The sequence below is a fragment of the Papaver somniferum genome, chromosome 5 (genome assembly GCF_003573695.1).
Source record: "Papaver somniferum cultivar HN1 chromosome 5, ASM357369v1, whole genome shotgun sequence".
Taxonomy (NCBI): Eukaryota; Viridiplantae; Streptophyta; class Magnoliopsida; order Ranunculales; family Papaveraceae; genus Papaver; species Papaver somniferum.
In genome coordinates, this window is record NC_039362.1 from 151,796,373 (window position 1) to 151,867,181 (window position 70,809).

At 37.8% G+C, this 70,809-nt stretch overlaps 7 protein-coding genes and 1 non-coding gene across 13 annotated transcripts; 3 read left to right on the forward strand and 5 right to left on the reverse strand.

Moving 5' to 3' along the window:
• Positions 1-19,961: 19,961 nt before the first annotated feature.
• Positions 19,962-21,212, forward strand: LOC113283211 (protein DMP3-like). Its single transcript, XM_026532391.1, has one exon. The coding sequence runs from the start codon at positions 20,197-20,199 to the stop codon at positions 20,860-20,862; it is 666 nt and encodes a 221-aa protein (XP_026388176.1). The 5' UTR covers positions 19,962-20,196; the 3' UTR covers positions 20,863-21,212.
• Positions 21,213-21,658: 446 nt separating this feature from the next.
• Positions 21,659-21,779, reverse strand: LOC113284951. Its single transcript, XR_003328474.1, has one exon. It is a non-coding gene; the product is annotated as a small nucleolar RNA snoR86 (small nucleolar RNA).
• A 53-nt stretch (positions 21,780-21,832) lies between these two features.
• On the reverse strand, positions 21,833-25,553 carry LOC113283210 (rRNA-processing protein UTP23 homolog). The gene is made up of 7 exons (XM_026532390.1): positions 25,468-25,553; positions 25,013-25,203; positions 24,835-24,915; positions 24,599-24,719; positions 23,520-23,804; positions 23,113-23,178; positions 21,833-22,479 (listed from the first exon to the last, which is right to left on the reverse strand). The coding sequence occupies exons 2-7, from the start codon at positions 25,201-25,203 to the stop codon at positions 22,402-22,404; spliced, it is 822 nt and encodes a 273-aa protein (XP_026388175.1). The 5' UTR covers positions 25,468-25,553; the 3' UTR covers positions 21,833-22,401.
• Positions 25,554-25,643: 90 nt separating this feature from the next.
• On the forward strand, positions 25,644-27,468 carry LOC113283212. 3 transcript variants are annotated; one of them, XM_026532392.1, is made up of 2 exons: positions 25,644-25,753; positions 26,824-27,468. In XM_026532392.1, the coding sequence occupies exon 2, from the start codon at positions 26,864-26,866 to the stop codon at positions 27,155-27,157; it is 294 nt and encodes a 97-aa protein (XP_026388177.1). In that variant the 5' UTR covers positions 25,644-25,753; positions 26,824-26,863; the 3' UTR covers positions 27,158-27,468. The 3 variants fall into 3 exon arrangements, with proteins under 3 accessions (XP_026388177.1, XP_026388179.1, XP_026388180.1); XM_026532394.1 differs by lacking the exon at positions 25,644-25,753 and adding an exon at positions 25,783-25,912; XM_026532395.1 differs by lacking the exon at positions 25,644-25,753 and adding an exon at positions 25,800-25,884.
• A 513-nt stretch (positions 27,469-27,981) lies between these two features.
• On the reverse strand, positions 27,982-29,952 carry LOC113283213. 2 transcript variants are annotated; one of them, XM_026532396.1, is made up of 4 exons: positions 29,428-29,952; positions 29,154-29,336; positions 28,833-29,069; positions 27,982-28,684 (listed from the first exon to the last, which is right to left on the reverse strand). In XM_026532396.1, exons 1-4 carry the CDS (start codon positions 29,428-29,430, stop codon positions 28,373-28,375), a joined length of 735 nt encoding a protein of 244 aa, XP_026388181.1. In that variant the 5' UTR covers positions 29,431-29,952; the 3' UTR covers positions 27,982-28,372. The 2 variants fall into 2 exon arrangements, with proteins under 2 accessions (XP_026388181.1, XP_026388182.1); XM_026532397.1 differs by having other exon boundaries at positions 28,554-28,677.
• Positions 29,953-30,077: 125 nt separating this feature from the next.
• Positions 30,078-33,378, reverse strand: LOC113283214 (thioredoxin-like protein YLS8). Its single transcript, XM_026532398.1, has 3 exons — positions 33,234-33,378; positions 31,311-31,462; positions 30,078-30,623 (listed from the first exon to the last, which is right to left on the reverse strand). Exons 2-3 carry the CDS (start codon positions 31,428-31,430, stop codon positions 30,315-30,317), a joined length of 429 nt encoding a protein of 142 aa, XP_026388183.1. The 5' UTR covers positions 31,431-31,462; positions 33,234-33,378; the 3' UTR covers positions 30,078-30,314.
• Positions 33,379-42,219: 8,841 nt separating this feature from the next.
• Positions 42,220-47,623, reverse strand: LOC113283215 (110 kDa U5 small nuclear ribonucleoprotein component CLO). Its single transcript, XM_026532399.1, has 10 exons — positions 46,780-47,623; positions 45,842-45,910; positions 44,556-45,749; positions 44,343-44,441; positions 44,082-44,243; positions 43,801-43,886; positions 43,522-43,720; positions 43,237-43,347; positions 42,880-43,086; positions 42,220-42,558 (listed from the first exon to the last, which is right to left on the reverse strand). The coding sequence occupies exons 1-10, from the start codon at positions 47,527-47,529 to the stop codon at positions 42,460-42,462; spliced, it is 2,976 nt and encodes a 991-aa protein (XP_026388184.1). The 5' UTR covers positions 47,530-47,623; the 3' UTR covers positions 42,220-42,459.
• A 150-nt stretch (positions 47,624-47,773) lies between these two features.
• LOC113283216 (DNA repair protein XRCC2 homolog) lies at positions 47,774-54,199 on the forward strand. Of its 3 annotated transcripts, none has more exons than XM_026532402.1 (10): positions 47,774-48,008; positions 48,143-48,290; positions 48,888-49,051; positions 49,655-49,725; positions 51,266-51,328; positions 52,114-52,239; positions 53,080-53,176; positions 53,481-53,517; positions 53,638-53,738; positions 53,837-54,199. In XM_026532402.1, exons 1-10 carry the CDS (start codon positions 47,829-47,831, stop codon positions 53,858-53,860), a joined length of 1,011 nt encoding a protein of 336 aa, XP_026388187.1. In that variant the 5' UTR covers positions 47,774-47,828; the 3' UTR covers positions 53,861-54,199. The 3 variants fall into 3 exon arrangements, with proteins under 3 accessions (XP_026388187.1, XP_026388185.1, XP_026388186.1); XM_026532400.1 differs by having other exon boundaries at positions 53,422-53,517; positions 53,837-54,088; XM_026532401.1 differs by having other exon boundaries at positions 53,638-53,973.
• Positions 54,200-70,809: the final 16,610 nt, after the last annotated feature.

The following is a 70,809-nucleotide window of genomic DNA, read 5'->3' on the forward strand; positions in this document are numbered from 1 at the left end:
GACGAAAGAAAACTTTCTTTGGAGGAATCCCTCAAGATGATAGCTGAGACGAACGAAAGAATTGCTCGAAATAATCTTAATTTTCAATACAGTGTCTCCAATAATACCCTTGAAAATGAGGATAGTTATTTGCATACACAGGATGACGAGGATAAGATTGGTTACACTACTTGTTTAGATGAGGTTCAACCATTTTCATGTTATTATAATGATTAGGATGAGGATAGTGTTGATGAAGAATTTGAAATAAATAGGCATAGTGATCAGGAATTTGCTACTCCAACTGAGCTTAATAATAATATTATTTCTAGTTCAAATCAAAATAATTTTAATAATTATTCACCTATTCAAAAGGACGAGGATTTGACTAGAGATACCCCCGTTTTAGACGATGTAGTATTTCCTTTTGATTACGAAGCTAATAATGGTTTAGAAGAACGAGTATATTTTGAGTCTAGCGATTTAGAGACAATAGACTTAGAAAAAGAAAATGAACTCGTCGAGATGAGTGAGGATGTACCCGACTTAGAAGAATCAATTGACCATTTTCATGAATTAGATGATCTTGAAATTAGGGAAGTTGTGACTAGTCTTTCTAGAGACACTGAAAACTCTAAGTTTTGGGGTGATTATCATTCTCCATGTGATTTAACTCTTAGAAAGGTCCCTCACTTGGGACTTGACATATGTTCCTCAACCATTTTACAAGATTATCTTCATACACGTTTTCCTGAACCTAGTGATGTCCACAAGAAATTTCAGTTATTAGAAACCCATCCTCTGGTTGATGTGGTTTACCCAGGCTATGATACCCAGATTGACTTTGTTTTCCCACCAAATATTTTTCTTCCGAATGTGGGAATGTTTGATTTTCAAACGTGTAGAATATTAAGTTTTGAGACTAAACCTAATTACTTTAGGAGATTAGAGTCGACATACTTGTTTAAGGAAGATCACCACTCTCATTGTGGTCAGCTGTGTAAGTCAAATATGATTGACTTATAGGATCCTCAATTATTCAGGTTATTATTATGTTCTTCTAAGTTTTTATTTGAGTTTTTCTAGACTCTAGAACCTGAACATTTGGATCTAACCTATGAGGAAATCCAACCCATGAAAATATTTTATTTGGACCCAGTTATAGATCCTGAACCTGAACCACAACTAGATGTAGCTGTCTTAAACAGGAAACTAGACAAGGGTGTGCTTTATTTGTTCATTTTCTTGGCATGTTGCAGATTCCTTTTACTTGTGATAGCTCTATTTGGTTTTGATGACCCACAAATATTTCGGTTATTACTTTATGATTTTATAAGGTGACTAATCCTTTCTTAGTCTGGCTGAAGACATTAAACTTAGCACTTCTTGGGAGGTAACCCATTCTCATGCAACACGGTAATATCTTTCCTTATGGTACCAGTTTCTCCTTGTTCATGCTTTTAATTTGATCTTTAGAATATTGAGGACAATGTTAGATTTAAGTTTGGGGGTGTAGGAGAAACTTTTTAGTTGCACAATTAAACTCCAGAGCCTAGAAATTTATGCTTATTAAGGATGGCACTAACCAATCTAAGTGGATGGAAGCATTTTGGTTGTAGGAGTTGAGGAACCAATCTCACTAGATGGCAACATCTAAAGAGTCTATTCATAAAAGCACAGAGCTCAGGTGTTAGAAATAACATGATAGTTTCACCATATCTCGTTGAGTCCTTTTCACTTCTGTTTTTATTTTGTTTTGTTTTTAAACTATGTTTCTCTAGGTGATTAGGTGGGGCTCACGATTCAAGTTATTACCAACGCTAGGGTGAATTAGAGTGATTGAGATGCAAAAAAAAAAGAGACCAGACCATCATACCAACTGGAATAAATTCAATAAAGTCGACCACTAGAACCCTTGTATATGCCAGTTGTGTTGACCTAGAGTTAGGATTATGAATCACTGGTTCCCTTGTATATGCCAGTGTGTTGATATTAGTCAGACTAGTATCTCAGTCCATTAGGATAGGTTCATTTTGGCGGAGGCCTTCAGACAGATATGAGAAACACCGTTCACCTAGTAAACATCAAAACCATCTATGTTTTTCTACATCCATCTTCTTGATCTATCCATGTGATTAGTTTCGACTCCGGATATTGATGTCCATAGTGCAACTATCTGAGTAGAGCTCTGTCACTTCATATGAATTTTAATATGCTTGAGTGCAAACTCGTGTACAACAATTGGAATTTTACATCAGGGTACTTCCTCATGTAGTCAATAAGTATGCCAACCAAGGAGATTCTTTAGTGCCTTCCAAGGTTCTGTGTAGATAGCTAGGGTCTGGAGTAAAAAGGTTTTGTGAGTATACCTATGGTAAGCCCTCCGGAGACAACACTCCGCCACTAGGGACACCTAGGGGTTTAAAGGCTTATTGCATACGCTAAATGCAATTGACGATGCCTGCGACAGTGAGTTAGGGTTTTATTTCTATTTTATTTTTGCTCGAGGACTAGCAAATAATAGGTTTGGGGGTATTTGATAGACACATTTTTGTGTTTGATATAATCTCAATTGTATATATTGTTAGTGCTCGATTTTGTATTTATTTTGGCTTTTTATGTCTTTGTAGGTGTTTTTGGAAAAATAAGATTTTGCGGCGAAATTGGCTGAAAAGTGTTTCTTGCGTTCATGGGAGGACATTTGCTATTCGGACCCTCACTTTGGATAAGGGGTAACCTAATTACTAAGGGGCATCCCATTTCCAGGCATCTGCTAATCGCACCCTTACTCTGGATAAGGGGCAACCATCTTCAACATTCAAAAATCAGGTTTTGGCGGGGGAAAAGTAAAGTTAAAGAGCAGTTTTGGCAATCGTGATTTAAAGGAGTTTGAAGTCGATTAAACCTCTGATTTTCATAGGATAGACTCCTTATGGGTCTAGGAATCTGATATGGGTGTTTAAACGATTAGAATGGGCTCAATCGACGGATTTTTCTCACAACAAGAAAATATGTAAAGTCACGTGTGTGACCTGTTTTAGGGAATTTTAGAGTGATTAAAACGCTGTAAACCTTCCCAAAGATTTGTATCTATCTAAGGAAGAGTTTAGAATAAAAAGGAAAGCTCAGAAACGCGTAGAAATCTTAAAACAAGAAATTGTCGCAACTTGGCCGTGAAGAGAAGGAAAGAGATTTTGGAAGATTTGGGAGAGATTTAATCGGTATTTTTGATATAAATAGATGTCTTGGGTCATATAAAAGAGGTGTCGAGAGTTTGGAAACCTAAGGAGATCCAGAGAAGAAGAAATCAGAGCTTTACCAAACTCTGTTTCTGCTGCTGTTGCTGTTGAAGAAGAAGAACAGCTGAAGAACATTGACCCTCGGCAGACAGTCGCAGAAAAGTGTCGTTGTTTAACAGCTGAAGAACATTAAGATGTTCAGGGCAGTCTTATTCTAGGGTTTTAAAATCAGCGGCAAAGCAACAGTTTTTCTGTAACAGTTCAATTGTAACAACTGTTTTGCAACACCAATACACTGTTGCAAACAGTCTGTGTTATTACTTTTCACTCTTTTAATCATCTTTTGAGCAACAAACACATATGTTGAGATCATGATTAATATTAGGAGCTAAACCCCAACACTGGGATGACGGAGGAAGCCATATTTCATACGTGTGGTAATTATATTTAATTCTTTTTATGACTTTTTGCATTAATTTAATCGTTTTATGATTTTTCTTAATTAGTTGTGAAGTCGTATGATGATGTATGCTTGGTCTAAGTGCTTTTGATGCATCATGCTAGTGATTTACAGTTAATATTTTTAAAATCTACCCTGGCAAAGAATTAGAGTCAATAAACAAGAGCTATAATTGTCTAAGAATTGATTTTTGAACCACATGGTATGAGGTTTGGTGGAATCCTGAGTCTCAGTAATCTCTCGACATTGTGACAAACCTTGTGTATATATTTTTTTTTATTTTTGTTGTTTTATATTATTAAGTCTGAAATTGAGTCTACACAAGTCCGAGTTGAACGAACTTTATTTACCACTTAAAAAACTACATCACGGCCGCGGCATGGCGATACTTTTGTGCGAATGGATCCATGGCTATGCCAAAGGAACTATGGCAAGGTCGTACTGTGGAAACGGACACATGAGTAGGGATTGCCGTGTGGTGGCTTTTTATGGCAGGTTGCCACGAAGTGGAATGTTACCGCGGCAAAGTGGCATGTTACCGCGGCAGAGTGGCATGTTGGCATGTTACCGCGGTAGAGTGGCATGTTGGCATGCCGATCAATATGTTGTCGTGGCAGGGCGCGTTTGGCTTGCCAGTTAGTATGGTGGCGCGGCAGGGTGCGTTTGTCCTTTAATGTATGGTGGCAAGTTTAGTGCAACTTGATTGGTCGATGGGAATTGGGACGGCAAGCATGGGCCTAGCCAACTTATGTGCGCGTGACGAGTTTAAAGCGACCTGATTGGTCGAGGGAAATAGGGCCGGATTAGGATGGGGCGTGGCCAATGGAAAGTGGCGCCAGCTGGCCTAAAGCATGGCCACGCCTCCATTTGTTGATGCGGCTCCCTGTTTTTCTGATTCTGGGCGAGGTTTCGCACCTGCTAATCCATGGCGGATTAATTACCTAGTTTTCCTAGGATTAATTTTGACAAGAAAGGTATGGTATATTGCGCGAGACGCGAAACCCTAACTTCTGCAAGTTAGTCAGAACAGTGGATTGAATTCTATGTGTTGACACAGAGTTCTTTTAAGTTCATTTCCAGAGAGCAGCATGCTTTTCTGATTTAATACCTTATGCAAAGATCTTATCCTTGATATTTGGAGATTCGTGCTACTCTGTTGCGAGTGAACAAAAATCGTCATGGTATATCAACATTAAGGGTTCAGCAGGAGAACATAACATAGAAGGCATTCAAAGGAACTTAAATATAGGCAAGACGCCGAAATTTACAGGACATCTGGGATGGTTGCTACATTAGCCAGTCTGGATAAATTTCATGTAGATATATTGAGCGACTCAATAAATATGTCGGTGGAGAGGTTAGCACTCACGTCACCATTTCCTTGCAGAGTGACGTCATATCAGATACAAGGTTTTACGATTTTAACCCTAAGCTAAAAACCACCATCAACATTAAGTCCCCTGCTTAGCACGTAACAGTGGCATTGTTGCGGGGTAAGCATAAGATGGTGACAGACAAGAGTAAAATCGAAAGGTCAAGACGTGATGATATTTCCGAGGAAATTCAATTAACCTTTAACGGAAGGCATGAGGAATCCGTAATCCCCGTGTTGTCGGCTCTGCGTAATTCGGCTTGGCCATGGGGTATTGGCATCAGCGCTGCAACTTTGGCTATTTATCGGCAGAGGTGACATTGCAACTTGGTCCGCGGAACGGGCCCTGGTTGGCTAGGAAAGGTAGATGGCGATGTTGGCTTTGAATGATGGATGAATGATGGACGACGCTGCTTGATTGGCTACATCCATGGAATGGTGCTGCTGGCTAGATCCGCGGAGCAGGGCTGTTGGCTAGGTCCATGGAGCGGTGCTATTGACTATGTCCATGAAGCGGTGGATGGCACTTGGATGGCTAGATCACGGAGAAGCAGAGATGGCACGACTGGCTCCTGATTCGTGGAACGGTGGATGACGCTGCTTTGAATGACCAAGATGGCGCTTCCTTGACTGGTGGAGATGGCGCTGCTTTTAGCGGCCAAGATGCCGCTAGCTAGGTCATGGAATGGTGGAAACTGGCTTTAGTCCATGGAATGGTGGAAACTGGCTTCAGTCCATGAAATTGTGGAAACTGGCTTCAGTCCATGGAATGGTGGAAACTGGCTTCAGTCCATGGAATGGTGAAAATATGGCACTGGAACTTTAGCTACCAAACGGTGATGATAGCACTGGAACTTTGGCTACCAAACAGTGATGATGACACTGGAAATTTGGCTACGAAGCGGTAATGATAGCGCTGGAACTTTGTCTCAAATGATGATGGTGGCGCTGATGGCTTCAGTCCGTGGAACGGTGGAAATGACACTTGGAAGGCTTGCTGGCTGGATCACGGAATGCTGGAGCGTTGGCGCCAACTTATCCATAGAGTTTCAGAGCCATGGAGAGTTGGATTGACCACGGAGTGCTGGAGCCATGGAGAGTTGGCTTGACCACAGAGCGCTGGAGCCATGGAGAGTTGGCTTGACCACGGAGTACTCGAGTCATGGAGAGTTGGCTTGACCACGGAGTGCTGGAGCCATGGAGTGTTGCAGGTTGAGTGACTGGTGTTCCTCATTGTGGCGCGCTGCTGGTTCGGTCATAGAGCGGAGGTATTGGCATACTACTTGTTCGGCTATGGAGCATGAGTGTGGTGCGCCCAGTCATCTGTTCCCGTTCATGGAGCAATAAGGAATACTTATTTTGTTCAAACTCTAGAAATTCCGTTCGTATGAAAAGGCGTATCGACCCTCTTCTGTTTTTTGTTGTTCGTCTGATTTTGTGCTTTCATCTGCAGTATCTGGCTCCTCTTCGTCATTTGTTAGCGGTGGTAGAGCGAGCATTAATGGAAACAAAGCAATCTCCAATAGTTATCATCAGCAGCAAGGTGAGAAAGAAGAACTCAAAGTAGGTGCTCTCGCATGTATCCACCCAACAGTACCATCGATCTTCTCCAGAATGTGTAATAAGGTTTTGACTCCAGGAGAATGAGTATCTGACCTCTCCAGTGGATTTCAAAATTTACCAAACTCCATTGCACTCTTGGGATGGATGGATGAAATAATGCCAGGATAATCTTGGAGATTGTGGTTGCATTGTTGGTTCATCATTGACTTTAGGTTATTTGGTACCTAGACTTTCTGATTGCGATGATGATATGTTGTGGATGCTTGTATGGTCGAAATCTTATGGAGCCATTGGGTGAAATAGATGAATTGAGAGACGTTTCGTTGCCGATGTGCTGCTATCAAGTCTTCAAGGACTTCGTTCCAAACAACATCCTTTGAACCATCATCTGAATCTTGGATTATTGTATGGAATGGGATGCGGTGAGCATTCCCCAGTTATACTTCTATTAGATCCGATGGCGTGGCCGGATATGTGAATGTATCTCTGTGGTGTGCTTTTGGAGTCTTTGATGCACGTGTATGGCTTCATATTGAGAAATTATCGTGGCTCGTAAACCTTCGACAGTAATGATATTGAAATCCGGAATAACATGGTTGAGGGCAGTGAAGGCATCCCATTCTGGTAGTCCCCATGTGTAATTATCCTGAGCCTATTTTCTCGTGGAATATGTGCTTCTACTGCATTCACTGGTAAGGTGGTGACTGCATTTAAGCTTCTAAACATGAAGGATACTTCAGTCTCCAGGTGTAGCCTACTTTAATTGCGTCGCCTTGAATCCACGCTTATAGGATTTGATACAATCTCATCATACTCTCCTGGATGTGATGCTGGGATGCTTGGAATATCACATGTACGAAATATTCTGGATAACGAAGAAGTAGAAGTGAGAGAGTTATGTCGTTAATCGTGGCTCCCTCTGTCTCTTCAAGAAAAATGTTTCAGCCGCGTCTCTGGAGTTATCTCATGAATGTTTGATTGTTGTCGGGGATAGACCATGATGAGCAGTCCCCAGTCACACTTTTCTTTGGGTTACTGAAGTTGTTTTCTCTAAGTAGGCTTGGGATCCTCCGCGGCCTCGTAAAGTGTTGCAGGCGCCTTCCAGACAGAGAGGTGATGATATTCTTACGCTACACCTTTGAAGGGTGGATGACCTTGTCATGGATATGACTTTTTGGTTGACCCTGTCTTCTGAGCTTTGACAGTGAAGGGATCCCATGTAGAGCCTCAGTCCCCAAGTGTGGTTTACATGTTTCTATCTTGTATGGTCGGTGAGTTAACCACGATAAATACATCATCTTGCATCCGTATTGGTGACTCTATTACTTCTTCCACGTGAAACTTTGTAGTGGTTGTTGTTATGGTAAAGCTCTGGCTGGTATCGAAAAACGAGCAGCAACAGTTCTTGGAAGCATATGTGATCAGAAGAGACTAAATCATCGTGAGAACCAAAATAAGATGGATGGAATTGCATGGGCGTCCATGGAAGGAAAGGGATCAGCTGGATGCGTAAGCGAGTAAACTGTCCACGACCACGAGGTTTGGCGAGATGGATCAAAAAGTGGCCACAACTGCGATCCTTGGCTGGTTATGATCACGATCCTTGATAGGGAGGGGTGTGGTGGCTACGGGCACGAACCTTGGAAGGAAGGAGTGGCGGCTACGGCACGATCCTTGGCAGGAAGAAGTGGCGGCTACGGCACGGTCCTTGGAAGGAAGAAGTGGCGGCTACGGCACGATCCTTGGAAGGAAGGAGGCGTTGAAGCGGCTTCGTCTCTTGGATAGGACGTTGAAGATTATGGAGAAAGACGCTGAAGCTTCGGCTTAGGATCCTGGATCAGATTATGGAGAGAATACTGAAGCGGAGCGGCTGCTGGAGCGAACGTTGAAGTGGAGCGACTTCTGGAGAGAACGTTGAAGAAGGGCCGCTGCTGGAGAACGTTGAAGTGGAGCGACTTCTGGAGAGAACGTTGAAGCGGCTCCTGGAGAGAAACTTCGAAGCGGATGCTGGAGAAAGATCCAGTGAGGGCGTTATTAACCCTTGACTTCGAAAAATGACTTGATACGATATGGCATATGGGAAGACGTCACAAATAGTGATGGTCGGCAAGTCGTGTTTTTCTCCTCATGGGGAAGAATACTCTTCTTTTGTTTGATTTTCCCTTGCAACTCTCAGAGCCTTGACGGTTACAATATTGAAGTCGGAGGCCGTGTCAATCAGCGTACTGTCAAACTCGACATCCTTCAAGTGAACAGTGGTTAGGAGTCCCCAGTTCCATCTATCAAACGTGTTTTCCAGGAGAGGTTGGGGTTTGGGAACGGCTTCCTGGCTGGAAACAGCTGCTTTCCTGATGCAGTGCGGTTGAGGGCTGCAAATATGTCTTGACGCCACGCCTTGGAGAAATACAAATCTCCCATAAATATTTCATCATAGACTGCACGATTTTGTAGGCGAAGTCCCCAGAAATCATGCATCTCCTGACGGGAAGAGGGTCTCTGTGAACTCAGGAGGGTTGCTGATTTTTTTGCCTCGATTTTGGAGAAGTCGTTCCTGATCTTCACATGTGACGAAATTGGATTGCTGATTCCTTTCTACTGGGAGTTCAAGAGCAACACGAGCCTCTTCATCTATAAACGTGCGTCTTGCTGAAGTGCCTGCGCCGGATGTTAAAAATGTTCCTTGTCAGCTCCATCTGGGATTAACGTGACTCTTGTGGTAGCCGCTCCATTAGTGTCTTGAGGAAAATAGGTATCTCTTTCTGAGTTGTAGCCATGTCTGTCTGAGCCTTACGAGAACCTTTTGTCTTTGCATCAAATCAACAGTGGTAAGAGGAGATCGGCTTCTTCTGGCTCCTCCAGTCTCTCGTCCTGATGGTGAAGTAGTAACGGCTCTGGTGACGGTTGGAGGCGTCACACTTGAAGAAATGTTGGGAGTGGCGGCAGCGGCTCTGGCTCTGGTGATCGGCGGTGTAACACCTGAAGGAACATTTTCCGTGCCGCTGGTGTTGGCTGGTGGCGTATTAATGCCACTGGAAGGAGCGTTAGTACCGGGGATGATTTCAATGCTAGTGTTCTCAGGGTTTGTTGCTGATCCGGACCTGAGTTCTACCATCTTGAGATCAAGGTTGAAAATTAAAATTGGGAATTGAAATTTGATATTGCAACCGAGAGATTAATCTCCCACTGTGGTCGCCAATTGTTTGTGGGTGAAAACCGTATCTGCTGATTTTGGTAAATTCGCGTGTGTGGGTGAGAAACGAATCTAGACCCTAAACAATGTACTGCACGGGAGTACTTTTGATTCGAGAGATCAATCTGTACAATCCTGTCCTAAACCAATAAATGGTCGTTCCAGGCTTGCTTCGGTCACAAAGTGAAGGACAAGGGTTGGTCTTAGGGAGGGAAGCGAAGAGAGTGTTGAGACCAGAATAGTTGATTCTGAAGGAGTGGTTTGTTTTATGACTTGTATCGGAAGTAGAAATGGTTAGCAGAATGGAAAGCTACCAGGTGATTTCTAGATACTGTGTTGTTGCCGACCAAAAACTTGTTCTTTGGTATAAATAGGTGAAACCTATTTATACAAGTCATATTGAAACGTATCCTTGTCTCGTAGGAAGTGAAAGCGATTGAGTGGTGGAAGAAAAGAGTAACGTGTAACCGTCAGGCGTTATGCTTCCATGATGAAGGAAGTGAATTCGTGTAACCATCAGACATTATGCTTCCATGATGAAGGAAATGAATTCGTTTACACCGTTAATTTTCACCACCACTAATTGTCCCACTTCATGAAACTTTCTTGTAACGGGTGCATTGCACGCCGCACTCTATAAACCTCCAGACCAATACCCTGATGAGCATCCCCCAGTTTGTGACATGTTTGATGTCTCGAGTGTTTTTGTGGAAAACATGTAGCATTTCGCTACGTGTGGCAAGTCAAAGTCAAGGGACATATCGCAGGAAAACAACATGTAATTCTATTAGTCTCGTTTTGGATGGTCGCCTAAAACTTGCCACAGGTTTGTCAGTTCGGTGGCGAACTTCAGTGGCTAAGATCGCATCTCATGAAGGAGGGTAGCCGTTGATTATGGCTACCTTGTATTGGCGCCTGATAATGGCGTAGTGGCGTTTTGGTGTACGCCAATGGCAATGTAGCATGGATGGCATGGCTCGTGCATGTCAGTGGCACGTTGATGCAAGTGGCGCCTGGCATAGCCATGGCTACTAGATTTAGGCAGCTGGTCGCCTGAAACTCACCACAAGTCTATCAGTTTGGTGGCAAGCTTGGATGGCCGAGATTGCATCTCATGAGGAATGATGACCATTGATTATGGCCGCATCTTGGCGCCATTTGCATAGCAGCATGCTAGTGGCATGCCAGTGGCGTAGCCGTGGCATGGCGGCGTGCTAGTAGCCAGGGCATGGCAGCTGGGGCATAGCGGTGTGCCAGTAGCCGTGGCATAGCGGTGCGCCAGTAGCCGTGGCATAGCGTCATGCCAGTGGCGTTGTGGTATGGACACGCCTGTGGCGTTGTAGCACGGCCAAAGCTAAGATTTGGCTCTGCGGCCAAAGTTAGGGCTTGGTGGCATGGCCAAAGCTAGGGTTTGGCGCCATGGCCAATGCTAGGGTTTTGCGTCGTGGTGTTGGACCCACATGTGGCGTGGAAACATTGGCCTTGTTGCCACATTAATCTCATTGCTCTGGGAAACGTTATTTGGCTTTGGTAGCAACTTGCCCAAATTAGGGTTTGGCATGTCGAAACCCTAATTGGTGCGTGTGGCATGCGGCCGCGACATGGAGATATTTCTGTGTGAATGGTGCCATGGCTGTGCCAAAGGAACTATGGCAAGTCCGTAGTGTGGAAACGGCCACAGGAGTAGGGATTGCCGTGTGGTGGATATTTATGGCAGGTTGCCACGAAGTGGCATGTTACCGCGGCAGAGTGGCATGTTGGCATGTTACCGCGGTAGAGTGGCATGCCGATCAATATGTTGTCTGGCAGGGCGCGTTTGGCTTTCCAGTTAGTATGGTGGCGCGGCAAGGTGCGTTTGGCCTTTAATGTATGGTGGCAAGTTTAGAGCAACTTGATTGGTCGATGGGAAGTGGGGTCGGCAAGCATGGGCCTAGCCACAACTTATGTGCGTGTGGCGAGTTTAAAGCGACCTGATTGGTCGAGGGAAATAGGGCCGGATTAGGATGGGGCGTGGCCAATGGCAAGTGGCGCCAGCTGGCCTAAAGCATGGCCACGCCTCCCTTTGCTGCTGCGACTCCCTGTTTTTCTAATTCTGGGCGAGGTTTTGCACCTGCTAATCCATGGCGGATTAATTACCTAGTTTTCCTAGGCTTAATTTTGACAAGCAAGGTTTGGTATACTGCGCGAGGCGCGAAACCCTAACTTCTGCAAGTTATTCAGGAAAATTGATTGAATTCTATGTGTTGACCCAAATTTCTTTTAAGTTTATTGCCAGAGAGCATCATGCTTTTATGATTGAATACCTTATGCAAATATCTTATCCTTGATATTTGGAGATTCGTGCTACTCTGCTGCGAATGAACACAAATCGTCATGCCATATCAACATTAAGGGTTCAGCCGGAGAACATAGCATAAAAGGCATTCAAAGGAACTTAAATATAGGCAAGGCGCCAAAATTTACAGGACATCTGGGATGGTTGCTACATTCGCCAGTCTGGATAAATTTCATGTAGATATATTGAACGGCTCAATAAATATGTCGGTGGAGAGGTTTAAACTCACGACACCGTTTCCTTGCAGAGTGACGTCACATCAGATGCAAGGTTTTACGATTTTAACCCTAAGCTAAAAACCACCATCAACAGTAACACAATGATATCTTTGCTGCTCTCAATTACGTTGTGTCTGGCATACTTTTACCTTTTATTGGGGAAATCACATCCCTGACTAAGCCATCTCGAGGAGTTATAACTGACATAAGTGATGAGGAAAAGCGTGACTGGGGACTTCTCACTATTGTTCATCTCAGGGGTGTTGAATTTGACAGAGTGCTGATTGATGTCGGAAATGATGTCAACATTATCATTGTCAAAACCTTGAGAGCTGCAGGGATTCTTAAACATGAAGTTACCTACTCTCCAACAGTGATTAAGGATTCTGAAAGGAGGTCCAGGAACGTGTACGACCACATTGCTCTCAAGGTAAATATGGGTGATGTTCAAACATAACCATATTTTATGTTGTCAAAAGGATCCAGAATACGACATGATCCTAGGGAGACCATGATGACAAGATAGGAGTAGGTGCACCCTCATCAATGATGCTGACACCTCCGAGAATCTCCAATAAGCCAAGAAACCGTGAAGATCCTTTGGTACCAGGAGATGTCCAAGAAATATATCCTAATGCGAAACAATTACCTAAATAAGACGTAGCAACATGCATCTGAAAGCTCCGCCTCCAAGTAATTCATGTTCAACAACTCTCCTTGCAACCAGCTATCACATGCCTCATTAAAACCTGGTGACTTGATCCATCTATCAACCCAGTCCTGATTAGGAGGTGTGAGTGGGAGGCTGATCCTTTCTGACATTTCGTTAAGTAGTTAAAAGTCGTTTCCATAAAGGGCAAAAAATTCCAGGGATCGAGCACTCGCACAGAGACACGGCTCTTTTCGAGTTGGAGATATGCTATTGAATATTACTGACAATGTTAAACTCTCTACATCTCACTCTTCAGTTGATGAAGATTCATAGTCATGAATGTCATGCTGGAAGGGTATTACAAGCTCATCGACATTGACAAGGCAAAAGGTATGGTGATACACACTAGGTGGGTCAAGCCTTTCAGTGCCTAAACATACAACCCTTATTTCCCAACATTTTCCCTTGTTAAGTAATATTTATAGTTTATCCAAAATGTTTGCAATATCTTGCACTCAATATTTAGGATTTCAATTCTAGTAAAGTATTATTTCTCTTTTAGAAAAATCTTTACAAGCTACCACATACTTGTTCGAAATCAGAAAATCAAATATAAAAAAAACCTCACGTCTCTCTAAAAAAAGTGTACATGAAAAAGAGGCCTGAATAATTCTAGGTAAATCAGCTACCAATTGCTCGTTCTTCTTGCAGGACACACTTTAATTAAAGCCAGGCGTCATTCCTCCTCTTCGTCAGACCAACTATAGTCAAAGTTTCCCACAATTGGGAGATTTAACAAAGCAGCTACACTTTCCAAGGTGATGGTCATCTCACCTCGTCTACATACATCCGTATGGGTGGGTATGCACCATCGAGACGCAAAAGTAATCAAACCCGGCGGATCCTTCTTGATATGGAGTTTTGCAGAAGCCAACATGTTCAACAACATGTTCCTTATTCAAATTGGCCTTGGCATGTTCATCACTAAACATGAATCTCATCCACCCATCCCAAGAACGCAATAGAGTTTGACAAATTTTGAAATCCACTGAAGAGACCGGGTACTCATTCTTTTGAAGACAAAACCGCATTGTGCATTCAGGATTACGAAACCATATTAATTTAGCAAAGTATTGATTAAATTTTAAAAAAAAATTAATGTTTTCTGACATGTATACTTCCAGTTGAGAATTTGTTGTTATTATAATGCTTATTAATTTATGTATTTGTTGTGTCCTACTAAAAACTTAAAAGTTAACTTATCTTCTAAAATTTAGCAAAGTTATTAATCTAATCCACCGATCTAAGATATTTTTGAATGCGGGATTGGGGGATATCAAAATTAATTGGGGGATATGAGTTACTTCACCCAACCAAAGGTGTCTGCTAAGGGGTGCTTTTTGGGGTAAAAATACTAAAACACCCTTTGATTAATTAAGAAACATTATGAAAAGACTATTATACCCTCCCCACAAAATAAAACTTAAAACTAAAAATCAAAATACCAAATCAGTATCCCCCATTCAGTTTCTGCATACTCTATGTTATGGTTTCGATTTTTTTTTCATCTTCTTCATCGACGATTAATCGTTAATTCAAAAATTTCTTCGTCGATTAACCTACCCGAATCATAACCATGCCTCCACGAAAGAAATCAGATGCACAATCGAAATCAAAATCGATTGCTCAACAGAAATTAGAGAAAATGCTTGCTTTGATTGCTCAAGATCAAGAACACGAAGAACAAGAGTTATCGGACGATAAACTACTCAGAAATATGGCGTATGTGAGAATGTAAGTCATTTAAAACTGTCTAATTAGTGTTTCAATCGATTTGTAGCTATGGGTTTAGGTCAAAATCGCGAAACCCCAACTGAGACAGTTGAGTTTTAGTAGTTCTGGCATTCAATTTAGTATGAATACCACACCGGAAATAAGTACCGGCATTCGATCTAGGATGAAGACCACACCAGTTTTGTCTCCCGACATTTAATTTAGGTTGAATACCACACCGGAACATAGTTTCAGCATTCTATTTAGGTTGAAGACCACTTCGGAACCCAGTACCGGCATTGATTTTAACTTTTACGAATACGCCGGTAGTGAGCTTCTAATAAACAGAAAACCCTAGGATTTTGTTATTGGTACCGGCATATGTTTTAGGTTAGATTGCAAGCCGGTACTGGACTTTGGTATCCAGGAACTTCCGAAAGAGTACCGGCATCCTAGACAATTTTTTGTCAATGCTGGTATTAGTTCCCGGCATGAGTTTTTATTTTCCTTATCTGCCGGTACTGGTATTTTTTATCCAGGAACTTCCTAAAGTGTACCGGCGTCCTCGAAAATTACTTGTCAATGCCGGTATTAGCTCCCGGCATGTTCGATACTTTTTTCAGTATGCCGGTAGTGATGATTCTATGCCGTAATGTGGTGTATCTATGTCAGTATTAGAAATGAAAGTTAGTTGTCTAATATTTACTTCGTGCTTCTTTTGAAATAGATCTAAATAAAAGGAGGCTAACAAAGGAAAATCTAAAGATGACGTCACTAAGAAAAGAAGGAAGGATGGTCTTAATACTCCTCAGTCTCTGCCTCCTCGATGGAAAAACAAAAAGTGTTTGGGTGCTAATACAAGAGGGGAAATTTGGGAGAGTGGTCGTGATCGTAGTAAAATCGTAATCCGTGAATCTACCGGAGCTGTTGAGGAGGAAGATGAGAAAGATTAAGAGGAAAGTGAGGAGGAAGATAATGAGATTGATCCAACTCAATTAGAAAACCAAAGCCAAGGAGTAGTGGAACAAGTTGGTCCAAGTCAACAACCCACACAAGGCAAGGGGAAAGGCAAAGGCAAATGCAAAGTAAAAGTTAAAGGTTCGCACCTTCCTCATGTTGATGAAATGATACCTGACCTTGATGGTAGTGAAATTTGGGGCGCATCTTTTCATTATCCGGGGTATCTATTTGGCTACAAGGACTCGTGGGTTCGTACTATATATCAGACATATGTAAGAATTTTTCTCTCGTGCATATGTATTGTTTTGTATTTATGAAAAATCTCATAATCGTATTATCTCCTAATTGTAGGATCATAAGAGGGCTGTGCGTGTTTGCCGAAACCAAACCGCGGCTCATTGGATTTGTCTAAGGAGCATGAAGAGGTCCAAGCAATAGTAAAGGATTCTGGTCTATATCCTTTGGTTGAAAATTATGTGAAGCCAGATATGGTGACAGTCAATTGCTTCGTCGAAAGTTATCATGGTGAAACTGATACCATGCACTTCCCATTTAGAGAGATGACCTTGATCCATGATGATGCTCAGAACATTCTGGGCTTGAGTGTTACCGGAAAATAAATTGCAGAACGAGATAATCATTCTTTTGAGCTAGAATGGACGAAGTTGCACGAGCTTACTAACAAGTTGTTTGGTTGGGACTACAAAACTTCTGTGGAAATCTTCTATGTATCTAAGGTTAGTAGGACAAAGACCATCAAGCTGATCCTGCTTAAGGAGAAGTTTGAAAATACAAAGGAAAGAAGTTTGAAGGATGGATGGGACCCCGCAAAGATTCGTTATATAGCCGTTGCGTACCTGTTATTCATCTTGGGCACTAGGGTATTCCCTGACACTAGTGGAAACAGGGTTAGTGCAAACTACCTTCAGTACTTGGATCAGTTGGAGGATGTCTTTACCTATTCATGGGGCATCGTGGAAATGACACATTTGATGACGGATATGAGAAGGGCCTATAAGGCGGTTGCAAACCAATTTGTTGGGAATTTCACTCTACTCCAGGTATTTTTGTTTTTAAACTTATGTTCTTATTTATATTGTTCACATATACTCTTATCATGAATTTAGAAACAAAATTTACTGATTTTATATGTATCATTTCACATTTGTATAGGTGTGGGATTATAAACATTTCCCAACATTGTTCAAGGACAACTCCTTCTTGAAGTTTATTCCCGTTGATGACCCCGAGGATCCTAGAGCCAAGAGATACGAGTTCAACAGCCATCCGAATCCCGGTAACAATCATCGACGTACGACTGACATAAATGAGATTGGCTCTGGACGCGATGACTACCAAAGATGTTGTGTTCGACCCTTACAAGGAGGCTAGAGAAAACCGCCAATATTTGAGGTTTCATAACGTTGCATTTTACAATGGGCCTTTGTTCCACCTAAAGGGATACGTTATGGATGATCCTCGAAGTGTGATGCGACAACTTGGATACAAGCAATTACCCTCCTTCATGACAGCCTCTACTGAAACGTATCAGCTTGACCTTTCTGTGTTCATGACAAGTTCCACAAGGTTGAGGGTAGAGTATGATCCAATTCCAGAACCAACACATTGGTGGGATAGAGAACCACGTCGTTTGGTAGATACTAGTAATTGGGAGCTTGCGATCAACAGTGATGAAGCTGATCCCGCCTACATTGGTAATTACTTGAAATGGTCACATCCTTTTGTCGTGCGTCCGGAAGATGTCAAAGTTCCACCCCAGAAAAACCCTCCCGTTCCAACTCCTATAGAGGCACCACCTACAATGACCCAACTTAATAAGACCGTTGGAAGGTTAGTAAGTTTTGTTAATTGCTTACTCGTTTAATGTACACATAATTTTATATTAGCATATATATACTAATTATGTGTTGTATGTATGAAACTAGCGGCGTCGGCTTGGCAAGTTGAAGAAGATGTTAGGTTGCAAGTACGAGGAAGGAGAGGTGCTATTACTTGAAGAAATGAAGGAAGTCGTGGAAAAGCTTGATAAAATTGAAGACCCAAGTGAAAGAAATTTGTTTGGGGAAACAAGGAAGGTTCCCTTTTTTCAAGAAGCAAAGACCAAGTGATGAACTCTATAGTTGTGTTTCGTTATTTGGATGGTGGTTGTTATGTTTCAAACAATATCTAACTTTTTTGAACTCTATAGTTGTGTTTTTGGTTGAACTCTTGTTTGGTTTACTTTTGGTTTATGATACTTTGATGGAGAACATTTTAAGCACGATTCAGTGGTTTGGTTTCTAGTAAAATGTTAGTAACATACAGAGGCATTTTATAGTATTCGGACGTATCCGGACCAAGCGGTTTGGAATTTGTTGGATCAATGTATGTCACAATCTAAGGAATGAAAAGAAAATTGAATTAGTTCCAAATAAAATTAAGTCACTATGTCGGGTACTAGTTCCGGCATGATCGACGACAGTACCGCCAAAACAACCAAAGCCGGAAACATGTGACGACATTCTCGAATAATGTTCTGGCATTCCGGAATTGCACTTGAAAAAGAGGAACTAATTTTAAACAGTACCGGCATTGTATTTTCTTGAACATTAATGCCGGAATTCGCAATACCGACATGCTCGATATGTAACGTTCCAAGCCGGTATTTTGTGTCGGCTTTGTCTATAATTTATAAACCACGCCGGTATTAGGTGTCGGCGTGCTCGATAATTTATATACCACGCCGGTATTTAAGTTCAAAAATCTTTAACTCCTGGATGTTTTTCTTGTGGTACCGGCATGGTAAAGTGAGGAGTGAACCATGCCGGTTTGGATATTCCATGGAATATTCGGTGGTAGGTAAAAAGTTAACTGCGTGCCGGCATGGATTTTTTTGGTTGAAGACCACGACGGCAATTGTTTCAAAATGGGGGATATTTTTCGCCGGCATGGAAATAGTATGAATACCGTGCCGGTTCTGGTGGTGTCGGCGTGGTATTCATACTACGAGTATGCCGGCATCAAGCTTTTTCAGAGAAAAATGGCGGTTTCAAAAAAAATAATCAAAATTTCGACCTCTTAGCAGCAATACCTGTGTGTTGGGGATGCTTGTATGTTGAACTTGTTTACTTTCTTGGGTTGGTTCTTCAAAAAACACTTCACGCTCACGAAAATCATGATCCTAGGGTGTTGGTTCATCATATAATTCCAATTGTGAGTTGTTATCATTAACCGAAGATTAAAGATATGATTGTTGTTGTAGTTGAGCTAAGGATTCAGCAGCTGCAATTCTCTCCACACAATCATCTTCCATTTTCACAAAAAAATTCCACTCAAAAATATTTTTCCCTCCTTCTACTCTCACCTCACTCACACAAATTCAAATAAAAATACACACTAATCTATCCCCCAAATATTTAAGATTTTACTAATTATTATTAACTACTAAACCTGATTAGTGAGGGCTAGATTAGGAATTAAAAAAAAAATTACATAAGGGGTGACCCGGATTTGATATTTGGATCCAATTTTTGTCATGTAGCTATATCCCCAATTAATTTTGATATCCCCAATCGCGCGTTCATATTCTTAACAGAAAAATATTATCTCCGCTCTTAAAAAAAGAAATACAATACTATCACTTTTCAATTTGGTATATTTTAACAATATTATAGCATAGGTTTTGGCATGTGTAGGTAAGTAAGAACTACACCAAAGTAACTACTATATTTTATCAGCTCTCCTTCCAACAAACTTGACAACCTACCCAGACATTATTGTTAGATTCTGAATGTTAGGTTTGGCACCCTGACTTAGAATAATGTTTCAGAAACCAAAATAGGGTGGCTGCCAGCGCCAGGCTGCTAGGATACCTTTCAAATGAGTCAATTCCGCTATTGGGTTAATGATTTGTTGCAGTGAGAATGTTTGTTCCTCTGTTTCGCTTCCCGTGGCGTTTTTCCTTCTAAATGCACTTGGAAGTTGGGACCATTTCCTGTTTGACAAGACAAACTTGTTAAAATTATTATTACCAACTTTGAATATTGATTTCAATTATGACAAATTGTTAAAAAAGCATGATTTATAAACAATAATAAATAAATCGTGAAATGGTATCAGCACTTAGTAAAACTGGTATCCCTTTTATAAATCGTGGTAAAAAGTAAGTGTAAAATAAAACACTAAATAAAAGCTGGATTAGTTGTTTTCCTTTAAATAATTGAGTTGGTATTGCAATTACTTCCACGCTGCATTTAGAAGCAATAGATAGTCAAACCTAAACCAACAAACAATCTAAAACAAACGTGCTAATCTTGGCTTTCTTTTTCTTCTTCCGAACCCTGTAATTTTCTTGACACCATTTTCATTTCTCTACACAATCATCTCTTCTCTGCAACCCTGTGCTTTCGATTTCTCTCATCGTTATCATCTCATATCTTTTGGATCAAACTCAGAATGTCTTTCAGAACAAGAACCAAGTCTGGCAAACATCTGCTAAGTAACAAGATAAAAAACGAACAACAGCAGCAACAAGGGAAAGATGACGATGTACAGATACAGAACGAACCTTCTTTTTCTCAAAAAGCCATAGCACAAACCCTTACAACGACTGCAAATTTAGCTAATCTCCTTCCAACAGGAACTATTTTAGTTTTTCAACTTCTTACACCAGTTTTCACAAATAATGGAGATTGCGACGCGCTAACACGTTTAATGACACAGGTACTGCTAATTTCCATAGCTGGTGCTTGTTTTCTTGCTTCCTTCACTGACAGTTATAGGTCGCCTGACGGCAAACTTTATTACGGTTTCGCAACCTTCAAAGGAATCTGGTTCTTTGACTGCTATCCGGAAACGGATTCTTCCAATCTTCCTGAGGTAAGCAAATACAAGTTAAGGTTCATAGATGGAGTTCACGCAGTTCTATCAGTTTTGGTGTTCATGGCAGTGGCGTTAAGAGACAAAAATGTCGTCAATTGCTTCTACCCTCTGCCTGAGCATGGAACACAACAAATCTTGAACATCATCCCTACCGCGGTTGGGGTAATCTGCAGTTCGTTGTTTGTAGTTTTTCCTACAAGAAGGCATGGGATCGGCTATCCTGTTAGCTCATCACACTGACTGAATTTCCCAAGTAACGCGCTATAACAAACAACAAGAGACCTTGCTATCAGCCGGTTCAATGATGCGGAAGTTGTGGAAGACTTGAAAGATGTACAGATTTGGGTTTTCAGGCTTGAAAATGTCATAAAAACTTCTAGTACAAATGTTTGAATTTTTAGTTGTCTTGATGGAACCAAAACAGGACTTAATTTGGTTGCAAGCTATCAGAACTGAAATTGTTTTCTTCAATATTGTCATTTATTTGTCTATAAGCATGGACGCATTTTACACATGTGATTCTCTTTATGTCAGCTGTGCTAAACTCAAGCTAGTTGACATTTGTGAATAAATAAAAATTAGTTTTCTTCCATCAGGTTCCAAGAGTAAAGTAAGATGGAGGCATTTAATGGGTGAGTAATAACATTGTAGAAAACTTTAAAAGCCCAGTTTGTAGGCATTCTGAAAATCTTACTAGACATGCTTGTTTAATTTCTGCAGTTGTTTTCTCCAGGGTCACCAGTTGAGAAAGGCAAAGGTTATTGTGTTTTGAAGTGTACTAAAGTCCACATAGAAATATAAGCTTGCCTTCTAAACTCAGCCATTTTTAGCCGATGATGAAGCTCATTACTCAATATATTGAAAAACTTCAGCAATCACCTCAAATAAATCATAAATTCGGCGATAGTAGGGGTAAACCTGAGTTCAAGTTACTCTTCATAATCACTCTGGGACATATCATCAACCAGGATAAGCATATTATAGAAATTAGTTACGAAAAGGAAGCAACAGTGAAAAGGAAGCAATGATGTAACGAAATGAACCTGCTTGTTCGAAGCCACAATCAAAACAGAGAATTTTGACAGGCAGGGAAAATATCCTTACTGTTATGGCCAACCTTCAATGCAAATGATACATTTATATAGATGACTTCACTCTGCAGAGAAGTAAGACATAAAGTTATCCAAGTCTGAAGATTATGTTCAAATAATAAATGTAAATGTCCAATTCGCTAACATTACCTTGCAGAATGTCACCGTTACTGAATAGAAAGAAAAAAAAGCCTTTCTGAAAGTTAGGTTTTCCAATTAGCAAAACATACATGTCCTCGAGCCAATAGTAAAACACAAACAAATCCAGCATGATACAACACTAACCAGAAAATACAAATGATACTTCAGAAAAAAATACAAATGAAAATACAAACAGATAAAAAGGAGTAAGAAATTACTCTATCATAAGTTTTAGAACCAAAAACATAACCTAGCACATAGAATCTTAAAGTTCAGAACCATGTTCTCAGAAGTGAACTAGTGCATTTACAACAAAACACTCATGGTGAACAGGAGTAAAATGTTACTTTAACTATAATATTGACTAGAACATTGCTACAAGTTCAACAGTCAACTTGTGATAGACATGGGTACTTCAGCCATAGACATACAAGTACCCAGCAATGCTTGGAGTTACAAGCAGTCAACTTGTTTTCTGCTAAGTTCAAGCTCTCTTGTTTACCATACATATACTCTGTTTGTAAATCATGTTTCCAAGAACCAATTTTTATGCATCAGCCCCTTCAGATTTGGTGCCCCGCCGTGACCTCTTCCTTTTCCTATTCCTCTTAGCACTATCACCATCCTGCAGTCATTCAAAGCTGTATCTTAGAAGGTAATTCATAATGGCTATCCATCCAGATTATATAATAAAATAAAAAAAAGGAGTCAGAATAATTACGCTAATTATGATTTCAATTCCTCTATTTTGTTGTATCAAGCCGATTCGTTTTCTCTTAAGAACACCACATTTTACAGTTTCAACTTACACTATCAAATATTAATGATGAACCAGCTTTGTCTATTGAGGAGGCAAAATAGCAAGCTGACTCATTTAGCTCTTACACTTTTTTAAGAACAGTAATTATCAAATGTTTATCTAACCAACAGCTCATATTCCGAATTAGGCTTGGAGGGTAAAACAACCTGGCATAACGTTCGTATTCAGATGTCATCATGAAATGCTTCAAAGTTCAGGCCACTCATTACCTAATGTCCAATCCTAAATAAAATGAATTCCAACAATAATTGCCATATTCAAACTCTAGGTTCTTCAACAAAGTATATTCTTCGATGTTTATTTTTAAAACATAATATAGGAGAATTACTGAGAACATATGAGCTCTAATTTAGTGGATAGCATCTTAATGGTAAAACTATACATATAAATCAAAGAATATGCAAAAGCATTATAAGATACATTAACAATAAAACACACCTTATTCGGAGCAGTTGATGGCTTCTCAGCAACCTTTTTCTTCTTACATGAAAGAGGATTAGGACCCTGCAAAGTTGAAAGAAAGGATTACTTGACTATATATTCTTGCATCATTAGATGAAATGGTTCTTTAGTTCATGACATTTGGTAAATTATAAGAATGAGCATATTCACCCATTGCGCAGGTCATCCATACGAATATCGACTACAAGCCATGACTTCCTTTCTTTTCTTTTTTTTTTTTTGGAAACAACAAGCCATATACATAAGAGATAGCAAAATAATGACACTGCTTCAATATTGTTTCTAGTTAGAAAGACAAACCCATGATATAGAAAAATGAGATTGTCTGAAGACAATAAAGCTATTATTGAAAAGAATAACTGGGCATGGTTCCAAGTTCCAACCTTTGGTTTATTTCTTTTAAATTGAGGCCCGTCAGTCTTCCTTGGAACACTTATAAAAGCATCTGGCACAACTTCATTCCCTGAAGCTTCTTCATGTGCATCAGAAGTTGGATCTCCATCTTCAGTAGCAATTTTACTTATTCCCCTCTTCAGTAACGTCTTTTCCATTTCCGTCATACGTAAACGTTGTTCTTCACTTGATTTAACAAATTCACGCTGTGATGTAGATGGCGGCTCAAGAATCAATGATTTTCTTAAACCAAATATGAGAGGTACACCTGGTACCTACAGCCATGTAAATGATATTAGTATAAAAACATAGAAGATTAACTAGAGCAACCTTAATAGTTAATTCCGTAAGATCAGCTAGCAAAAAGATAAGATATGCTGTGGCAAGATTAAGCATTGATATACGAGAGAGATATTTAAAATGTACATGGTCTAAATTCTTATACTTGAATAACATAGTCAACAAAGATTGATAACATTAGCCAAAAACCTATCCCTTGATCAACAAATGAACTGACATGACTGAATTCTTGGATTTACACCCTCAATGCTATATTGGATTTCTTCTATAAAAAGATTAAAAAAGTTCAATCCATGGAGCTCAATACCTTCACATTAAAGAACTATGACATTATCACCACAAAATTGGCCGGCTAAGGTAAATGAACTGACACAGTTAGTCAGTTATCATGGTAGCACCGCATTGGTCGAAATTGGAAATTTTATCTAAATTTATGGGACAACGCAGCATGATAAATTATATATCAATTTTTTCTCCAATGTTCTAAAAATACATCAGAGGAAAGTATAATACATGCATATTTCCTTTCAGAGAGGCAGGAATGGCTTGCAACTACTATAAAGTACAAATTCAACATGTCATGATGATTGTTAATCACTAGAAGGAGTTATAAACACCTCCACCGTTCAAATTTAAAACTTGATCGGAAATTCGAGTAAGTATGAGAGGGAACCTCAATGGATTTCAAGCGATGGATCTTAAATCAAGAGCCTATCCTAATATGAACAGTACAATTAACAGATTAAACACAACAAAGGAGCAAACTAACCTCTCGAAACCTTATCCGAAGCTCATTGTCTTGAGTAGCAAGGAAGAAATGCTCAGAATTTTTTTCTCCAATAACATCGGCAATACATGCAGCAGCACCTTTCCTTTTCTCATGATCACATCTGAACGTAAAATTCAAGCAAAGTTCTGAGAAAAGATTGAAATTTTCAAATATAACAGTCCTTGTATTCGAACGCACAGTTCAGTGTTATCGAGCCAAAAGAGACAGAAACAAACCTCGCTAAGGATAGATTACGAGCTTCTTCAAATGACTTAGAAAAAGACTCTCCTAAGCTATGTAATTCCGCAATAACACATCTGAGAAAAAAGCCGGGGGTTTCATTTTATTAAAATAGCAAAGAATTAAACTGATAAGGAGCCAAAATGATAACAAAATAGAAACGACAAAGCAAACCTGGTAGTGAATAGCTTGGCTGGCTTGCCAAGGATATTGGAAATGGCTTGACTGAAATCCGTAATTTGATTTGTCACAAGGTGGTGAATGAACGTTCCGTCACAGAAGACCTTGTAGGGTTCTCGGAAACCAAAGCATGTTGTATAAAACCGCACATATTTACGGTGGTGTTTCATCCTCTTGACCTTCATCTAAAATGTACAATAGGGAGAGAAAATGGCATTCCATTAACTAAGTAGGTAAAACCCATATCAAATTGAACAAATATAACTTAAATTCAGAATATGATAAGAACAACGCATTTTTTATTCCAATAGGGAGAATGAAACCTTAAACCCTACTAGGGTTTTATTTTGGATACCAAAAATCGCATTCACAAAAAAGTGACACAAGACAGAGACAGAGAAGAAATATGCAGTTAGAGAAAAGGGGAAAGAAAAAGAAGGAGAGATTACCTTGTTCTTGTGGATGTAAGCCGGCCGCTAAAGGTTGCTAGTCTCTTCAGGGAAGATGCAGAGAGAAACTGGTAACAGTCGGAAAAAAAAAAAAAAAAAACTCTATGTAGTATCTATGGGCTGGGCCTGGGCTTTAGACCTTGATTCGAGGCGTTTTCTTCGTTTTCTTTAATCGCCCTAAACTAAAACGCGAGCTGGGGACAGATACTGCGAGTGACGTGTTCGTTTCCATTTGCGGAGATTCTCTTTCTCTCTCAATCTCTCTGCTTGAAGCACCTCGAAACAGGTATGTTTTCATTCAGATCTCCATCTCTATTATCAATTCATTCTTTTTATCCCCCAACCGAATCTTCTGTGACAAATTCTGGTTTTGATGTTAAATTTGTAAGATCTGTTTCTATTAGTTTAGGGTTAGATGTAAGTTACACTCACAGCATTATGCAATGTGAGTTGACTGAATTTTCAAACTGTTTGTTGTTTCAATTTTTAGATTTGTTGTTTTACTGATTTGTGTTTCATTCAGTGATGAGCTACAAGAGTTAGGTTTTCATTTTATTCAACTATAATACACATAACGCAAGTGAGTGTAATGGTTGTAGAAAATAATGGTATGAGATTCACAAGACTAAAACATATAATCATGTAGATTTTCTGGTAATGTGATGATTTGTATAGATTGAGCTAGAAATTGACTGGTTAATCTATAGCTTCGTTATATGTTCCGTTAATGTATAAACCAGGAGGGTTCTAGATTGTAGACTACCGAAATTGATTGTTGGTGTTATATTTGCTTTGGTGCGAGGATGTATCATTGAGGCATATAGTGCATTAGTGCTAATGTTTGTTCTTCCACACATTAAAGTTGTGTAGCTGGTCTAGTTACAAAAGTGTGAAATCTTTTCTATTTTTGTCTTTGTTATGCACACTTCAAATAAGATCCAGAATAGATTGTTGAGAGTCAACAAGAAATCATTTCAGGTCTGTTGTTTACTTTCTCAGCATCCTAGTCGTGAAAATATGAATTGCTGCCGCCTGCGCCTCTTTGAATTAGTGGGCAAACTAGGCTTCTTTCTAGAGAAATAATGGCAAAATTACAATCAAGCAGAGTTGTCAGTGAAAACAGATAACAACTATGGGTTCTTTCTAGAGTTGATCCGTTACAAAACTTTACGTTTCCTATATCATGAACTAATAACTCTATATCTTACCCATTATAGGTGTAGATTGCTAATTGCATACAACCTTCTTTTGTTCTGGTGACACATGGAATACGTTACACAAATGTAGTACCATACTAGCTCATAATCTTTGTTCTGATCATTTTTTTGTTTTGTTTGGATTGTTTCTTAATTGCAGATATTGTTTCATCGGGTTACTGTGCGCTCCAATCCTTATCATGACTCTAGCATGCCTAATTTGTCACAATGTAGCTAGTCCTTCTCATTCTTTTAGAAGTTACTCTGTTTCGAGTTCAGAAAATGATGGTCGGTGTTCAAGAATTGTCAACTATTTAGCGAGGAAAACATCAAGTCCAACTGACACAGTTAACCCTGTGATTACATCATCAAAGGTAACTCCACAGTCAATCGCTCAAGGAATCACAGGGCCTCCACGATTAGTTCGCAGTCGACCTGTGAGTAGGGATCTTGTGCGGAACTGGAACTTTGACGAAATCGAAATGGAACGCTAAATTAGATGGAATAAATTCTTGAGTTCTCTGCTATTGAAATCTGTGCATAAACTATTTCCTTCATTTCTTCAGTCATCTTTAGATTAACCTGTTCAAGCATGTCCTATTGTAGTTCCCATTACACAGTGGAAGTTATGCAGACATCCATTGATCGCTAAATTAGTTTGTATTAGGTAGAGTTGTTCCTTTTTCTATTATTCATTCATAAACAACTGAAGTTTGGCATTTTGTCCATTGTCAATTTGTATCAAACTGGCATATGCTTAAATGATCTGCAATAAAGTTGAAACAAGCTTATCAGTTATGATTCTTATGAACCTTGAAGGACATGTTTGATTTATTTATTTTTGCCGTTTCCAGTCACTGGAAATATGGTATTATCTTTATCCATCCCTTTGATTTTCATGAATATTTATTCTGTTTCATGGTATTCATCTCTATCGCGGAATAAATCTTTAGAGGAAGTTGAGATTCTGATTAAGCAGAATTTAGTTCCGTATTCTTTTAATGGCTACTCAACTTCTCAAGTTTTATGTCACTGGGAGGATGTTCTGTTAGTGTGATTCTGGCGTAGCTAATATTCTCTTGTGACTTGGTATTAGCTGGTTCTCTTGTGATCACCTGCACCCTTTGTACATAATTCCTCTTCTTTTTTTTCTTCTTAATATAACCTTTCATTTCCAAAAAAAATTTAAAAAAATTGTCCAAATATCACAGAAACCAAGACAATAACATTCCTGTTATGGGTATACCAGGGCTTATCTGTTCAAACCCCATAAAATTCAAATCATGAAATTGAACTCAGTGTGGAAAATGGGGTGCAAGTTAAACTTTTACAAAATTTTCAAATTCCACAGACGAATAAAAAGCGTAAATCTACTCAGAAGATGTCACATCTGAAACCCAACATATATTACTTGGTGTACCTAACTTCACAATATGAGTTTTGTTCATTAATGTTATAGGATTGAATTATACATACAATATACACCTTGCACCTTGATCAATCAATTTCTATGATTAACAATTCACCATTAGTTCATCTTAATTAATGAATTTACTTCATTTACACAACAGTGTTGTGTAAAGAAGGGCACCCAACCCTTACTTTAAGGGAAGGTAAGGTAAGGTAAAAGAAAATGAAATGGGGATGATTAATTGATGAGTTAGAAGAATATAAGCTATATATATTCTAGCTAGCTAGTAAGGGTTTCATTAGGGCCCAAAGGGTGCTCTATGAGGAATACCTTTTCTTCTACTGCTTCTCGAAGATGGGTGACGAGAAGGAGGAGGCTGTGGAGGTGGTGTGGGAGGTGATGGGTACATTTCGTGTTGTATTCCTTCACGCAATTCTTGAGTTTGATTATGATTATGATCATGATCGCGATGTTGTTGTCTTTGACGATTGTGATTTCTTGATATTCTCATCATCTTTGATATCATTCCTTGATTCTTACATCCTATTATATCATCATCTTGATCATTATTGGTAAAGGTGGCATCCCCATTTCTTCTTATTCCTACAAGCTTAAGTTTCAAAAAACAATACAAATAAATGATACACCAGATCTTAAGCAACCCCATAAATTTCCCAACTAAATAGTGGGTGATCAATCGACAATGCAGATGGAATTTGTGAATTCAAGAACTAAGATTAAAACAATGTGTTACCTACCTTACAACCGAGAGAGCAGAATCGAAAAGGATCGAGAAGACTCCGACAACAAATTTCACAAATATGAGAAACACCTTTAGTACTACTACTAGTACCGGAAGAAGCTTTGGGTTGTGGTCTTTCATTCAAGAACAAAACTCTAGCACTATTTATCACATAAGTTTGTACCCCATTAATATCCAACACCTTTTGAACTTCTGACACTCTCACTACATCATGATACGACGATCTTCTTATCTGTCATTATTAATTAATCATCACATTACTACTCACCAATACATAGCATATACCAAAACTCAATCAGAATTTCAGAATGCTTACTTGGATGACACGATGATCTTTGTGCCTAGAGGATCGACAGTAGAAGCAAAAAGAATCGCCATTACAGTCTAAACAATACATATTACATTCACTTCTTGCTGAATCGCTATGCGTCTTACACACTGTAAAGAAATTTGTTGACAACAACTTTTCCAGCCATGGTGGTACCAACATTGATTCCTCCTGCAATATAAACAACACACAGCATTTTCATGAACTAACTGTTAAGGAAGAAAGCAAAAACCTAATTCATTTTCAACGACTTCTGATATACCATTAGTTGTAGCTAGCTTTTCCACTGAATTATAACGTTTGATTTTTGTTTTGATTGATGAAATGTGAAGGTTAGGTTTGGGGGAGAAGAGGGGAAAGGGAATGAGAGAATGAGGAGAAAGAAAGAGAGAGAGATGCTTAACCGACTTGAAACTTAGAAACCAACAACACAACAACTATGCTGCCTTGAACAAGAGACAAGTACATAAATAAATATGTCATCAATCTCTTTTGATCATCTGACGGATTGTATCGGTTGTGGTGGCTCAGTTCTTTTCTCAACCGTCTGATTAATGAGCAAGTAAGAACACAAAAGTTAAGAGAAAAAGATGGTTTTGGCTGTCACGCTACTTGGAAGTCTTGGACTCTTCTTTGCGTCTCTTCACCATCTAAAGATCCCACCAGCGCTATCTTGTTGTTTTCATCAAATTCTTCATTCATCTTCCTATGCATCTATCTACCTGGCAGCATAGACAAAAACATAATAATAAGATTGCTAAAATTAGCATTTCTATGGAATGCGCTTACGCTGAGGATAGTCCTCCTCCAAAGTAATTTGCCTTAGTGTTGGTAGAATCTGGACAATTCTCCATTTACAAACGGTTTTTAAGTAGAACGAGAACACTGATCCTAGTTCATTAGAAGAGTCTGTCAGATAAAGAGTATAAATCAGGATTGTTTATGAATACTTTACCATTCCATTACAAAACAAAAGTACAAATCAGGAAGAGTTTATTATTATACTGTCTTCATTAAAAACTCTGACCCAAACACAGAATACCCTAAATCATGCCCAAGAACAGTAACAAAGAAATTACTGAAAGACTTATAGAGAGGGTATTTTCAGTAAGATAAAGAGTTTGTTATAACAAGCTCGAGCAGCAGCATCTAGTAGCGGTACTTGGTAGAGTAGTCTTTGGGCGCTATCACAAGACCTCGACCTTTCCTGGCACCACGATAGACGGTCTCAATGATGTCAATGAACTCCTGCTTGTCCTTGAGCGCCCAATTGATCTTATTGTTGTTTCCAGTTCCCAGATCAATCATGATGTGTTTGTTGCGGAAAAAGAACATGACTGTTGAAGGGTCGTACAGTTCGTACATGGTGTTAAAGTCAGGTACCTCAGTGATGTCAACCAGATAGATCACTGCAAAATTCTTTATCGTCTCAGCAACTGAAGATAATACCTCATCCATCTGCAAGAAATTCAAAACATAAGCTTACAAGCAACTGCAGAAAGTAGATTGGCAAAGGACTATTAGTAATTATAATTTTTGTACACATAAGAAAACAGCATATATATGTTACTTCAAAACCTAACATGCTAATATAATTCCCCATCTCTATAGATTTAGGTACATCAAAGGAAAGTTGAATATCGATCCACCTTGGATTTGAGGAAAACATAATTCCCCATCTCCTGTGAGATAGTATATAATATCACTGCAAGATTGTGTCAGATTTTTTTTCAATACTCATCCATTTCATTAGAAAATGTTGGAAGAAAAGCTCACAAGCACTCAAGATCAGTGCTTTCTAAACCAAGTATCTACAGAACAAGCTTCACTTTTGACCCAATGGGAGAAGCAATTTTGGGCTTTAGATTTTTTAAAATTTATTCACAATCAAAATAGAAATAAACCTAGCATACTACTCAGCTTCTCAAAATTGACATTTGACTCATTTCAGAAGTTATCAACTGATGGTTCAACCAGTTATTAGATCAAGTCAAAAGTTTAGGTCACCAAACCAATATAAGTTTGATTTTAAGAGCATAAAAAGCCTAAAACTCACAAATATAAACACGAGTAAGCAAAAGCAAGTGCAAGAAATTTTGGAGAGAAGGAACTAATATCCACTTAATAAAGAGTTGGAAAGACTACCTGCATGCAAGTTTCATCCCAGTCGTGACCGAATCTAATGACAACGAGACGTTCCTCCTCAGCGAGGATAGCTTGGTCGACGGCCCAACCAGAGTGCAAGTGAGGTAGAAGGTAAGACATCCTTTCTTTCTTTTTCCTTCCTACGAGAAACCCTAAAAAAATGACAAAGCGATCAAAATTCCAGTAAGCTTCAATGTCAAAGCAGCAGAATGGCAAGATAAAAGTAAAATGATGAAATGCAGTGATTAAAATACTTGAAAATCGCAAGAGCCTAAATAGAAACATGATACCCTGTAATCAAAAGTTAAGCTGACTTCTTAACTTAGAACTAGCTTTACTTGGCATATATAAAAAATACTAGGAATATTAAAAATTCAAATCCATAAACTTCATCCCGACCAAACCTAAAGAATTCTTGGTCGGACTTATTAATTCACCTATCAGGAACCATTTGAATCAAGTAATCATAGATGGAATTCATATAAAACCCTACAACAATGTTCATTGACAAGTGACAACCTCATATTTGATAAACACCTACAATCTAATTAAAGGATGAGCAGTGCTATCCCGCACGACCTTGCGGGAAGCTATCCCACTCAAGTGGCTTCTTTATCGTTAGATCATGCTAAAACCCAGATCTAACAGCCTTGAACCTTTTAGGGGAAATGGTGGGTCCTATCCTGAAAGTGGTGGGTCCTTTCCTGAAAGTGATGGGTCCTTTCCTGAATGTGAATCTAATCGTTGATTTAATCATCCAACGGTAAAGAAGCCGCTTTTGCGGGAAACCATTCCACAAAGTCGTAAATGGCAGCAAATGTCTTCTTTATATGAGCATATAACGACTGTCATTTCATGTAGGAAATAAGCTTTTCCAGTCGTCAACTCCTATGTGAAATCCAAATGATGACGAACGAATTAACATAAGTATTACCTAACAAGCCAACTGACTAAACCTTTCCTGAAACATGAGGTGAACTGCACAACTGTGTAGTGACAGGTGCCGTCCAGCTAACTGAGAAGCTATTCCTATTCTTTGCATGAGATCAGGAGGCATCTTACCTTATTCTTTCCCTCTAACTTCACAAACTAACTGAGAAGTTATCAGGGAAAGGGTGTGGTCTGGATCTAATTTGAATTAGATGATGGAGATCATCTGCTGAATCTACTCTTATGACCACTCCACAATTTTATAGAAAGCGGTTTACAAGCCCGTTTGACACATCCAGTTCCATTCTATCAGATCAGATCCTTTTGGCAACACCGCAGGAACACTTACAAGCCTAGTTTATTCGATCCCAGAGAAACACAACAAGCACTGAAGTTCAACAATAAGCCCCTAAAAAAACATGCAGCACTGTTTTCTGTCACCAATAACAAACCGAGGAACCTAACATGATCACCTTATATACTAATAAGATATCCTACATTCGAGGGGATGAGATTCCTGACCTAAAGACGAGTGAACTAATTATCAAAGCTACTCTTCCTGACCTTATCATTCAAGGATATATGCAACACTGGTTTGTTAAAATCCAAATATCCAATATCACGAACACTGCACAATTTTGACATGCAAAAATCCGAAATCCTTCGAGTAACCAACAAGCACACACTCAGGAGGTTCCAAAATTTAACCCTAATTTTAAAATTTCTAAACATGAATCACTCTTTATCAACGTAGAGATGTTAAGTAGATCAAAGAGAGAATCAAAGAAACATCAATTAAGGTACAAACAGCTCAATCAATATAAAAACCCTAACCAGTGATATAAATATGAAAGAAATTTAGTCCCTAATCAACACAAACAAACAACAGTCCCAATTTTTTATCACCAATTATCATATTTAACAGAAAATTAAAGTTAACCAACAATAAAGGAAACAAAACCTGGAAATCAGAAGGAGAAACGGATCACATACCTTAATAATTCGCCAGTATTGACGATATCTACTTGTAATAATTCACTTCACCTACGCAAACTATCTCTCTCTGAGCTTTACGTCCTCTCCTTTTATCCCCGTGAAAAAGCGAGAGGGTACATTGGTAAAATACCCGAAAAAACAAGGGTAGAGGTTCAGGATTACCAGAATTTTCTAGAAAACCAGGAAGCCGGGCCGAAGACCAAACTAGAGCGTTCGGTGTTAGGATGCGGACACCAGCAAATTCTTACTAGTCCCTCCTCGGTGGTCTCTCTTTCCGCCAAGGACTGTAATTCGATTTGGGTTGTCGGTTTGATTAGAATTTATTCTTTGGTCCTAGGCATGTATAGTTATTTATTTGGTGAAATTAGGGGGAGATTCAAAAAAAAATATTTTCATTGTCAGGCTCACAATTAATTTTGGGTACTGTGACACCCATAATTATTTCCGTGACACCCATAATTATATGGAATTATTAAAAATGTCTGCAAGACGGATTATGCATCCGCATGACGGGTTATGCATCAGGGGTATAATTGACAACGCAATTTGGATACAACATATCTAAAAATCCACGCCTTGGAAATTTACAAATTTTATATCGTTGGAAATCTTTTAAAGAGAGCGACGCAACGAGTACAAATAACAATATCAAATTTTTGTTTTTCACGAAAAAATCGGAGGTGATCATCGTTTTAGGAAAAAAAAATCGAAAACTGACTGCATATTCATTATGTAGCCTCCAAAAAAGATGCATAACACATTATCCAGACGCATAACGAACTATGCAACCATTTTTCCGACTGCATAACAAGTTATGTAGCCATTGTTTTGGTTGATTTTAGTTCGTACAGAAAAAATTGATGCATAATGCGTTATGCAGCCATATTTAAATGATGCATATCAGGTTATGCATCCATTTTCTCGATGCATAAAAGATTATGCAACAATTTTCTCGATGCATAATGCATTATGCAGCCGTATTTTGGATGGATATCAGGTTACGCATCCATTTTCTCGGCTGCATGATGCATTATGCATCGATTTTCGATTTCGCACAAAATAACAAAGATGCCAGATAATGTGTTATGCATCCATTTTTTCGATGCATAAAAGTTTATGCATCTAGGTCTTGTAACTCAACCATCATCTCTTCGATAACAAAGACCTAACATTCATCTAGGTCTTATTCTCTGTGATCAACATCATTCAGACTCAGCCACTAACCCTTGTAACTCAACCATCATCTCTTCCACCGCACCACCAGGACCTCTGTATCTGCAAATTCACATTATTTGTATCAGTAGCAACACCATCACTGCACCTTCAACAGCATCTAAATACCATCATCAGACCCATTCTGCATTGCACCATCACCAGCTCAAACACCATAACTCAGCCACTTCTCTGCAATGTTGAATTCAACACAAGCTAGCATACACATAATCCATTCATTCAAAGATTTCAACAATCCCTTGTAAATCTTGTACCAGGCATATCATTGCATTAACACGTTTCCTAAACAACATTTCTTCCATCTTCTTCTCTCTGTTTACACAGCACCAACATCTTCCACAAACCCATTTCATTAAAACTGCCAGAGATTCTCAACTAAAACCCTAGAATTCAATCCTCAACTACCATCATCTACAACCATTCAATCGAACCCTAACTTCTTTTCTCTGATAAACACCCATCTGCTCAAACGCAACTTTGTTGACTCAAATTCTCGAATTCCTCTCACTGTAACTTAATTCCAACACATACCCATGATCATCAGCACCTTAAACAACCTAAAACCCTTCGAATCAACATCAAAACCACTTCAAATTCATAATTTTCTGAAACCATAACTTCCACCAACATAATCAATTTATTTTTTCCGATCTCAGCAGCATCAACGAGCATCAATGAGCATCAACCTCTCAATCTTCATTTTCTTCTCAACAGATCCCCTTTCTTCATCCCTGTTCTTCTTAGTTTTCTCGAATTAACTGCATCAACATCATTTCTTCTTAAAACAAAATCGAATCCCTGCTTGAAAACTAAAAAAATAAATAAAAACGAAGACAAAAACCCACTAAAGCATAATTTCCGAAAATATGGGTTTGTAAACAATTTTTTCCCCTAAAATGGGTGCGCGCCTGAAGTTTTCTGTCCGTGGATTTCTCAGTGGAAAAATCTGGGAGAATGGGTCTTACCGTAGTTTTCACTATTTATTCCTGGGTCCAACCGGCAATTAGTATTATTCTTAGGTCCACAAGATGGAAAAGACTCGGTTGACCCTCCGTGATATGTGTGAACGTCTTCTCTCTATTTGAAGTTCGAACCCACTGATTAGCAAAAAACCTTCTATCTTCGTCTCTCTTCGTTTTTCCTTTATCTTCTCTGTTATAAGAGAAACTATTGTGATTCAATAAGGGAATCACAAACCATCAACCTAGATTCTGATTTATGAGAAACGAAAACTCAAAAATCTAACCCTAGATTTCGATTTTCCAAATTGAATCAAGAATGTTTTTTAGATCTACGAAGATAGTACTGCTCCCATATAAGAAGAACATGATTATGAAGAATCACCAACACCAAAAACCAAATAAGCAAGCAAAAACAAAAAAATAGTACTGAAATCAGTAGCAGAAAAAGGTATGAATCAGAAGTACATATATGTTGTACTGAAAAAACCTAGTTTATTTTATCAATATGATACATCACTGCATATGAGATGTTTTTTTTTTTTTTAGTTTTTGACTGTTTAAATGCATAACACAAAAACTGATGAAAATCATCGAAAGCGACATGTGGTTTGAGTTTGTGTTTCTGGCACATAGATTTGCGAGTACATAACTCAAAAACTGTTGAATAACAATCAAAGTGACACGCGGTGTTTTTAATTATTTTCTAACACGTAGATCCACCAGTACATATATACAATACCGAGATAATAAATCACTATGTTGTTTATATACTCAAAAAATCTTTATCTTGTTTATTATTTTTGGTTGATGAGATAATGATCCACCAGTACATATGTCTAGTACTTATGAAATAAGTTTTTTTATGCTTTCATTGGATTTAAGCACTATGAACATAACGTACATAACTCACATACTAAATAGTAACCATTATTATGCTTTCACATGTGATTTTGGGTGTTTTAGGCATATGAGTATGCAGTACATGTTAGACCAGTGCTTGGTCGAACTCGTAAGCGTTGCTATCTCAAGCTTGTTTGTCAAGTTTAGTTGCCAAAACTATAAGTCTTGATTTCTAGTCTACTTGTAGCTAAGTCTCGAATTAAGATAGAAAGTGTAGTTGAGCATTAGACTTCACGGCGTTCATCGATTGAAGACGAAAAACTACTAAGGGGAGCTTGTGGAATTTCATCAACAAAAGGTATGTGGAGACTTGAACTCATCTATCACTCAAAAGTCTATCTACTTTATCTCCTATTTGAGACAAAAGTCGTATAGCTATATAAACTTCAATTATGCACATTTGATATTTCGAGATGAGTTTAACTCGCTTACATATTTCTCGAAATATATGTTGGTAAGCTTTCGCTTTAACCAAGTTCATCTTATATTCTTGACGAAAGTCAAAAGATGATCATGTGAAAATCGCCTTGTAACATCTTACATGATTTGTGTGAGACGGTCATTTGACATAGACTCGGAATGTTTCGTATTGATTATTCAATCACTTGAAAATTTCTTTGAAGCTAATAGTTTGTGTGAGACAACTATTTTCGTCTTCCAAGAATGTTTCAATGGTTGAAATAAGAGTTTAGAACAATGGATATAAGCATAGTATGCGTACTTGCATATATGTAGTCCATGTCCGGGAACCATGGTATGCATACCCGTATACATACTGGTTGGTTTGTGAAAGTCTGGGAACCTTGTACGCATACCGGTACGCGTACTGGCGTGAGGTTCAGGTCCGAGAATTTCTGCTAAGTGTGGTGGTATGTATACCCGTTCGCATACTGGAAAACCCAAACTTAGTTCGTCCACTAAGGTATGCGTACCCGTTTGCATACTTGAGTGGATGATGTTCTAAAATCGATTTGTTCATGAACTAATACATTTATATAATAAGGAATGCAATCTTTTGCAAACCGTGGATATAATGTTCATGACTTGATTCGAGTGAATAAAAATTGATTTTGCTTCAATTGTGTCTTGTATACTTCTATGAGAATATAAACAATTGAACAACTCTAGAACTAGTTTCATTTGAGTCATTTGAACTAGTTATGGTTGAGATGAATGAGGTTGATATGAAAGTGTTCATATGGCTAACTTCGGTTTACTATTGTTGAGCCAACAAATGTGTACACGTTTAGGTACGGTTAGTCATATCTAAATGAAGTCACTTTACATTTGTGTGTAACAAGCAAAGTTCGATCTAACGATTGAAAGATATTACCTTGAGTCTAATCAGGTTTTCATCTAACGGTGAATATTGAATGCTTTTTTACCAAGGTAGCATTGATTGCAAACCCTGATTTTGAGACTATATAAAGGAGAACTCTAGCAACTGGTAAATATAATCTTCACACCTCCTATGTGATACTAGTTGCGACTAGAGTCGATTCTCCTTTAGCCTTAGGTTTTTCCAAAATTGTATGTTAAATACTTGAAGACTTCACTGGGATTGTGAAGCCAGACCCAACTATTTTCTCTGTAGTTGCGTGTTCTGATCTTGTTGTTTTCTATCGTGATTAAGTACTATCTTCTCTAAGATTTTCTCGAGATTTAATCTCCGATAGGCAAGATAAAAAATAGTCACAAAAATCTTCGTCTCATCATTTGTGATTCCACAATATCTTGTTTCGCTACCATACGATTAAGATTATTGCGAGGTGATTGATATTTCAAGGCTGTTCTTCGGGAATATAAGTCCGGTATATCAATTGGTTCATGTTCACCTTGATTTATCAAAAGACGGAACAAAACTCATAGGTTTATCTGTGGGAGACAAATATATCTATTCAATAGACTTTTATGTGTGAGACAGACTGGTTTATCAAGTCTTCGACTTTGGATCGTAGCAACTCTTAGTTGTGAGTGAGATCAGCTAAGGGAATCAAGTGCATAGAATCCTACTGGGATTCAGAGACGTAAGGTGCGCAATTGTACCTTGATCAGTGTGAGGCTGGTTAGGGCTCAACTACATTCCAGTCCGAAGTTAACTTGGAGTAGGATAGTGTCTGTAGCGGTTTAATACAGTATGGTGTTAAAATCTGGACTAGGTCCCGGGGGTTTTCTGCATTTTCGGTTTCCTCATTAACAAAACTTTTGGTGTCTGTGTTTTTTCTCTTCTGTATTATATTTGTTTATATAATTGAAATATCACAGGTTGTGGGTAAGTTCAATCAATTGTGAATCCAACCTTTGGTTGTTGATTAAATTGATTGACATTTGGATATTGGTTTTTGATAACGTCCAAGTTATTTCTTATATTAAATCGGGATCGCAAATTCCTATTTGTTTGATTGCGGATTGAATTGAGAAATTTATATATAACTGTTTGATATACTTTTCTTAAGATTGAGTCTGAATGTCTAGTCGATTCTCTTGAAAGTATATTGGAGATATTGGGTATGGTTGTTAGACCCCCGCTTTTCAATTGGTATCAGAGCAGGCAAACAGGTTTAAGACCTTATAAGTCTGTGTTTGTAGCGATCTGACTCTATGGAAAAAAGTGTTATCTCTATAAACGTACCGCCAGTCTTCGATGGCTCGAATTACTTGTGGTGGAAAATTGTTATGCGTGCCGTTCTTCAAGCGCGTGATTTTCAATCATGGGTTTACGTTGTTAATGGATATGTCCTCCGGTTGTTAAAATACGCACCGTAACTGTTCCAAAAGATGTCGGTGATTATGATGATATCAAGATTCTTGCTGCAAAGCAGAATTCTGATGGATTGCATGCAATCATCCATGCCATTACCCCAGATCTTCAGCACCATGTGACTACGTGCGCTCGGTCTAAAGATGCTTGGGATATCTTAGAAACCGTATTTGAAGGGAATACCTGTGATTGGGAAAACCTTCATATGAAAGGTGAAGATTCATTTGATGAGTTTAATTACAAAGTGTCTGAAATTGTTAATGCATCTTTTGCGTTGAGTAAGACTATTTCTGAAAAGGACACTGTGGTGAAAATTCTCAGATCATTGCCATATAGATACGATTCTAAGAAACATGCTATAGTTGAAGGAAATAGCCTTGATACACTTTCCAGAAATACTCTTGTTGGAAAGTTAAAAATTCTTGATCAAAACACAGTCAGAACATCTGCGTTCAAAGCCGTGACCAACACAAGTGAATCTTCTAACTTGTCTTGGGCTGATGAATGTTGTTCCTATAATGTTGATTTTGATAAATCACTGATTACACAAAAGATCAAGGATATTGTAATAAAAAACAAAATATGTGAGAAAAGTCTCTCTCTGGTTATTGCTTCAGATGATTCAATACAAGAAACGTCATCTCAGGTTGTCAAAATCGCGCATACTTCCAATATTTGCAATGAACTTTTAGCTCTCGCAGCTTAAACTTCTTCCTACTCAAATTCTGATTCAGAGTTTGAGTCTGACACTGAGATTTTTGAATTCTTGGATAAGTATGGAGAAATTCACCAATAAAATATCCGACTAAAGTCTTCGTTGGAGAAACTTGAATCATCACTTCGGGTGAAAAATCTTGAGATTGATTGTCTTAATGATGAATTCACCAGAACTCTGTCTTTGAAGGAAAAAGAGATTAATACCCTTAAGTGTGACTTGCAACGGTTGTCTGGAAGTTCTGACAAAATCTCAACAATGTTATTCGGTCACATATTTCCTGCTGATTCATGAACTGGAAGTTTTACCACTTGTTGACAAAATCTCAACAAGTGGTAAAACTAAGAAATAAAACAGAATCAAAAGCAGTTAGTATCAGTATGCCACATATGTCCTGCTGATTCATGAACTAAAAAACAACCGTATATATAGAATCTACCAAAAAACAGAATTGAGAGAGTCTTATTTCAGTAACGAAGATATGTACTTATGGATCAAACAACAACAAGTGATAAAACTAAGAATAAAATAGAATCAAAAGCAATTTGTATCAGTATGAAATATATGTACTGTTGGATAAAATAAACAACAAGACAATCAAATCGAAAGTTCAAATATGTTAAAAACATCATAATCTAACCAAAAAATTGAATAATTACGATCAAGATTCCTAAAAAACAAACCAAAACAAAAATAAACCTAAAAAATAAACAAAAACATAAACAAGAAAGTGAAACCGTAATCAAAGCGATCTGATCTTCACAGGTTCAGTTGAAAAAAAAACAAACAACATCAGCAGAAAGAGATAGTACAAAACATACCTGTAAATCTTCAAAGAGATCTTCAAAAAAGCTCTACTAAAACCACTATAATAGTGCCTACTAGTAATTCCTACTTAGAAATAACCGTTCGATCCAGATTTGATCCAGCCAGTTGGGTTTAAGAATCAATCGTAAACCCTAAGAAATAGTCAAAGTTATTTGAGGAGATTAAAGAAATAACCCAAAGTTATTTTTTCAAATTTATTGGAGGCAAGGCTGAATTGGGGGCCATGAAAATTTTGTACCCCCACCCAAAATTATATGGGTCTTCCAAAAATGAGGGTGAAATACCTATTTTATCCTTCTTTAATAAAAAAAAACAGTTTGAGTCGTCAATATTAGAGATGTATAAAAAAACGACTCTCATTTAATATGAAAGGGTCGTCCGTATATAGTAATGCTTAACTGACGACCCTTAGAGTGATAGCTACAGAGAGTAAAAGGTTTTTTGGTCGTTCGGTTCTGAATATATGAGTTAACGACTCTATATGACCTAAAAGATAGAGTCGTCATCTTTTAGGAACCTCATTAACGATTTTTCATAACTGAACAATGGAGTCGTTTATTTTGGTGCCAATTCATTGACGACTCTACAGGGTCGTTAGTTAATTATACTCACGACCTAACGACCCTCACCCTGAGCTGTTGCATAGTGACCATGAATCGACCACTTGGAGCACCATCCATGCGATTTGAAGAGTATAGGAAGTTTACCTGATTGTTTAGAGCTTGGGGTTCCTCATTTGGAGTGTTGGTTCCTTCATTTTGAGCAATGGGATCTTCATTTGCACCATTGTTCATAACTTCCTCTATCAACATCTCCTCCTCAAACATCCAATCCATATGATTAGTTGAGACAATCTTGCCATCAACGCGATCATTGTTGTTGTTTGAAGCTTCTCCAACATCATTTCCTCCACTAGAATCACTCATTTCAAATAACCCTAAGTTTCCCCCCAAAACTCAACTTCTTCTTCTCCACAACACAAAAACACAATTTTTCTTTTATCAAATTTTTATCCCTAAATCTGATTTTAATCTACCCAACTTAATTAACAACTAATCAACACTCAATTAACACTAATAATCCAGGGGTAATTTAGCCATTTCTAAAAAAATGGGATAAGGGATAACTCCCAATTACTATTGCATGACCTTTTTTGTCCTGTAGCTAGGGGTCCTAATTACTATTTCAGGGCCCCCAATTCATCCCCGCTGTTAAAGTCACGTCTTGAATTTTTTGTTAGAAAAACCGAAACGAACACCAAATTTCCACTCAATGGATCCCTGCAATCCTATTATTGGAATCATATTACCTTTTAATCTGATTATTTCTCTTCCTATTCTCCCAAACCAACACGCTGCCTAGTATCCTTGAACTCAACAAATCCTAAAGGAAAAGAAATAAAACAAGCGAACACTCTTCAAAAATCCGCATTTTCATCCGACGTCTCAATTTCGGTAAGGTTACCAAAGAAAGATACCATAAAAGAAAGTTGTGCAAGAAAATCATCATTAGTCCCACTGGTTAGAGAAATACTTACTAACTAAACTATCATCACCATAATCCAATTATAGTACAAATGATAAATGTGGTCCAACAATTCATCAAAATGTAATAGTAACCTTTAAGCCAATATGATCTGTTCAGTTTTACAAGACAATTCACGAGGATAAGGTGCACAAAACACAGTTATTACAAAACTAACAGCTACAAGGCTTGATCAAAGTTCTCCTTCTCATTCTTTCCTCTGAAATCTGCTAAAACAATTTCCACAAGCCAAGGAAAAAAACAACTAGGCGTCCTCTAAAATGTACGTTGAGTACAACCTCACAACATTTGCAGATGAAGATCAGCTGCCTGCTGAGCGAGCTCCACCACCATGGCTTCGTCAAAGAACTTGTTGATGCTGACATCCTCGCTCATTCCCTGCCAAAAGAAAGAAATGAAATTCCCAATTAAGTGCTATCCTGCGAAGAGGACACCCTAACCTAATAGGTTTCTTGATAATGTTAATGATGGTTATTCCAGTGAGAGGGCACAAATACTAAATGTTCAGTTAATAATTTCAATGAAAAACTAAATGCTGTTTTTAAAACAATTTATTATCAATCTACAATTACAGACATAATTATTTCAGCCAACGATGAACACTGACATGAAAATGATAAATTCAGTTTCATGGTTCAAATCAAGACCTTTATAGACAATGCAACGAAATACTCTCAGATAGAATAGAAGATAGCATACCTTCCGACGCCTTGTCTTCACCATGAACTCCCGAGCAAGGTGCTGAATGGGTGCCGGCTCAAGAGGTCTAAGCACAATACTTTTGTCAAGGGGATCACCAGGTACTATAGCCCAGTGATCGAAGACAGAGAGACAGAAAGCCTGACCTTGAGTGTGGTACCTCAAGTCAGTCTCGAATCCGAAGGACTCAATTACTGGCAGAAATGCCTAGAAAATATAAAGAGAGATGGATCAAAATACGGACACTTGTGAAACAACTTTAATGGATGCATTTATATGAGAAGAAAAGAAAACGGATAACCCAAGATAGAAAGAACGGTTTACAAGCAAACAAAACAGTAGAGTTTTATAACCGACCTTTACAATATAAGCTGGCGTACCAGGCTGAGGAACATCAGCCGTAACATGACCACGTCGACGAGACAACACTGTGTAGATGGCAGATACACAATCTATTGGGGTTTGTATCTGAAACAGTACAACAAGTTCGTGCAGAAATGGTTAAGAAAAGGATTTTATAAAGAAACGGTTCAAAATGATTGATAGGATTTCACCAATTATTTTATTTTTCTGATCGGCCCAATTATTTATATTCTTATTTTTATTTTTCTTTGGAAAGTTCCCAAAATAACCAATCGTTACCTCAACATAGTATACAGGTTCCATAAGACGTGGGGTTGCCATGAGGAAAGCTGAATATGCAACCCGTCGAGCTGTTGGAATAATCTGACCAGTGCCTCGATGTAAGGGTTCAGGAGCAATCTTAGCATCAACAATCTTGAACTTCACATTTCTGATAGGTTCGTCACAGAGAGGTCCCTCACGTGCTCCCCATTGGAACCTGTAGATAAAAACATGTAGACATTATTAATAATGACAAAAAGGTTCATCCTGAAGGAAACTTGGTGCAAAGTATTTTACCCTTGAACAATGGAATCTTTGACAGCATTCAACAAGTTCTTATCAACTTCACTGGGAAGGCAATCATCTAAGAGGATGTTGGGTCCCTACAGAAATAATGTCAATCACAGAACATATAAACAAAGGTCAGAATATCAGCACAAATTTGGATGTAGTTGGTAAACCAGACTAAATCCTCCAAAATTGGTGCAAGTGCACACAGTACATTATAAATAACTAGAATTACAGGTTGAAATTAGCTGTGTTCTATGACAAAATAGAGACTATAACATCCACATTACCTGCTTATCTGGCCCAAAAGCCCAAACACCTCTTGCTGCAAGAATATCCCAGCTATAATTATTTGACATGAAGAAATTGGTAAGTCTCTTCCGAGGCCAATCAATGCTTACAACACCATTTTCAATATCCTCTGCCAATCCTTTCTCTAGTGGCTCAGCAATCTAAGAACAAAATAGGCAAATGTTACACAGCTGTAGAGTATATATGTCGATCTGAATCATGATAAGTGTACCAAGAGGGGGGGTGGAGAGAGTGGCTACCATGGTTATCTTGTTCTTTTTGTTGGGTGTTTCAGCGAAACATTTCATCGAAGAGGACTCCACCACTGTCTCGCAGAATGAAACGACAGGATCTGCTACCTGCACACCACCAATTAGATGTGAAACCACAAGAAGTAATTCCTAAAAGTAGAATGAACGCAACATTTCTTTCATAAACAACAAGGAAATGTATAGGAAGTTGAGCAAGCATACCTTGACTTCCACTTCAGAATAGAGCTCCCTAAGGTCCTTCATAATGCAATCCAAATATAACTCCCCAGTACCTAATATAGTATGCTCACCGGACTCTTCAACTTTAGTGATGGCGAGAGGATAGCTTTTGCTGATCTTTCTAAGACCTTCCACCATTTTGGGCAACTCACTAGGGTTCAGAGGCTCCGTGGCTGTCTTAACCACAGGAAGGGTATTGAATCTGAGAGGCCTAAATATATATATATCTTCATCATAATCCGCATGGCAAAGGGTTGCAGTCTTCATAATCGAAGCATCAACACCTTCAATGAGTACCCACGAACCAGCAGGAGCTTTGCTTACAGGTATCCGATAACGAGCTTGATAAACCCACAACTTCGTTATTTCTTTTACAGTCATATCCTCTTCATCATCTGGAGAATAACCTTCTCCCAGTACACGCACAGTCTGTCCAGTCTGAATTTCACCACTGTAAACTCTACCGAGAACATCAAAGACACTGCAATCTGATTTAGGGTAAAGTTTGGTCACATTAACCATTAGAGGTCCAGATGGATCACAACTCTCCATTGAGTCAAAAACCGATGAATCCCGAGGCCCACTATATATATGCTCTACTTTCCTCGCTGCAGCTTCCTTAGCAGAAGGGATGTGTTGAACTAGCATATCAGTAAAACCTGTGGCAGATCCAAAAACTGAGCTACAAGCCAGTCTCAGCAAAGGCCTAACATTCAACCTGTATGCAGCATTTGGAAGCTTAACACCCAGTTCCTCAAGAGTTGCCTCCACACTCTTCTTGTGCTCTCCAATTACTTGGCTATATATTTTGTAAAGAGGTTCAAGGATGAACTGCACAAATGACCTATCTCCCCCTTTAGCAGGAGGTTTCCGCTCGAAAACCCTTGTATCAGGATGATAATACCTATCTCCCCAGAGTCGTGATGCAAATTTTGAAGCATCAAATGGAATCCCATGTAGCTTAACATACAACTTGGCAAACGATTGCAGAGTGAAGGACCAACCAGCGCTTCCACTTGCAAAACAAACATTACCAGCTGACGGATCAAGGGTCTGCACACCTCCAGCAGTTGACGAGACCGTAGTGATGTGGTTATTGACCACTTCTAATATATTTTTCAATTTGTGGTAAGCATCATTTGGGGGCAGTTTAAGTTCAGTTATAAGCCTATCAACCTTGCAAAGGGGTTAAGATGACTCAAGATCAGTAAAAATTACAATTCAACAAAATATTAGGCATTTTAATACATAAAAACCAAAATATGTACCTTATTGATAACGAGAACAATAGGAAGCCTATCTTGGATTGCATGACGTATAGCCCTCTCTGTGTTTGCCTACATACGAAAATAAAGCAGAGAAATTACATTCAGGAAACTAAACAAAATCGCATGCCCACTATGATCAACTAATATTTAACCTACTAACCGTTCGCAATATAGACAGACCACATAAATGATACCCGCCAACATGGCTATCATGTGACTGCCTACTTGGCCAACAAAACATGCATCCCATACATTTTGACAAAGTAAGTACCTTACTACTATGTCCATGTGGAGCGAAAAAGGCCACACGGATTGATGTTTAAAAAAGAGTGTGCAGATCCTACCTCATTATATAAAGGATCAAAAGAGTGATTTCTGCCAAAGACAGAAATGATACGAAAGAAAGTACAATAAACAAATCGTCTGCTCTTTCTAAAAAACATAAACAACGGTTATAACAACTTCAAAATTTGGAAGTACATTCAATAGTCTTCCCTATAAGAATCATAATCGCCTCAACAAGTGACATTTCACCTAGTGCTCACTACATTAGACCTATATGATTAGCCTTGTGATGATGCATGTAATAAAGTGTTGTTTCTTTCCGTGTTTTAGTGCAACAATTATGTATAAAGTAACTCTTTATTAAGCTTACTTATGGCTTCACTAAGGAATATGATGATTAAGTTTTTCTGCGTACTTTCTGTTTTGGAAATACCAATGGTTCCATATCTAAGTTCGCTAATTCAAATGCTCGGATACTAGCACTGGTGCATAATCTCTATTTAGTAAATCAATGAGGAACTGTTCTGCTTGATTCAGTCACAAATAAGAGAATAAACACACCATAATTCAAGAAAGCAATAAAATCTTGAAACCTCCCCAAAAGCATTGAAGCAAAGTATCAAAAAAAACAAAAATCAAGACAAACCACTTACCATAACTCCTTCAGCAGCATCAACAATTAAGACAGCTCCATCAGCAAGTCTAAGAGCAGCAGTCATTTCATCAGAGAAATTAACATGACCAGGAGTATCCATAATATTACACAAGTAAGACTTGGCTTTACTATCCTCAAGAACAAGTGACATAGGTACAGCTTTAATCGAAATCCTTCTCTCTTGTTCATCAATCCTAGTATCAGTATACCTCATATGTTTCTCACTATTAGAATCAAAAGTCGAAATATGATGTGTTTGTTCCACCAACATATCCATAAAAACAGTTTTACCATGTTGAATATGACCAACAAGAGCAACATTCCTAACTAATGACGGATTAGACGTTAAACCTAATAGAAATTGAGTCGAAACATAAGTAGAAGAATCTTTAACACCAACTTCAAACTTAATATTCCTAACTGGTTTAACAATTGGCATTTCAAGTGGTTGTTCATCTTCATCCATAACTAGGGTTTCAACATCTTCACCATAAACTTCTTCCGCAGTCGGATAATACTTTTTATCTTCAGCGAGTACAATCTGGTTTTCCATATCAACATCATTAGAAGCTGTAATCCAACCATTAGAAGCATCTCTATTGTCTTCATCATCAGAATCAGCTTGTTCTACTTCCGAGGGTTTATCAGTAAGATCTTCATCATCTTCTCCTTCTCCATCTGATTCTCTATCAGATTCGATTTCTGGTCCAATGTAGTTCCCGAACTCATCATACAAACTATCATCCATCGCTACTTCAAACCCTAGAAATTTAGGTCACACTTGCGAAAGAGATCTTAAACGAAGAAGAAGAGGGGTTTTAGTAGAGAGTAGAGACAGAATTTGAAACCCCTGGTAGTCAAGTCGGTGAGACCCAGTCTCTCTATTTTTATCCCCGTCAAAAAAGTGAAGGGTATATTGGTAAAATAAGTCTTCTTTTTCCGAACCCTTAAAAACAGGCAGGGTAGATTGGTCCAATTGGTATTCCCAAAATTCTCCGGGAAGGCAGAACAAGGAGGGAGAACACTGAGAAGAGTAAATTCTCCGGGATGGCGACACCGGCAGAGTGGATTAATGGCGATGAGAGTGCCAAAGAAATGTTATATAGGGTTTTAACAGAACGTCCATTCTTACTAATTCCTCCTATACATCGTGTTCCGCTGCGAGTTGGTAATGTGGTTGAGATTGTTGGTCCGTCTCCTTCTGCCAAAACCCAAATCTTAATGCAGGTTCTTATTTTTTTCAACTTTAATGGAGCTCAAAATTAGTATGGTAGAATCTTAATTAAGGTTCTTTTGTGTTCAATTTGTTTAGCGTATCGGTTTTTGTTTAATTGGATTGATTTTTTTTTATGGTTTAATAGGCTGCAATTACTTCTATTCTTCCAAAGGAGTGGAAAGGTGTACATTATGGTGGCCTGGAGCGTAAAGTACTGTATTTCGACTTGGATTGTCGGTTTGATGTTGAACGTCTCGCGCAGTTACTAAGGCACCACATTTTGTCAGCTAATAGTAAGTTACAGTACTCCATGTATTGGCATACTTGTTTTTGTTTGTCTTATTTCACTTGTTGAAGCCCCGCCCTGGTTCATGAACTTTTTATTTATGTTAGGTAATGTAATGATTAGGAAACAGCTTTTTCGCCAACCTGTGGGATTGCTGTTATTAAGGACTAGTTTTAATTGAAAATGAAAAGCGTCTAGACAAAGTGTTAGGTTGCTATCACACATCTTTAGTGAGTTCTGGTTATTAGTCGACTACATGGAATTGTTTAGATATACGAGGATGTGTGTGTTACTGCTGAATAGCTCAAGTGTTTGAATAGGCCCATTTTCAATGCTAAAATGACTGCTTCACTCAATGCTGTTGCATTTCAGCAAATGATAGAATTGCACCTCATAAGTGTGAGTTGTGGCTTTCTATGAGTGTGGAAAGTGGAAACTATTTGTTTCAATGAAAAGCAATTGTGTTTCCTTTTCGCAGCAAATATTCTTTTCTTTAGATCTGGTAATTATTTACATATTAGAATAACAGGAGATAGTTGTAAGAAACTAACAATCTTCTTAAGCTTACTAAGTTTAGTATAAATTTCCCGTGCACTATGTTTAGGACCAAGTAACAAAATCAGTACGGAGATGAATGAGAATCCGCAAGAGCATGATGACACGAAGGACCAAACAGCTAATTACGATGAGGAGTTATTTCTAGCTTGCATGAAACGCTTCTTATACGTTCGTTGTTACAATAGTTTTGAGTTTTTGGCTACTCTTAAGGTAAGCATCTGCGTCACATTATTTGTACTTCCCCTTTACTAATTTGAAATGAAATTGTGTGCTGGATCGGAAAGTTTAATTGCTATGTTTAACCTATTGAGGAGTCCGAGTGTAAAATTGATGCGTTATCAAGGGTGCAGGACATTGTGGAAGAATTTTCTCTTGGAATGTCAAAAGACTGATGTAGAAAAGCTAAAAAAAATTCAAACTGAAGCCTAGAATAAAAGTTAGAACAATCTTGAGCTTGTTCACTAGTAACCAAACTTCGTAAACCACCGGAGAAAATCTAGAGGAGATGGCCTGCTGTAGCTTTTTATAAATGTTAGGTGTTTGAAGGAATCTTAACAAAATAGATCAGGATATCTGATTATTCGTACAAACTTATAAGCGAGTGGGTATGGAGGTTTAGTATCACATTCTGTAATCCAGAAAGGTAGTATAGAAGGATAAGTAAGAGTTTCCTCGAAGACATGTTCTTCTGAAATATGCCACGAGCCTTCCATTTGACTGTGGTGTTTTTCACTGATATTATACTATTATGATCCCATTATTAGCAGCATAGATAATATTGATCGTCATGCACTTTTGTTCATTTTATTCTAGACATTGCGCTATCGACTTCAAAAGGAAAGTAAAGGAAAAAGTGTTGCTGCTCATTTTTTAATGATCGACAGGTTTTCCTTCAAATCCTGAAATTCATATCATTTTTAATATTTTATTCATATTGGCTTCTCATTGATGTCTATGTACCGGTGATTATGGTTCTATGTTATTCTTTAGGTTCCAAGTTTTGTTTTGAACTTGGCTCCTATGTCTTGGCATATTTTATTTTTTACAGATGCAAAAGTGACACAAAATTTGAATAGATTTTATCTTCCGGTAGGAAAAAGAACCTAGAACGAAATAGCATGCAACATGAAACTAGAAAAGGAACATATTCATTAGATGTCAAAAGCGCGGATGATTTTGTTTCGGAAAGTTGTTTTCCAGCAAAGTTGCCTTTTTTGTTCGTTGTGAGAGGTGATGCCATGTAAGTTCCTCAACGTGTTGCTAGTTTTTAATTTGCACTGAGAGACTAAATACTCCCCTCATAGTTTAAATACCTTTGACACCTGCCTTTGTTATGCTCATGAGCTGGGTCCAGGCTGAATACAATCCTAGAAAGTAAATAAGGATTAATCTCTAGGGATAAATTCCCCGAACATTTCAAGTGTACTCATGCTTTGTGTAGTGTTTCTCATATCTAAAGGATATTATTCTTTCTTCTATGTCACCAACATTTTCCTAGATCTCAAACTCACACACTAGATATTTTTAAGCCGCATCTAGCTTCCAAGGAGGTCTAAGTGGGAGATATGGAAAATCCGTTTCTCCTCAAATGTGTTATCATCCATCTGGTTGATCGTTGTACCTATGTGAAAATTTGGATCAATTTCAAAGCAGGGGACATCGTTTGGAAAATCGATCAGAGATGTTTCCTTAGAACATTATGTAGCTAGAGGATTATGTCTCGAAATGTTTTCTCCCAGTCTGCTTCTTTCTGTAGGATTAACTATACTGCACATATCACGAATTGCCTTGGGATTATTCTAATTTCAAAGCTATTGACTCAATGTTTTTCTTGTTCTATTCTCTAGGGCTTAACTAGTTAGGATATCATGATCCAGGGAATTGAATGCCATAAAATAGGTCAACATTCTGATACTGATTGTGTTCATCATCTGCCTCAGTATGAGCTGATTTTTTGTTCTGTGACTGAGAGAAATCTTTTCTCTTTCCAGCATTAATGCTTTTTTTTTTGTTCTGAGGCGATGTGTTATCATCCATCTGGTTGATTGTTGTACCTATGTGAAAACTTGTTTCAATTTCGAAGTAGGCGACGTTGTTTGGAAGATTCATCAGAGATTTTTCTTTAGAACATTGTGTAGCTAGAGGATCATGTCTCAAACTGTTTTCTCCTAGTTTGCTTCTTTCTGTAGGATTAACTATACTGCACATATCACGAATTGCCTTGGGATTATTTGAAATTTCAAAGCTATTGACTCAATGTTTTTCTTGTTCTATTCTCTAGGGCTTAACTAGTTAGGATATCATGATCTAGGGAATTGAATGCCACAAAAGAGGTCAACATTCTGATACTGATTGTATTCATCATCTGCCTCAGTATGAGCTGATTTTTTGTTCTGTGACTGAGATAATCTTTTTTCTTTCCAGCATTGGTGCTTTTTATTGGGCAGACCGAGCCTCCACTCCCTTGCCAGTGGGAGGTGATAACAGGTAAAGTAAATATTTTAAGTATTTCTTTACTTTGCTTTACCGAATGCCATTATTGAAGTTACTTCTTCCATATCTCACTGTTAATAGGTCAAAGTTTCTTGCTTACGCAGATAGCTCATAGGCATAGTGTTATAATCAATTCAACTTTCTGTGTCCATCTAAGTGCTCTGCAATTTGCGTTTGATGAGAGGCTTGAGTCTCTTGACTATGCTTTTGCATTTATTACCTAATCTTCAAAGAGTGTTGGTCCATACTGATTTATATATCAAAGGTTTATAGGTTTAGCTAGGTATAATGCCAGACCTAGCAAGTTCTTCACTACATACTTGAACATTTGCCCTCTTGGCAATTCTGGCTCTGATAGATTCTTAACAAGCACTTATTCAAAATCTTTCAATAAATAAAGGTAGATCCTTAATTACTGTAACGACAAAGGTAGCAACAAACACAAGTCTATTGAAGAATCTTTTCACAACCTACGGTAATATATTGAAGGAAATAGGGGGAAATATTAGATGAAATGTGCTTGTCCACACAAAAAAGTGGTCATTGCTCTTGTGTTAGGGACTACTAAGGCAGGTCAGGCAGGGATAATGGTATATGTGATAGGATCAAGATTGGAAAACCCCTACTATTTTAGTTCGCTTTGGAAGGACCAGTGTGTAAGCTAATTTGTCTCTCTTATCTATCTTTGAAATTAAAACTAGTTGCTGGAATCAATTGAATCATTTCATTTGCTAAATTATACTCAAGTTTATCATCTACCTTCTTTTCTTTTTTGACAGAAAAAGCTTGTCTCTTCAAAGTGTGGTAGAAACTGTTGTTAAGGAAATCCAAAAGCTTCTACTGGTGCAACCTATGCTTCTTCTAGCCACCAAAGCAACCATATTAGGGGGTGGTGATTTCAAAAGGTAAGTTACGAAATATTTTAACATCTTATAGTAGCTCTATTGTTAAAATTTAGAGTTTTGGTTCGTTCCTTTACATATTTCACATGATTATGAATCTATGATAGTCTTTAATCTTTTCCATTAAGCTTAACCGGTATACATTAATTTCTTCTTGTAACCCGTGTTATTATAATGATCCTAGAGGCTAGAGCTCTGAATTTTCTTGGCTTTAGAACGATTAGATATACCATATATGCTTCCAAAAAAAAAAAAAAATTAAAATCCACAGATGTTCCTGACTATATGTTCTATTGTAAACGTTAAGTCAAGAAGGGAATAAGATTTTATAATCATATACTTCGGTATATGTGCGTAGTATTAAATTTGAACTGTTTTTCTGAAGAGGAGTTGTAATGTGCCTTTGCATGGTGTGTAGCGAATATGTTTTGATTAGTATAACTGCCCATATTTGTGGTATGCGGATTTGTTTTCTTTTTTCCACATCTTATCCAATCATCCTTGAATCCACCTCGAAGAAGCACAAGCTTTTCATTGTAGTCTGGAATATCCAGAATTTTGCAAGAGCCACTGATGAAATTAATGTTCTTTTCTTGAGTAGATGATCGTTGTTGTATTGGAGCTTACTCTGAAACTAAGTCGTTTTAGTATTAAGACTCTGTTTTTCTCAGTGCAACATTGTGAGATTGTGATTTCCTGAGACACTTATATGTATCTTGAATTGGGTTGTGCACATGCATGGTTTTCACTACAATTTTCAGTTCTTACTTGATCTCAGTAATTTCTCTTGTATAAAAGATTCTGTGAATTGTATATTTAACTGAGCAAGACATTGCCATATAGGTCTTTTGGAAGGGCCCCACAGGATGCCTCTGATTTCAGGACTACAAGAAGTTCACAGAATCATTCTTATCGCGAATACATGCCCTCGGTTTGGCAGGTGATAGCTGCTGAATAATTAATTTGCTCTGCTGTTGTTCTGTACAGATAATTATACATGTTTACACATCGAATCCCTGAATGGTGTCAATTTATCAATTTTATGCTTTGTGTAAAGACCGTCATATTTATAAAATTATAAGATTTTGTTTTGGGAAGTATACAGGCTCATTATGTATTTCCTTCTATAAGATAATTCGATAAAAATGTGAAATACATTTTTCTTTCTTTGCTGCACTGCTGTAGGATAATGGTTTAGGCAATTGTGATCTAAAATCTTTGCTCCTTACATCTGATTCTTGCAGCTGTTTATTACACATAGGATACTCTTACAAGTTTCAGGTTTGAGATTCTTTCTCTGGTGCAGTGTAAATACCGATTGTTGTTATGTTTGTTCATTCTGTACTGAAAGCAATTCATCCTGTGATATGGACTCTCCATGATTTTTTGCTCAATTTGCAGATGATGATCCTGCTGACAGCGGATATCAAGATGCTTCAACATATGCGTGTGAATGGCTGCTTCCGTCACTCGGTTTCTCTGAAAAGTTTTGCGTGACCGATGTAAGAATACGAATTCCAAAAAGCTATTCATTTCTCTGATTTTAATAATGCTTTTCTGTTTCTGATTGGAATTCTTGTTTTCTGGCGTGACCGTTCAGCTCGGTCTTTTCATGGTTACTTAACAGCTCATTTATGACAGCAAAGAATAAGTTTGCCTGCTATTTGCCTAATCTATTCTGTCAATCAAGGTTTTGAGAACTCTTCTCTGATTTTAATGTAATCAAAGAGGCGGAGGCAGAGCCGTCTTATAGACAATGCCAGCTAGGCTGTTGCCTAGGGCTTCATATTGTTAGGGCCCAAAATTTTAATTTTTTTCTCACTGCTTGATTATTTTTTTTAATTATTTTTTTGAAGCATTAGAATACCGTTTGTTTGTATGTAAATACAACTTTCAATTGGGTTAAACGCATAAATACAACTCCCTTTTTGTGTTATTAGAACGCAACCTAATTATTCTTTTACGATTCTTTTTTATACACAACCGAAGATCATGTTGACTATTTCTTTCTTCCTAGTAAATTTCTACTAATCGACCGGTTGAATTGAAATATTTTTAATAGATCTTCCAATATCTTTGATCAGGTTATGGTAGGTAGTCACATTTGCAATATAATCATTTGGTTTTTATGAGTCCATGATGTTACAACCTACCAAACTTGCTGACGAGATGGTACAACCATAGATTCCGTGTATTGCGTCGCTTTACCTTCACCCAAAAGAATCGTTGCCTATACTCTACACTTCATACTCTACACTCGAACCCCTATAGATTTTAATCAAGTTTTCTGGTGCGTTAACTTTGTCCATCAACTTCAGTACCAGAAGATTATAAGTTATCTAAACTTGCCTACACCTTGTGGAATGAGTTTGACCTAGATTTTTGTTTTGATTCATCTTACGGTTTAGCCTCAATCTTCCTGGATCACTCACAAAATAATTATTATGATTAGGGTTTGAATAATAGGTGATTTAGTAAATAAGAAAGAAATCCTAATTAAAATCTTACGGTTACGGTAACCATAGAAAAAATGATTATGGTGGGTTTGGTTGCAGAATTCACAATTCCAAATGAGATTACAAATCTTGGGATTCATGCAGATCCCTCGTGCGTTTGGTAACTCAGTCAAAATACCTAAAATTCATAAAATTTCCGTGTTTTAAATTTGTGCATTGTTTGGCATTGCTCAGAATACTATAATTACATATATATATCTGGAATTTTAGGATTAAAAAAGTGGGTCCATGGATCGCTTGATAAGTTTCCAGCAAATCTTAGGGAGCAGGGATCCGATTCCATATTGAGGATTTGCCGGAGAAATGATTCTCGTAGTTTCCTTAGATACAAAAATTTATTTCTCTGGTAAGAGGTAGACTTGCAATGACATTCACAGTTTGAAGTTGTACATTAATGTTAGCTCAAGTGCATCTCCCCCTTTTTAATAAGCGCAAAGAATCAACAAAATCTCAAAAATTAAGCGACATGAGCCGTTGGATTACATAATTTTAAATCTGAGCCATCAGATATTGGAATACTCTGAAAAAGATTCTTTGTCATGGAAATAAATTCCATGTGACTTTTTTCGTTACTCGGCAAAAATGTCCCTCCATCTTTTAAACATTTACGGAAAAAATCCAGCTCTTTCATATCGTTATTCCGTCTTTAGTTCCACCATCACCACCCAATCGTTACCATCGCCACCAGCGACACCGTCACCTCTGCCACTATCATCACCACCATCAGCTTATGCAGACACATATTTTATTAGTCGTATGCAAGCTTCGTGGTAGCATCAAAAACAACAGCTCCTCCAATAGCATATTTCTGGAAAAACCCTAGAACTCAAATTTGAGCGGATGAAGATGGTGGTTCAGAGATACTCTAACTGATGTAAATTAGTTGGGTTTCCGTCTTCTTCATTACGGTTTCAATTGAGATACTTTGATCTACAGAGAATTGAGTCGAGACCAAACTCAAATCGGTTCACCAAAGTTACTCAGAAATCAAATCAGGGTTTCAATCGAATTACTCAATCCAATCTATATTCAAACAAGTTACTCAATTAACCTTCATTCATTTTGGTTGATCAAGGTATGTGTTAAATTTCCCAATTTCATTCTTTTATAATACTGCAAAACTGGATGTCATATGTATGGTTTTGAATGAGATTGAATATAAATTAAATTTCCCAATTTCAATTTTTTGGTTGATGATTAATAACCATGGTGTCGTGCTTGCACTGATTTGATATTGAATTAAGTCAATTAACAATGTGAAATTGGGTTCTTAATTTTCTTTTTTAGGTTAGTGTGAAACTAATTCCTTTATTGGGCATAACATGTTTAAATCCGCCAAGGCTACAATGTGGTCGGGCCACATCTTACAAGTATGTGGCCCCTCTTCATTTGTTTACACGTAACTGAAAGTTAGTTACTTAGTTTAAACTCAAAAAATTTCTACTTTTTCTCCCTAAAATGAAACTGTTTTTCCTAAAACCTACCCCTCTAAATCTCCCTGAAAATCAGAAAACTAATTAATATCCAATACGTGGCAGAAAATAAGGAAAGGAGCCACATACTTGTACGATGTGGCCGGACCACATCCTAGCTGCTCCAATGCTTTTAATTCAGCTTTTGTTATTTAAAATATTTTTAAATTGAGCAATAACACAGAATGGAAGAAGAAGAAGAATCTTAAGTTATTGATATTGCAAGATTGTACTCAGTCTTAAGACTCTTAGTGGATTCTTTTGAGTGTAAGGTCATTTAAAATATCAGCAGCTTTGATAATAATCTTCCTTTTGTGCCTAGATTCTTTCATGTAGACTATTATGATGTATGTCTTTTTTCTTTCTTTTTGTTTTGTCGAAATAGTGTACTGGAATATGCAATGTTCAACACTTACCATCCATTTTAGTTCAGTTATGTTCAACGTATTTATATTATTCATTTTTTTTAAGAAAGGATTGCAGAGAACAAAGACGGTAACTCTTAAAAAATGGTTCAGCAAACTGGTGTCTCAACCAAGTAGTTTTTTAAGACCACATGTGAAATGTGTGGTAGATGTTAATTAGTTTTATGTGTAGTTCAAAACTTGGTAAGGCTTTCATATGTTTTACACTCCTAATAACATGAAATTAAATATAAGAAGTATAAGTTAAGCTTCAAATTAATCTCCCTTACATCTTAGAAGATATACGATGCTGCCCATGCGAAACAGAAGCTCTGAAACCTCTTCCTGAACTAAGTGATGCACTCTTACAACTAAAGAGACATGGTTTTATGGTTTGTTCCCCACTTGGGTTTTATTTTCATTTTCTTGATCACTATTTATGTATGTCTTCCCTACAAGATAACTGACAACCTATCATCTGGATATGGTTGTTGACTCTGGTCTGTACGGCCCTATAGTCGTCTCTCGTCTATGCCTCTCTTAAACCTGTGTGTCCATTGTTTAATATAATAACAAACTAACAAAAAAAATCTTTGTGTAATAATTTCATGTCAGGTTCATCCATTCTACCAAATTTAAAATGTCAAACTATTGGGGATTCGTGACCTATTAGTTTTTTTCTTGACCTGGAAGTCATGATCTAGAGCTTCCCACAATTCGTATGTTTCAAACGAACGGATTCTAGGATATGTTTGTGTGCTATTCTATACAAGTTCATGATTGTGATTTTAAAATATATCTTGGTGTTTGGTAAATTTATAATTGATGTTTTTACTGCAAGATTGTCAGGGCTTTTGTTAGGACATGGATGATACATGATGTGGCAGATTGGCAGCAACACTCTTAGCCATGAACATGAAAAAACTAGTTTTTGTCGGTATGCAACTCACGTGCACTCCACTTGTTCTATTAATAGAATTACTACCAAAGCTAACTTCAAAGTACCAAGAATATACAATGTGTACAAAGAGGCAGTTGTCTAGAAGAAGATCTAATATCTTGAATCTATAAGAAGATCTAATATCTTGAATCTAGAAGAAGATCTAATATCTTGAATCTTAGGAAGAACTTAAAACTTTCCATAGAAAGGAATTAGTTAACAAAAAGCAACTCTTAAGAGTGTGAAAAAATTTCCTTAAATATTAAAGAAGATTGAAAAAGTCCAAAGCCAATAATTTATTAGGTTGATCTGTTTATCTTTTAACTCCATGAATTCAGGTGATGACTTTGTGACTCATAAGAGAGAAAGTAGAATTCAGAAGCTTTATAGGTTCGAGAACTCAAACACAAATGAAGTTACAGGAAACAATCAAGCCTTTAGGTTTGCGAACTCAAATGCTCAAAAAGTCGCAAGAGAATTCTTCTTGTACAATGTTCGCGAACTCACCCTTTTATATTCGCAAACTCAAATCGTGGGAGAAATTTTCTTCACTAGGTTCGCAAACTCAAATTTTAAAGATCTAAGAAGAAATTTCTACAGTAGGTTCGTGAACTTACCTATCTAGGTTTGCGAACAAAATTGACTTTTTAACTTTAGTTTTTGAGTTCTACAAACAATAAATTCAAAAACTCAAACTTTTTGAGTTAATGAACTCAAGTTAGTGAAAATTATTAGTAGAAAACTACTAAAAACAAAAATTTACAAACTCAAGAATGAATTTGAAAGTCTTGATATTTATATTAAAACACTTGTGATTTATCTCAAACTTAGTGTCGATTTCTCAACAAAAAAGAACTTGTGAAGTTGAAACATCACTAGACTTAACAAAAGCTAATCTGTGATATATGATCTTCTTTGAATATGACCATTTACTAAAGTCCTCAACTTTTGCTACAGTAAATATATAAATATATATATAAATAGAATAGAAAACAGTCAGAAAGGAAAGACCAATCTTCGTTTCTTACTTTGATGAAGTTTCTTCAAATTGAAGTCTTCATATGATCTTCAATTTTTCATTCTTCTTGAGTAACTTGGAAAATCCTAAGACTCTATTACCTATTATATTCTAAATTGAAGATGATTTTAGTAGTCTAAATCAAAAAATAGTTCGGCATCCAAACATATTGACATACGACATGTCAAGGCATGTGGGTTCTAACGGGCATTCACCCTAAGACACCTTCTTGAACGAGATTGTAAATGTATGTTAATATCAAACGAGATTGTAAATATATGTTAATATTTAGGCTTGAGTCGATGGATTCAGGTATTTTTCAATTACCTATTATCCAATATTTTTTTATTAGCATACAAAAAAATTTCGAGCAGATAGATGTTCACCTATATTACAAATTCTAAATTCATGTTCATAATGAATGCAATAATAATGTCTACTAGTTGCAATCCATCTCTGAGCCGTTGCTCCAGTCGTAGAGAAAATTCAGCTATTCGTAGGAGCATTCGGTGGAACCGGTGAACTACACTTGCTTCTGAATAATATGTGGGACAAAGGGCTCGTGGTACCTGCTGCCCGCTTCTTTAACCGTTAAAATTCTTTTAATTAACATTTCCGTAAAATCTAAAGTAATTTTCAATTTAGGATTTCCGTAAAATCTAAAGTAATTTTCAATTAACATTTCCGCTTCTTTAACCGTTAAAATTCTTTTAATTAACATTTCCGTAAAATCTAAAGTAATTTTCAATTTAGGATTTGCAAAACCTCAAATATATATATATATATATATATATATATATACACACGCACGAGTTGCGCCACTTTTAAATTTTTGAAGAAAGTATTATATTTAAAAATAAAAATAAAAATAAATAGTTTACACAAGCAAAATTTATAGCGTGATTTGTTCTTTTGCATTTTATTATTTTCATATGAATAGTTTTTTTTTTGCATATAAGATTTCATTAGTATATGAAAGCATTTACTATTCGCAGTACTGCTAATTTAATTGCCAAAATATCTCTTATGTGTGAAAAAAGACAATGTGTCATTATACGAAATTTTGTTTTTGTTGATGAATATATTTTTACATATATTTTTTCTAGTGCAGTATGATTTATTTATTTTCATATAAATATATTTTTACATATAGTTTTGATACTACAATATGACAACCAAACTTGACGTACCAACTCTTTATGACTTCAACCGAGCTATGCTCTAACACTCCATGCATTACTAAGTGATAAGAAAATTGTTAGATTATCATCAACAGGTGAATAGAGTCTTCTAATGTTATGTTGACTTCAGCTGATGTTGCTCTGTTGAAGGGTTCATATTCTACTTCAGTAAAACTAAATTTTCATACAATTGGGTCGGGAACTTTGATATGCATTGTCAAGGGCTATGCGTTTGGCCATTTTACCAGCATCCACAAGACCACAATACTCAAACATATCAATAAGTTTATTCTATTTGAATATATACAGAAAATTGTAAAATAAAATGATAAACATGTGAACTAACGAAGTCTCGTAGTCCGTCGATAAGGATAAATGACGACCCACAAATTAAACTAGGAACGCCAACTACATTCATGTAGTCAAAGTACATTAACATTAAGGAAGCTGCATTGGATACATATTGCAATTTCCGAGCCTCCCATGGCAAGCTGAATCAAACCACCTGAAATATACAAATAGTTAGTATCAGTTAAACCTTGATAATTTTATAATTGTATTTTTAAGCTCAATAACTACAAAAACAACAACCAAGCCCTTATTTTTAAGATCACCTCGTGAAAAATTGAAGACGCCACACCGTTCCAGGTACGAAGACATAGTGGTATTAATATTCTTATAATACACCTGAAGCATTTCCTCTGGGGGTAGCCACGGTTCAACATCATTCTCATATTCTTCAACAGAAATTGAGCTGCTGGCGTTTTTTTTATCCCAGCTGAAAATTATAGATTGAGGTGTTTGAGAGAATGCTTTAACCTGCTTCGCCATCTTTTTGCTCTCACTGATAAGAGAAGACTAGAGTTTCTCTTCGTTGTAGAAAACTGCAAACTACCCAAGGGAGATGTCATTACAGGCATCGGCGACATTTTTTCGAAGAGCACAGACAACTAGCGGCGACTCTCCGAGCAACGCTGTCAAGAAGGAGATTCCACTGAAGAAACATGGAGAACCTCCCCCTTATCCAGAGGAAGAAGTCAAGAAGTGTTCCCATTTTGAGATACACGTGCACAGCCCAGAGTGTGAGAGTTTGCAGAGGAGAATCAAAAGTAAACGTGTACGGTCCTAGGGATGGGAGCTTGTTGATAAAAGATAGGAAAGGACACATGTTTGACATTCTCACTCAAGGATGTCTATAAATAAGGGTCTGCTTTCAACTGTCAGGCTCGATGGTCATTTTATAGAAATTGTGTTATACTTTCTGGAGAAAGTATCAATACCTTACTTTATTTGTACCATGTATATCATGTACTGTGTGCAGTCGCAAAGTAGGTACACATAACGCCCCACATGTACTCATCATAGAAACCAATTGAATCGTATAATTGGTTCAAACGAGGATCCCAATGGCTGTACGGAGTAGTTGTCCCTTCTTCATGGCGGAATCAAGTAATAAACTACCAGCCTTGACTAATCTTCTCAAGTAACTGAAATCATCGCTAAAGACGATTGGCGCAGAGACAAAAGTTGCTCCCATCTCCCCAGCCAATTCAGGTCCGAGAAGGCAGCTAAGACCGGAAACTGAAAATCTACATCTTCGGATCTTTGCCAGCAACTATCTTCTGAAGCAACACTCATCTTAATTATAATAATAACTATTAAATATCAATAGCCATTCAATAAAATGCGTCAGTAATATTCAAAGTAAATAACAGTTGAAAACATTAGGCTTCCTCAATCTATTCGTATTGAGATGAATTAACAGAGAAAATAAATGAAATGTAAAATAAATAATATTTGAAAACATTAAGCTTCCCATATCTATTTGTATTGAGATGAATTAACAAAAAAAAAGAGTAAAAAAAACGTGTTTGGGTCAAGATATTTGTATTGAGATGAATTAACAAAAAAAAGAGTAAAAAAACGTGTTTGGGTCAAGAAATGTGACCAATAGGGAGAAAAAGTTGAGAAAATGAGTAGCTATTAATTCACAGAGACTAGCCTGATATTTGGCTGTCTCGTTATTTGAGAATCTAAACTTAATCAACTGTACCAAATACTGCAAATCTAAATAATAAATAGGTGTTGAGTCATCATGGTGCCTACCAATACAATATTGTTCCTACTAACCAATGAACTAAAGACTGCCATATACATTGTGATTACAATCGCACTTTAACGATTTACTTTCAGTTATCATATTGACTACAGTAAACCCTCTATCAAAGAATATCCTAGGGACCACGTAAAAATATTTTTATATGGAGGTCTACCTTGAACAAATAATTCATTTTTTTCTGTATGCTTAGGGAAAATTATACATATGCATAAGAATCACAAAAATAACAAATATCACAAAAACGTACTGTTAGAGCACTGCTCGGTCGAACTCGCAAGCGTTGCTATCTCAAGCTTGTTTGTCAAGTTTAGTTGCCAAAAATATAGCTCTTGATTTCTAGTCTACTTATAGCTATATCTCGGATTAGGATAGTAAGTGTAGTTGAGCTTTAGACTCAACCACGTTCATCGAATAAAGACGAAGAACTACTCAAGGGAACTTGTGGAACTTCATCAACAAAAGGTATGTGGAGACTTGAACTTATCTATCACTCAAAAGTCTATCTATTCTATCTCCTATTTTGAGACAAAATTCGTATTGCTATATAGACTTCAATTATACACATTTGCGATTTCGAGCTGAGTTTAATTCACTAATCTATTTCTCGAAATATGTATTGGTAAGCTTTCGCTTTAAGCAAGTTCATCTTTACTCAAGTCATATTGATTATTTCAATAACTTTAAAATTGCTTTGATGCTAATAGTTTGTGGATAACAACTATTGTCATCCTCTAAGAAAGTTTCAATGATTGAAATGAGAGTTTAGAACAAGTAACCATGTTTGGATATAAACATAGTGTGTGTTCACATTTGTGTAAAATCCAAAACCGGGAACCTAAGTGTACGCGTACTGGTTGGTTGTTGGAAGTCCAAAACCTAGGTATGCGTACCCGTGCGCGTACTGGCGGAAGTTTGGATTCCGTGAATTTCTGCTGGAGTTTGGAATGTGAATTGGTATGCGTACTGTTATAACTTAACTCGGTTCGGATACTTAGGTATGCGTACCCGTTTGCATACTTAAGTAGGTTACTTTCTAAAATCGGTTTGTTCATGAACTAAAACATTTATATAATAAGGAATGCAATCTTTTGCAAACCGTGGCTAATGATGTTCATGAATTGATTCGAGTGAATCAAAATCAATTTTGCTTCAATCGTGTCTTATATACTTCTATGAGATCTAAGCAATTGAACAACTCTCTAACTAGTTCATTTGAGTCATTTGAACTAGTTATGGTGAAGATGAATGAGGTTGATATGAAAGTGCTAACCATTGGTTAACTATTGTTGAACCGACCAAGTGTACACGTTTAGGTACGGTTACCCAAACCTAAATAAAGTTACATTTCATTTGTGTATAACAAGCTAAGTTCGATCTAACGGTTGAAAGATATTATCTTGAATCTAATCAGGTTTTTATCTAACGGTGAATATTGGATGCTTGGTTACCAAGGTAACTTAGATTGCAAACGCTGATTTGAAATCTATATAAAGGAGAATTATAGCAACTGGGAAACCTAATCCCAACACCTCCTGTGTGATACTAGTTGCATAAGCTAGAGGGATTCCCCTTTAACCTTAGATTTTTCAAGAAACCCTGTAGGTTAACGACTTAAAGGAAGTAAATTCATGAACTTGTTTTGTGAATCGAAAGGGAAATCGCTAGGCTTATTGGTATTGTTATTCATTGCAAATATTTTGAACTACCAATATGTGTGTTTAGTATAACCGCTAATAAGTTGTTTATGTATCTTGGTAAAACTATTCACAATGCCTGACTTTTGTATTGGTATGACTTTTATTAGTGAAACCGATCTTAAGTAATCACCTGAGATGGTATGATCGATTTGTTGTAATTGGTATGACCAACTCTAGTCATTGGGAACCGATCCTAGTAAGAGGTGCAACTGATCACAAAAGGGGAATCGATCCTTGTAAGAGGTGCAGCAAGTTTCTAGTTATTGGGAACTGATCCTATGAACATGTGCAACACGTTTTTAGTTATTGGGAACCGATCCTATGGACATGTGCACCAAATACAAGTTATGTACCATATATATGTGGAAACCGATCGTAGTACTTATTCAACCAAGTTTTGTTAACTAGCGTGACTAATTCTAGTACCCACATGGAGGTAGGACCGAAACTTGTTTTGGTAGAACCGTGAAACCCATGTTTGGTGATTTGATGGGATAATCAATCACATAGTACTTGAAAGTCAGATGAACCAATTCTAAACTTGTTTGGAAGTGTAGCAAATAGGTTTCAACGTTTTAAGTATGAAAGAGGACTTACAAAGTAAGGATGTCGACACACTTTAAACACGTGCAGTAATGCTTATCTTTTATTGTTCAAAGTTATTCCTTAATAGCTAAAGGAAGAAAATCCCAAGATCGAAATTAAATAAGTTAATAATCTTTTATTTAAGGTTTTTAATTTTATATATGGAAAATAAGAATTAGTAATGTGCATTTACTAGTTAGAGATTTTCCAAGGAGATTTTCGGTCAATATTTTGGACAGAGCATTTCCAGGAATTATGGAAACCGAATTTGGAACTTATTGCATATCTTGAGAATATTTTCGGTTTTGAAAATTCCTTGGTGTCAAAAATTCCTTGGTGTCAAAAATTCCTTGTCTATAAATACTTGAAGTTTGCATTTCAGGCAAACTAATCCTTCGTGACAGCAAACTTTCTCAGTTGTGTTGTTACTGGTGAAGCTGCCTATTCGGAGAGGAGAGTAACCTAATTAGGCGAAATCTCTTACAGCCGCTCAGTTTAAAGTCTTCTTTGGGATTGAGACGCTCTATTAGTATCGTTGGTGGGAAGCTAGATAATTGTGGTTTATCTTTTGTTTTCGATTGGTTTGATTGACTAACGGTGGTTGAACTTTGATTGCACCTGATATAAGATTCACTCAAACTAGATCGAAGCTTCGACAGGGATCTTTAGACTGTTGTTAGTTCTAAAGACGATCTTGTGATAATCCATTGTTAACAGATTTCGTTCTGTGCGTGATTGATCGCAAGAGATTCAAGTTGTTGTGCATGCGTTTATTGAAGATTTAAAGACAAAGAAGATATTAAAGATTTCTGACTTAGATTTATAATCTTTGGTGTGCATAGTACTTGTTTCGGTAATAGAGGATCCAACTATAATCGGTTTATCCTTGTGGCAGATTAGATTGATTAGTTGTGTAGATCGGCATCAATACAATTCTTTGTGATTAAAAATATTTATTGCAAAATCATAAAAATTACCTTTGGTAGCTGGGAATAAGATAGATCTAAGAACCTGACGAAGGAGTTTATTGAGATAAATAGAATATCCTTTGTCGAACTCGTATCATTTGGTTGAAGAGAGTTGCTACTAAACATATTTGTTGTTCCTTTAGTGTTTGGAATACGAACCAAAGGAATTGTTCCAAGTAAGTGACTTATTACAAGTTGGAGGCGTAGGAATACAGACGGAACTAGGTGAACTATAGGTTTAGTTGCTTGGTCTCAACTATACGAAGTTGGTTTGATTTTGTATAGCGGCTTAATCCTGAGAGTATTCAATTCTGGACAAGGTCCCGTGGTTTTTCTGCATTTGCGGTTTTCCTCGTTAACAAAATCATGATGGGTCATTTACTTTTATTTTCCCCAATTATAATTGTTGTTATTATAATTTAAAGTAAATTATACAAACGTTAATTCCTATTTACTTGATAGCAATCCTATTGTGTTTGGTTAAGTCTGAACCTCTTATCAAGTAAACATACTTCTTTGTTGTATTGTATCGATCTCGTATCCATAGACGATCACACGAAGTGTGAACCGATTAGTTGTACTGTCTCGATTCAGTCCATAGACAATCACTTTCGGAGAAAGGACTTATAGGTAGAAATGTTTTAGCTTGAGGTATATTTGGGTACCCTCGCCTTTTCAATTCCGTAATAACTTCTCCTATAAATCAGTTAGGTTATTATGAGGTGACTAATATTCTAGGATTCTCTTCGGAAGACATAAGACCGAATTATTAGTTGTGTTTCCTGTTCACCTTGATCTTTGAATCTAAAGACAAAAACCAAAAATAGAATATACTTATCTTTGGGAGACATATTTGTTTGTAAGTCTTTGACTTTGGGTCGTAACAAATCCTAGGCTATAAAGGACGTTAGTTAGGGGAATCAAGTACGCAGGGTCTTGCGGGATTCAAGAGGTAAGGAATGCAATTGTACCTTAATCTGTGTGATACTTGGTTAGGGATCAACTACATTCCATTCTAAAGTTAACTTGTAGTAGCTAGAGTCTGTAGCGGATTAATACAATGCGGTGTTCAAGTCTGGACTAGGTCCCGAGGTTTTTCTACATTTGCGATTTCCTCGTTAACAAAATTTCTGGTGTCTGTATTATTTCTTTTCCATATTATATTTTTTTTATATAATTGAAATATCACATGTTGTGCGTTCATTAATCACAGTTGACAAATCCGACCTTGTTTGTTGGATATAACTTGATTGACACTCGGATATTGGTCCTTGGTATCGTCTGAGTTTTTCTCACACCAATCAGGTTCACGCTAAGACCGTATATCTGTTTGATTACTGATTGTGTTGAGAAAGAGATAAATATCTTTGATATGTTTCCTTGATTGAGTTTCATTAAGTTGTTGCTCTCGGAATTATATTAGAGTTCAGTCCATACGGATTTCCAGACGAAAAAGTTGGGTGTGGTTGTTGTACCCACCACGTTGTCAATTGGTATCAAAGTATGCAAACACGCTAAGACCTCATAAGTCTATGTTTGTATCAATCTAACTATATGGACAGAATTTCTATCTCAATAAATGTACCACCAGATCCAGGGGATTCAAAATTTTCTTCTATGACCGATTTGGTTAAATCTGTAGAAGATATTTGTGACGCCCCAACTCTTAAACCTGCTTAGATAATAGGGTTACAACCTAATTGAAGCATCAAAAACTAGATTACCGATTTTTAGAATCATAATTACAAAAAGTGCTACTAACAAAACCCAAACTCTCTGATATTATATAAACGAAAGTCTCTCGAGTGATATGAGTATAATAATGTGTTGCTTTACAGAGAAAGAAAGAATACTTATATAAAAAATAAATAAACATCTTCAGTTCACTAAGACTTTACGCTATGGAAACGAATATCTTCACGTGCACCATTTCTTCTGATTACTGAAACTGAAGTGGGAACGAGTGAGCACATCATCCCAAAGGGGTGCCCAATGAAAATAAATAAAATTCAAGTAATCACTAACATGCAGCACAACTGTTTGTGGTTGAAAACTGTTTCTGCTGGTTTTGGTAAATTTGGGTGTGTGGATGATAAACGAATCTAAACTCTAAACAATGCACTGCACGGGAGTACTTTTGATTCGAGAGATCAATCTGTACAATCCTGGACTAAACCAAGAAATGGCCGTTCCAGGATTGCTTCGGTCACAAAGTGAAGGAGAATGGTTGGTCTTAGGGAGGGAAGCGAAGAAGATGTTGAGACTAGAATGGTTAATTCTGAAGGTGTGGTTGTTTTATGACTTGTATTAGAAAGTTGAACTGGCTTGCAGAATCAAAAGCTATCATTTCTTTGGTGATTTGTGGATACTATGTTGTTGTCCTGACCAAAACTTGTTGTTTGGTGGAAATAGGTGAAACCTATTTATACAAGTCATAATTAAACGTACCCTGGTCTCGTAGGAAGTGGGAACGATTGAGTGATGGAAGAGTGGAGTAATGCGTAACCATCAGAAACCGTGCTTCCATGATGAAGGTAGTGGATCCGTTTACACCCATTACTTCTTGCCGCCACTAACTGTTCCGCTTCCTGACACTTTCTTATAACGGGCGTATTGCACGCCGCACGCTGTAAACCGCCAGACCAATACCCTGATGAGTATCCCCCAGTTTGTGACATGTTTTGATGTCTCGATTGTTTTCGTGGAAAACATGTAGCAGTTTGCTACGTGTGGCAAGTCAGGATCAAGAGACTTGTCGGAGGAAAATAACATGTGGTGCTATTAGGCCTATCTCGTCTGGTCGCCTAAAACAAGCATGTCAGTTTGGTGGCGAACTTGGACGGACGAGATTACATCTCGTGAGGAAGGGTAGCCATCGATTATGGACACACCGTGTTGATGCCTGTTAATGGCATAGTGGCGCTTTTAGCGCATGTCAGTGGCACTGCGGCATGGCTGGCATAGTTCGTGCATGCCAGTGGTAGGTGGTGCAAGTGGCGCCTGGCGTAGACATGGCCACTAGATTTAGGATTATCTCGGTTGGTCGCCTAAAACTTGCCACAAGCCTGTCAGTTCGGTGACGAACTTGGACGGCTGAGATTGTATCTCATGAGGAAGGGTATCCATTGATTATTGCCACATCATGTTGATGCATGTTAATGGCATAGTGGCGCTTTTAGCGCATGCAAGTGGCACTGCGACATGGCTGGCATAGTTCGTGCATGCCAGTGGCACGGTGGTGCAAGTGGCGCCTTGCGTAGCCATGACCACTAGATTTAAGAATATTGGTGTTAAATTCCAATGTGTTGTGGCAACATTAGTTTCAGTGTCCACATCAATCCCAATGATCTGTGGGACATTATTTGGCTTGGTTGGCGTAGCAACTTTGCCTAAATTAGGGTTTGGCATGTCGAAACCCTAATTAGCACATATGGCATGCGGCATGCGGTAGGTGGTCGTGGCATGGCATTTTAGACAAACGGTTCCATAGTCATGCCAGGCGAGCCATAGGCAGGCCACCATGTAAAAATGGCCACATGAGCAAATATTTCCACGAGAGGCTGTGGTGTAGCGCCTTTTTTAGGGTTTCCTAAGTCCGCACGGCTTGTGGCATGTTGTGGGCCCGAGGTGGCATAATTTTGTGCCACAATTAGAAATTAGGGTTTCGTCCACCGCCACTAGAGCATGGTCGCGTTTACGGTTAGGATAACCAAATTGAAGTCTGTTGTGATGCTGGCCACGAACAGAGAGTGGGTTGGCACATTTTGGCATATTGTCGCGGTAAGTGGCTCGTTTGGCATGTTCACTTGGCATGCCCATTTGGCATGTGTGATTGGCATGCTTTTTGGCATTTTTGGCACGCTGTTTGGCATGTGCGCCTGGCATGCTCGTTTTGGCAAGTTTGGCATGCCGTTAGCACGTTGGCTCGGTTTTGGGAAGCCAACTTAGTATGGTGACCTCTCGACAAAATTGCCACCTCTTTTAAAGTTGTGGCAGGTTTAGAGCAACTTGATTGGTCAATAAAAGTAGGGGGCAGGCCAAGCATAGGCGTGGCCACCATTTTGGTGCGCGTGACAGGTTTAATGCGTCCTGATTGGTCGATGGGGAATAGGGCCGGCAAGTATGGGCCCATCCACAACTCATGGACGTGTGGCGGGTTTAAAACGACCTGATTGGTCGATAAAGGAATAAGGGCCGGTAGGGTAGCATGGGGCGTGGCCAAGTGGTGCCGGCTAGCCTATGGAGTGGCCACACTCCCTCTCATTGCTGCTCCTACTCCGCGGCTCCGCTATTCTCTGTTTTCTGATTTTGGGTAGGACTTTGTACCTACTAATACACGGAGGATCAATTGCTTAGTTGCTTTAGGCATAATTTCGACCAGCGGGGCCTAATATACTGCGCAGGGCGCAAAACCATAATTTTTGCAAATTAGTTAGATTCATAAAATTTTTATTTCGTGTTGACACATAATTCTTTATTTATAGAGAGCAATATGCTTTTCAACTGAGTATTTCGTGTAAGGACCTTAACTTTGATACTTGGAAATTTGTGCTATTCTGCTGCGAGTGAACACAAATTCGTCATGCCATACCAATATTAAGGGTTCTGCTGGGGAACATAACACAAGAAAAGTACTCAGAGGGTCGAATAATATAAGCAAGGTGTTGAAATTTACAGAGCATCTGGGGTTTTTGCTACATGCGCAAGTATGAATAAATTTCATGCAAATATATTGAACGGATAAATGCGCCAGTGGAGAAGTTGACACTCATCACTTTTACATGGCTCCATTTCTTTGCAGAGTGACGGCACGTTAAATGTAAGGTTTTACAAATTTAGCCTTGAACTAAAAACCACCATCAACAACAGTTCTTACCATCAAGACTAGATAGTTGGACAAACAAGCATGATATGCAAACGAGTGACTTCCCTAAAATAATATATATATATATATATAATATTCAACAGTCTTACCCCGACCTACTATGTAATATTCAACCTGCTTACCCCGACCTACTATCACAGTAAAAGTAAAATACGTAATATTTAACCGGCTTTTCCCAGTCTACTAATATATAAAAGTAAAGTGCGTAATATTCAACCGGCTTTCCCCGGTCTAAGATAATAATAAAACAGTGTATCAGTGCCTTACTTAACTTAGCAAGGAGCCGTGGGGAAACACCGACACTCCTTGCAGGGAATTCACACGACACATATTTACATTCATTGCAAACGTTGTACATACGGATATTAAAAACACATAATGCCCGCAGATAGAAAGAAAGCTCAATGATTACATGAAGGTTACAGTGTTCCCACCTGATTTGATGACATGCCATGTCTACCTCAAGATCCGCAGTCCACTAGATCATCCTTTGAATCGATCGTTGTAAATAAAGGGTAATTGTTAATCACACAAGCACTCCAAGAGTTTATCCAACATACTCACACAAGAATCAAACAAGTCTATCTAATGGTTTTAAACTCATTTATGGTTATACACCTTTTATTTATCTATCTTTAGCACATCTATAGGTTTACTAATTTAATTAGGTTGGTTTTATAGTCCATTAGATATGTCTTATGAGTATCTACAACTTTGTAGAAGGAACCAAATGTTAATTTGGACCTCAAGGAGTCCAAGTAAACAAAATAGGAAAAACTTGCCCTAAG

Coding starts and splice junctions, on each gene's coding strand:
- LOC113283211 (XM_026532391.1), top strand. CDS start 20,197: ATGTCTTTCAGAACAAGAACCAAGTCTGGCAAACATCTGCTAAGTAAC.
- LOC113283210 (XM_026532390.1), bottom strand. CDS start 25,203: ATGAAGGTCAAGAGGATGAAACACCACCGTAAATATGTGCGGTTTTAT. Junction 24,916..25,012: donor GCCAAGCTATTCACTACCAG/GTTTGCTTTGTC, acceptor CTTTTTTCTCAG/ATGTGTTATTGCGGAATTAC. Junction 23,805..24,598: donor TTCGGATAAGGTTTCGAGAG/GTTAGTTTGCTC, acceptor ACATGGCTGTAG/GTACCAGGTGTACCTCTCAT.
- LOC113283212 (XM_026532392.1), top strand. CDS start 26,864: ATGACTCTAGCATGCCTAATTTGTCACAATGTAGCTAGTCCTTCTCAT.
- LOC113283213 (XM_026532396.1), bottom strand. Junction 29,070..29,153: donor AAGATCATCGTGTCATCCAA/GTAAGCATTCTG, acceptor TAATAATGACAG/ATAAGAAGATCGTCGTATCA. Junction 28,685..28,832: donor TCTGCTCTCTCGGTTGTAAG/GTAGGTAACACA, acceptor TTGAAACTTAAG/CTTGTAGGAATAAGAAGAAA.
- LOC113283214 (XM_026532398.1), bottom strand. CDS start 31,430: ATGTCTTACCTTCTACCTCACTTGCACTCTGGTTGGGCCGTCGACCAA. Junction 30,624..31,310: donor GGGATGAAACTTGCATGCAG/GTAGTCTTTCCA, acceptor AATTTCTTGCAG/ATGGATGAGGTATTATCTTC.
- LOC113283215 (XM_026532399.1), bottom strand. CDS start 47,529: ATGGATGATAGTTTGTATGATGAGTTCGGGAACTACATTGGACCAGAA. Junction 45,750..45,841: donor TTGTTCTCGTTATCAATAAG/GTACATATTTTG, acceptor CCCCTTTGCAAG/GTTGATAGGCTTATAACTGA. Junction 43,348..43,521: donor AACCTGTATACTATGTTGAG/GTAACGATTGGT, acceptor GTACTGTTTCAG/ATACAAACCCCAATAGATTG.
- LOC113283216 (XM_026532400.1), top strand. CDS start 47,829: ATGGCGACACCGGCAGAGTGGATTAATGGCGATGAGAGTGCCAAAGAA. Junction 48,009..48,142: donor AAACCCAAATCTTAATGCAG/GTTCTTATTTTT, acceptor ATGGTTTAATAG/GCTGCAATTACTTCTATTCT. Junction 49,052..49,654: donor AGTTTTTGGCTACTCTTAAG/GTAAGCATCTGC, acceptor ATTTTATTCTAG/ACATTGCGCTATCGACTTCA.